The 72089-nt window shown below is 41.1% G+C and overlaps 1 protein-coding gene across 2 annotated transcripts; it reads right to left on the bottom strand.

The window, feature by feature from the left end:
- Positions 1-20254: 20254 nt before the first annotated feature.
- ASPG (asparaginase) lies at positions 20255-68670 on the bottom strand. Of its 2 annotated transcripts, none has more exons than XM_027674084.1 (16): positions 68467-68670; positions 62982-63111; positions 58838-58949; positions 55963-56088; positions 54413-54496; positions 53229-53355; positions 46451-46563; positions 44817-45002; positions 40509-40622; positions 37377-37496; positions 36242-36337; positions 35256-35419; positions 28828-28914; positions 22464-22563; positions 22086-22144; positions 20255-20683 (listed from the first exon to the last, which is right to left on the bottom strand). In XM_027674084.1, exons 1-15 carry the CDS (start codon positions 68627-68629, stop codon positions 22091-22093), a joined length of 1776 nt encoding a protein of 591 aa, XP_027529885.1. In that variant the 5' UTR covers positions 68630-68670; the 3' UTR covers positions 20255-20683; positions 22086-22090. The 2 variants fall into 2 exon arrangements, with proteins under 2 accessions (XP_027529885.1, XP_027529886.1); XM_027674085.1 differs by having other exon boundaries at positions 68483-68599.
- Between the last annotated feature and the right edge of the window lie 3419 nt (positions 68671-72089).

Genomic DNA, 72089 nt, shown 5'->3' with positions numbered 1-72089 from the left:
TGAAGGAGGGGCACAGGAGTGGATGGTTTGCTGTTACAATTAGGTCAGCTCATAGTCTATTTTTTTTCCTTAACTTCCTCAGTTATATGAATGCTGGTATAGCTAAATGTGACAAAACTGCTGCAGGCACACAGGTCCCAGAGGTGTCTCCTCTTGTGTCTGAATGAACTTCTGTTCCAGGAGAGAGCAGCTGCTACCAGCAGTAAAGAATATCTCTTACAGAAGGCTTAGCCTTAATGGAAGATTAAGAGCTTAAGTCAGCTCTTAATGGAAGATGGACAGCAACTTATTATTATTACCATTATATTCCAAAAATTTTTCAAGAGACATTGTATAATAAGCTGATTATAATCTTCATGCTCTTTCTGGAACTTGTGGTACATGGAAGACTATAAATACTTGCTCTTGGTAGGAAGCCACCTGAAGCCAGGTTAGTTCTCTCTCTATCAAAAAAATTACAGGTTTATGCAAACACATTCTGTATTTGTTTTTATTGATCAGTAAATAACAAGTAATGGTAATTCACAGTTTCATGGAGCCATTTCCACAGGCTGAACCACCTGCCATAGAAACACTGTTCGCTCATCACTAAGTAGCATCTGAAGTCACAGCTGTATGGGTTCCGACTGACACCAGCCCAGATGTGATGAGTATTGGACAGTCCATGAATACTGGCAATGCCCATGATCCTGGATGCTGACAGGCTAAAAGATGCAGTATTTTACATGTTGACTTTCTAGACCACTTAAAATTAAGTCTAAGTATGGATTTTGGAGCTAAATTTAGGCTTTGGGTCTGGAAAGGCATGGCTTTTCCAGGAGGCTGGCCTCTTCTGGAATATTAGATGCTTAACACCCTGTCTGCACAAATATAAAAATCCAGTGCTTGTTTTTAAAGTAGTGTGGTCACTCTGTTTTTTTCTTTAAACCCTCATTACCAAATGGAATGCATAAGAAGAGCCAGGAAAAATATGTTTGTATTTACTAAGGAAAGAAAAATAGAGAGGGAAGACATGAACAACATTATTATATGTGCTGAATCTCCTGTTTATTTTAGAAAGTCTGGAAATTGCCTTATTTTTTCAATTGGACCACATGTCCTTGTTAAAGATGTGTTCTATTCCAAACCATAAATATTCCAGGGACATTCTATTAGCAGTGTTATGCAAGATGGGGAACTAGATTATCCCAATGGAAGGTATCCACACTGCTTCCTAACACACATTTGATGTAAGCGAGTCTTCCATACTCCCTCTCCAGCAAAGGGGATTCTGTCCAGGAGCCTTGCTACAGTCCTCTGTCCTTCCTTTGGAGAAGTCTGGGAAGATAAGCCTCTTGCACATGCCATCTAAAATTAGTGTCATGTGAATATCCTCTTCTAGCCTTATAAACTTTGAGTCTGTGAAAACAATAAAACACTATTCTTTAATTTGACATGAGCACAAAATTGCCTTTTACAATTCTACATCTGAATCTGGTTAGAGTGAGCCTGGGATGCCACTACTTTGACCTTTAGTACTTGGCAATGTGCTGCTGAGGTAGGAAGCCAACAGTGGTCCCCAGAGAAACCTGCACAACTCTGCTGAGTCCACATCAAGCTGTGGGAATATGACTGGGAAGAGCATGGTGTGAAGAGGCAAGTTTACATCCAGGCTGCAGTGAGAGCAGAAGAATCAAATTGGAAAAAAACTCTGTCAGACCTCCTCCTAATTCCAAGTCACTTCTTAGATCTCATCCATCTATCAGGGAGATTAAGGTGCCCAGGAACACGATCCACAGAAGTCATCATACTCCTCAGGAAGCTGATCTTGTGAGAAGAAAAATTCAGAAGGGAAGCTCAAGACACTGGAGAGAGAAAGGCTACAGTGCACAGAGCCACTTCTTCCTACTACAGATCCTCCCTTGCCTGAAGACAAGCAGTTATGAATTCTGTCCCTGAGCAATAGAGTCACCAAGGGAACCTCTTTCCATATCTCTTGCTGCCAGAATTTAAACTGCCCTTCTCCATAGCCCACCAAAAGTAAGTCTTCCATGAGTCAATCAAGCCTCACAAGGCTTGTGACCTAGTAATAGATCAGCAAAACACAGATTGGGCCAGACATAATTTGGGATTAGGAGTCACTGGTTTTACCTGAAATGACAAATGCACAGGTCATTGTAGCAGTTTTAGCATCTTCTGTTTTTTTATTCTATTCCATCACTGTACACAAATAACTGGTGTTTTCCTGGGTTTAAGCCCATGTGAAAGAGAAAAGATTTGGCTTTCTGTTTAGATGTCATAATATTAATAGAGAACATCTTTAGAGGCTTATTACAATGCAATATTGCCAATTCGAACTATTAGGAAAATGAAGGGAAAGAAAGAGGACATAATGAATCATTCATCCCCACCCTTCAACAGAAATCACGAGAGTAAAAATGGCTTTGATTCCATTTGTTTACCAGTTTCTGAGCATTTCTGTGTCGTCAGATTACTATTTCAAACCCTTCTGCCACAATGGGAGCTAGGACCTGTCTTAAATAAAGATACTCAGTTATCTTTAAATCACACAAATCCTGAAGGTGCAGCATTTGGGGGAAAACAGATCTAACAACATAAGCTAAAAAGGTACTTGGAATGAAAACACCAGAGCAATTAATGAACTATCAACACTGAACAGGTTCATAAGGTTGACTGTGCCACAAGACCCAGAAAAGACGACATTTGTTAGAACAGATCTAAAATGCCTGAAATGAAAATATGGCCAATTTGGTTATTAACCCAGGTCAGCTATGCAAAATGTTCCTGGGAAAAAAAATTATTCAAAAAAAACCCACCCCCAAAAAGCAGCCAGGGCTTTGAGACCAGTTCCCCTAGTCCTGATTTCTAATGGAGTCAGCAAAAAAGCTACTGGCAAAAATAGCTCTGTGTAGGACTCACAAAATGTGATAACTAAATATTACTATAAATTTATTTCACCTTAACACCAAAACCAGCTCTACAGCTGTTTTATGATACTGTGAAGGTTAAACTACTACAGAACAAGTACTCCTGCACGCGGCTACTATAAAAGTGTCACTGAATTATTTCTAATTTTAGTGCCCGTTGTTCTAAAAATTGCTTCTCGCTGCACTCCAGGAAGCAAGAAAAAAGGTGATTCACATAAACCTAGCAGCTGAGGAACTACATGGACATAACTGATGGAGCAGAGCAGCTACAAGGTTTGTATTGGACTAAGACTGAGAAGGGACTCACAAGAGGATTCAAGTCACCATGGTCCACAATGTGTAAGTCTCATGGCTGATGCTGCCCTATTTTCTAGCAAACTAAGAGAAACAGGTACTTTTAAGGTAGAATGAGATTCATTTCAGCCATGCAGTTTAAGATGATGTGTTGAATCACACCTGAGAATGGCCATTTGTCTGCACTAACCATAAAGTTAGTTCAGGCAACTAGAAATTTTATTTATCTTTTTTTTCAAGTGAATATTATCCAAGTGTCCAATAAAAGGTAAATTGGCACAACACTACTCCAGCTACAAATACTGCTACACCTACACCCTGTGGGACTCAAATACGAGACCAAAAAAAAGGAGGGAAAGAAACAAGAATAGTAGATATTACACCTTGACAATAGGCTTGTAGAAATTAGTGTTTTCAAAAGCCATTTCCTTTACTGGTATTCTCAAACACCATTTAAAAAAAAACATATCTGTGCGCTGGATCTGTCTAAGAACATAAAAAAGATGACATGAAGCCATGTAAGCTAAAGGGAGATCTTCAGTTTGGAAAAGACTTTAGGGTCATCGAGTCCAACCATTAACCCAGCACCACCTCTCTCACCCTGGACTCCCACAAACACTGTAGCAACTGAGTAATTTTATTCTCAGAAATTGCTGGATACCATGAACACCTTTAAAATGAGCATCATGCAAATTCTAAATCACAGGTTGTCAGATAGGGGTTTTTTTTGTCAAAGAAGGGAACCGAAACTAAACTAGTTAGCAAAGAAATCACGCCTTCATTGTTACCAAGCACAGACTTTGTCACCCCATTCATCTTATGGGGATGCTGTTACTGCTGATATGGGCAATTAACTGTATTTGGAAAATGCATTTTTCAAAAATTATCTGCATTCTCCATCATCAACTTTGAGCAGAAAATCACTTGCAGGGAGAAATAATTTCAAGACCTGCACCTGAGTTGGGGTAAGCTGGTGCAGCTACATAGAAATGGAAGACCAAACGCCAATTTACATGGGCTGAAAGAATGGCCCTTAATTCATGTCTGTAGGATTGGAAACTTCCACTAGTGTGTGAACCTTCTGTGTCCCCCAGGTCAACAAATCAAATGGTTGATCAGGTCCCAAAATTTCTGATACTCAAAGTGGTGGATGTGTGGTCTCTCAGCATGGAAATTATTGTGTGAAGAACATTTCAAGTACAATCCCAGAAGCCAAGCATAAACCCCCTGTGAATGTTGGCTACTGGTGTCTATACTTTTTATTTTGCATTAGTTTTTCATAAAACAACTTCTACTGTTATTTTTAAGGACTTATAGAGATGCAACTGTCTTGTTCAGAGATGCAGCTATTCTTGTTCAAGAATCTAAGTATGATGCTTAAGTATGGGGCCTAGTATGCCCTGATTACAGCATTACTCAAGAGCTTTGAAGCAATAGTATCTAGATTGCTCCTATGCAGAGGGCCTTATTCAGTAGATTAAACACACAGAGCAACCCAATACACCTTTCTTAATTCAAAGGTGGATTTGATTTGAATGCATACTGTACTCGGTGTTCCTACACAAATCTCTGACCAATCAGCATCCCACCCAACATATTCGTGTGTGTACTGAAACTCTGAGATGCTGCCAAAGCATTAAGCAGCCCACAGAAAAGGGTGGGGAGGGAGGAATGTGCTTCTACTTCCTGTTCTTGGGCAGAGCAGACAATGAGACTAACCTCCTTAGTCCAGGGGTTAGTCCAGAACCAGAGGGTTTAATCCACCCATCCTTTCAGTCTGGTCATAACACCTTTTTGCTATTCATTTCAAAAGGGAGTAAAAAAAATTAAGCGTTATTATCCAAAGGTCAAGATTCCAGTGATAAGCAACTGAAATATTGTCTGGGATGTTAATAGTAAGAGCTAAAGACATGCTCTGCAACAGCGGGGCAACATTTTACTAAGTTTGGCAGACGAGTCTCCCCCTTCATCCCCTCAGGCTTTTGCTTAGCTTAGACAATATCACAAGGAAGGGCTGTTTGCCCAGAGGTTTTCATTGCGTATTTGTTGGGGCTTTTTGTTTGTTTGTTTGTTCATCCACATGGCTTATTGCCAGCTTATGAAAACTACAAGCCTGTCACCAGGAGTTCACCCAGTCTGAGAGAGGAAAAGCAATGGTTAGAAGTCAACCTGATTCCATACCTTTAAAATGTCACAGAATAAAACACATGAAAAAAGACATTTTGGTAACATTGTGACACTCGCCAGTTTCAGCCATGGACTACAGTGAAACATCAGCTTTTGTAAATAATCAGCAGAGGTCTGTCTTGACATGGACAATCCAGTACAAAAACATCAAGGTCTTGTCTTTGTGTAAGCAGAACCTCCCCCAGAGGTTTGCTCTTCCAGAACGATTAACACTATCCTTAAAAAAAACAAAACTCTTCTCTTACCCCTATCAAACAGGTTTTTTTCAAACTTTTTCAGGGCACATTGCACTCAAACACAGGAAAAAAAAACTTAAATCATCTTGAGCTGTACTAAGAAGTGCAAAGAAGATTCCCTCAAAACAGGAAATCCTACTTTGTACAGTTAGGATTCCTGCTGAAGCCAGCGGACAGCTTGGATACAGTCATCTGAGAGGATCAGGTTTATCAACTGGAGATAGGGCAGGAGAGGAAAAAATACTGGGTCAAATCCCAGCTAGTGTAAATCAGTGTAACACCACTGAAGTTAACAGGGCTGTGCCGATTCAAGCCAGCTGTAGATCTAACTCTTAGTGTGTTTTGCAAGTCTATTTTCAACTCTTCAGGGCTCTGCTCTGTTTAAACATCCACAACACCCACTGAAATTAATGAGAACTGTGTGTGAAAAATGCTAGTGTTACTTCTTTTTAAATATCTGGGAGGTGCTCAGAGACTGTGATAATGAGCGCCATATATTAGAACCCAGACAGAATGGTATTGAATCATCAGACCCTTAAGTGGGACAGGTCGTTAATCTTTTCCTTGGGAGAGTATTTCAATTTTTGCCTTGGCAAATGAGGAATCATCATTAATAGATGTGGGGGTTCTACCTTTGCCAAGTCCCAGACAAAGTGTGTTTTTCCATTTGCCTTGGGCTTGTGTAAGCTTGCCTAAGGAGGCCAGCCTTGCAGTTTGAGAAACACTAAGCAGCCACCATACCCTCATTCCCAGCTAAATTAAACCCTATTATGCTGTAATTAACCTTGCCCAACTTGTTCTGAGTTACAGCAGTAGGTAAAAATCACGCTTTTCCTAGGCTGTCCCCAAGAAGAATTTTTACGTATCAGGCTTGTCTACTCTTCAGATATTTCCAGCTTCTCCGGGAAGCTCTTCTGAAGATCACAGCTCGACTGCAGACAACATCAGAACTCTTCTCAACTTCAGTGAGGGCAGAATCCCCTGCAAATATACTTGTGCACCTCATATTCATACCAGATGGCATGTTTTTGGAGCAGACAGAATGCCACAGAGTGATGGTGAGAATACATATATACAACTTGTTGATTTTAAAGGTTTAAAATAAACACATAGGCAGGCTCACTAAGTTTTCTTGGTCAAATTTAAAACAGTGAAATTTGATTTTATGAATTAGCCTGCTGCCTGTTTTATTTAGATGCAATTTAAAAAGGAAGGAAGAAACCTATTACATTTCTAGTTCAATTTGATAACTTGGGATAAGGGTGAAAAGAATGAGCACAAGGTAGGAGGAACTTCTCATTTACAAAGCTATACTTTTAAAAGAAAAATTAATTGTTGGCATGATTGCAGTTTCCAGGCTTTTTTTCCCCCTCCTTTTTTTAAACACTCAAAATTCTTCAGCTGTGTTTTGAAAGATACAGCATTTTAGCTAATGTCCATCCGAATAAGTCCATGGACCTTCAAGCCAAGCCATCAATGCAACAGTCCTAAAATCAGACATCCTCAGAAGTAATTCAATGAAGGTAGGACAGAAAGTATATACAATCCTTTAGCTGCCTGCAATAAGTGTATACATGGAAAATACAGTATAAACCGGCAAAACAAAAAGGCTACAGTGCCCTAAGTAAAAGGGCACTCACATTAAAACAAAAGTGCTATCGCTGGATACATCTTGCACATTATCACTAGTGAAAAGGTGAGAAGCCTCTGAAGAATGAAGCCTGGAGAGTCAATCTGATTTTTTTTTTCATCTGTGCATCTCAGTGTATGGTGGAGATAAAAGAGAGAACAGATGGTTATGTATGCACTAAGTGTATCAGCCTGCTTCTAGCACAGCCAGCTGACAGCAGCTGCAGCAGCAGCAGGATTTATCCTACCTGTTCCTTTTGAGTTATTAAACTCCTCCGTTCCCACAGGACATGCAATAACTTTTTTTTTTCTTTGTTTTTAAGCACTTGCACTAACTTTCCTCGTCCCGCTATCCCCGGAGCGGGAACCGCGGCCAGCGTCCCTCCGCCTCTCCCGCCTCGCCGCCCGGTCCAGGTGCTGCGGGGCCCGGCCGGGCAGCTCCCCGAGCCTCTGCCTTTGCCTATGCCTTTGCCTCTGGCTCTGGCTCCGGCTCCTCCTCCCCGGGGCCGGCCCGGCGCTGCCCCGCTCCGGGTCTCTCCGCCGCCGGCGCTGCAGGTTCTCCGGCGGCGCCCGGGGCGCGCTGGTCCGGCGCTGCCGGCCCGATGCCCGGGCCTCGCTGGTCAAGTGGTCCTAAACATTTCACAATTATGATAGAGAACTGTTGAACTGTTAAGAACCACTGCACCAAGGAGGCTGAGGGTCCGCGGGGAGCGGAGTGGAGCGGGGCGGGGGCGCCTTTCCCGCCCGCTCCTGCCCCGTGCTTGGCTCTTCATTTCGCCACGGCGGACCTGGGGATGAGACAGAACACGCGGGGCTGGCGGGCGGGCGGCCCCAGAGCCGCGGGGACAGCGCCCTGCCCGGCCTGGCCCCGCACGCCCGCCCCGCACCTCCTCGCTCAGCGCCGCCACTTACTGATGGCCACCGTCCTGCGAGCATCCCCCCGGCCTGGCGCTGGGAGAGCCTGACGGCAACAAGCTTTCTTTAAAAAAGTGGAAAGGAGAAAAAAACCCCAAACAAACAACCCAACAAAAAAAGTTTTAAAAAGAACGAAACGAAAGAGAACAAAACAAAACAAAAAATAAAGCCATTCTCCTGAAGGGCCCCAGCTCGGCGGCAGCCCGGGCCGGGCGCCCGCGGCCGGTCCCCGCCGCCCCTTGTGCCGCGGCCGCCCCTCTGCCGCGCCTGGCCGTGCGGGGCCCTTTTATACCCGCGCGGTACCTCGCGGTGATGAGCCGTCCCCTGCGCGGCAGCCAGGAATGCTGCCCTCGCCCCTCACACGACCAGTTTTTCCAGGCTGCCTTCGCACTGACGGGGCGGTTTTGTTTCCAGCCATCATCTGGGGCGGCCGAACGTCAGCAGGTAGAGAAGGACAAACCTGTTCCGAGGCGGCGCATTTCCTCCCTCTCCCTCCCTCCGCCCGCCGCCCTCCTGCCCTCCGCCCTGCCACGGGGGGAAACTGCTCGACAGGTTTCGCCGAAGCTGGAAGTGGCTCCGGGAGGTGTGTGAGAGACTCCACCCTGCACCCTCCCGACAGGAGCTGCCGCTGACGGGCTGCCTGCCCTCGCACCCTCCCGGCCCCCCTCGCCTGGCTGGCAGCCCTGGAAAACAAAACAACAAAACAAAACAAAACAAAAAAAAAAAAAAACAAAAAAAAAAGCCCTAAACCGGCACGTCACGTTCTCCGGGGGATTTCATCGCCGCGGCGTGAACGCCCGCCCTGGCCCGGGCTCTGTGCGTGTCGTGGCGTCGCGCCTGGCGAGGACAGCGCTTCCCAGCCAGCCCCCGGGCAGACCTGAGGGGGAGAGGTCTGGTGTCCTGCGTGCCATCTCCGGGGTCCGGAGACAGGTTTCCCCTCCTTCCCCACTGGCCGATTTTCTCTTGAGAAGGCAATCTACCAAAGCCCCCCGACATCACCATTTGGGCTGGCAGTGTTGCCGTGTGCTGCCCAGCCCTGCAGCACAGGTGCCCTTCACCAGCCTGGAAGTGTTCACTGCTGGATTTACTCTCTTGAGTGTAGTTTTGTGTTTTCTCAGAAATGTCACAAGAAACAACCTGTTGTGTGCAAGAGGCTGGGTTTCCCCATCTTCCCCCATTCTCCCCACAGCCCTGCTGCTGTTTCTTCAGGTGAGGCACCTGAGGAATCACCTTTGGGGAGAGCCATGCCTTTTCAGAGATTGCTTTCTGCTGCTGGATGTTCCCAACCTTGGTTTCAGAAAGGCAGGACTAAGAAGCCAGGACTGAAAAATGTGAAGAAGGGCCTGATGTTCAGAGATGTTGGGCAACCAACAGGCAGGAAAGACACCTTGAACTTTGACTAGCAGTGAAACCTAATTTATGGAGGTTTCTGAGCTGTGTTGTTGGGGTGAGCTGAAGGGCCCTCACACCCTGCAGCCTCAGGATGGGGATTATGGTAACCTCACAGCAGGTTTCCCCGTGGTGGCAGTGGGGGTGTTGGGCGTTGTTGGTGCCAGGCTGCCTGCGTTGCCTGACCACACACTGCACTTGCCAGCCAGGCCAGGAGACACCATTTCAAAAAGATGTGGATGGTAAACCCTGCTCTGCCAGTGACTCAACCTATGGCCTTAGCCAAGTCACTTCACCACACCTTGAAAGGGGAGAGATAATGCTTACCTACTTCATCTTATGAGGCTTCACTAATGTTTATATAGTGCTTTGAATGTTTAAAGAACTAAGTGCTGTGTATGAATTTTGGTGTTCCAGATCCTATGATCTTTGACCCTTTAAAAATATATAGGAGGCTCAAGCGGTCCCAGAGGAAATACCCACACAGGCGTCACGGAGCAGCAGCAGGGGAGGGAGAAGCCCTTGTGGCTGTGCACGGCTCGTGTGAACGTGGCACTCTCATCAGAAGCAGGAGCACTGGAACCAGAACAGGTTGCTCTAGGAGCCTATGCAAACCTCATGCTGAGGAAGCTCCCTGGATCTAGGCTGGAGGCGTTTCAGTCCATTTTGGTAAAACCAGCTCCTGCTCTTCTGCTCTGCCCTCTCACACTCCAAACCAGAAGTTAAAGTTTGTGCCTTCTTCCAGACAGCCCAAGCCATAGAGGGTTTCTGGACCTTCACATTCTCCCAGAAGGATGTTCACTTGCCTTGGAGAGAGGAGGGTGCACTGTTTGTGAGTTCACTCAAAGGGGACCTCTGTTCTTTGGCATCCATGGAAATCTGTGGAAGCAAGGCTGCTCTTCACGCCCTGTAAGAAGAGGCGTTTGTGCTATGACACATTGTGCTATGTGTTCTAGGTTGTCCACTCCTGCCAGTGATGTGTACAGCATGATTGCATGATTGCATGAGCTGTATTTTATATATAATCCCTCACTCACTACACTGGCAACTCTTGCTTGCCTCTGACAAACACAAACCCACACCCACACCCACGGCTCCACAATACCACCCAGCCAAATAATAACCTGACTGTCCATACCAACTGGGTGCAAAAGTCCAGCCAAACCAGTCAGAACCCATTTCTGCACTGGTGAGATGTATAAAATCCCCAGAGATCCCATCGCTGTTCTGGTCCAGGGTCGGACACACATGGTGGGTGGCCCCTAAAGAACTCTGAGCACTAAGTGGGGAAATGCCTAAGGCAGCCAGGGTACTCCGAGGTACCAGAACCTGTATGGGGTTTAGGTAGAATGAATCATCTTCTGCTTTGGACTTCTTTTTTAATAAGTGTTGGTGGTTTTACTGATTGAACAGGCAAACGTACCTTTAATTTATTTATATAATTATTTAATAAGTTCTGTTTCTCACCTATACACCCTCAATTATAAAAGTGAGAAACCTAACATCCTGCTACCTTCCTTTGCTAGGTAGAGTCTCAGAGAACAGGCTGAAGGCTCTGAAAGGTAGAAGAGTAAAGGTGCCCAGCGGTAAAATGGACAGATAGCACTACACAAGGGATAAGCTATGTATTCTTACTCTGTGAAGGTATGGAAGATGATTGAAGCAGTAAAATAATAGAATTGGTTGTGAAATTATATAAGGGGAAGATTTAGGTGTATTAGAAGGATTAGTAATTAGTCCTTTGTTTCTATTGGTGGTCAAACTAAGTATTGTTTATATCGTACTCTTTTGAGCTGCATGTATGTGACTACAGTAGTCCTGTGTTTGGATTTTAAGGGATCACAGTCCAATAAATGGCAAGGAGCAGGTAGGTCTCCCAGTTGTTTGCAGTCAGCACAAACCTAATGAAAAGGATGGTGGCACCCACCAACGTGGCCTCACTGGACTAGATGCCGTGACTGCACTGACACTCCTGAAACCTGGAGGAGCAGCACACCATAACATGGAACTTGATGGCTTGAGCACCTGGTATAGCAGGCAGAGTTTTCTTGGAAGAGGAAAGTAAATACTAGTCACTTGATAGTGTCAAACAAAGAGAGCAGCACGAAAGGAGACATAATGCCAGAGGTGACTGTAAGAGACAAAGAGCTGGTCTGGGAGGAAGTGAAGATGAAGGGTAAGCTTGTGGGAGGACATAAAAGGGTGTGCTGTTTGCATGGCAGAATATGGAAGATCATGAATGCTCTGGTAATGAGAGGAAGATTATATTTCAGGCAGGTTCTACTTTGAAAAAATTAAGTTATGAAAAATGCCTGGGAGATGCTATCATTATTATCGATCAATATCCCCATGCTTCTTTGGCAAAAGGTCCCAATACTTTCCTGCCAGTACCTTATTCCACAGGTAATGTGGAAGTGCATGGGACAACCCAAAGTACTATTCCTCGAACAACAACATGTTTTATCTGACAGTTCTAGATTTAAATTCAGCACACAAATTAAGCTTGGACATGGAACTTACTATTTCTCTGCTTATCGTTTTTACCTTCATCACTATTTCCCTACTGATTGACTATTCTTGCTCATTGATGCTCACCTAAAATTAGATTGGCAGTCTCTTCAACACAGACCTGGAGTCTGACATGTCCTGTAAAGTACCTTTCATATTCTTGCGCCTGGTAAACAGAACAAAAAAAAGAAAAAAAATCTCTGCAAGTGGATTTTCTCCCACCCTGGGAAATCAGCATTCCATATGTTCATAGCAAACACTGATGGGGCAACTTCATGTTTACTTTAGTTGGTTCAAACTCATTTGTCAATATAGCAGCCCACTGCATGTCACATGTGAACATAATAATAGCTTGATACTAACTTGCTTTGCAGTAATAAACACCCTAAGAGATGGCCTAATGCTTCCTTGTAAATAGGAAGCCTTTTGAGCTTATTGCCTAAATAACATCAAGTGATTGGTAGAGAAATGTACGGGGTGGGATGTTTTCCCAACCAAGAACTTCCAGAAAGATCATTGTGGATTTACTATTCAGTAGATAAATTAATAAAGACATGATAGAAATTAAAATAGGGATAAGAGCTTCCTATGAAGCCAAGAATTCACATTTTATTGGAAAATGCCACCACTGTATGCATAAGATTTAGATTAAATCCAAAACTATCAATTTAGCTGGAGAGGGGTTTGTATCTCATGTACTTTACCTAAACAGAGAGTTCAATGTCCCTGAGCACTACAGAGGTTACATACCAATTTACTGTGTTAATACCACTCTTCACCATTTTCCTTGCTCTGACTTAACATCTTGTTCATTCCGGAAGTTAACTGTGTAAATTACATTATACAAATTGGGTTTTTTTCCTTTTTGGCAGAAGTTTTCAAGTAAAACTCTGTCTGTATTCAGTAGCACAGCAGTGAACAGTGGCATATAAATAACAATACAGATTTTCTGGTTTCTCCTTCAAATTTTCAATTTAATTGTTAAACACGTCAGTTCTTTTAATAACAGGTCTAGAATAAGGAGACCTCAAGGCTTTGCACACTTGTAGGCTCGTTCAGTGGGTACTATTTCCTGTGCATCAGCAGTTGCAAAAAGAAAAAAAAAAGGGTGAGTGCAGAGATGGTGTGTGAGCTGTCACACAGATACGTCCTGGGAGATCTGTCCACCTCTGCATCGAGCTCAATATTAGGGAGAAGCTTCAACTCTGGCCATAAAAAACATTAGGAAAAGCACATTGAAAGCAATGAGGAGGTACTTCTGCAGCCACGATGTAGATTATACTTTGTCATGAGTTTCCGCTGGAAGCTTAGGAGCCCCAGCATTGAGATGGCAGTTGGAAATTTGTGCATGAGAAATGGAATCCACCAAGTCCTGTTTTGCAATCAACTCTGGATAAACAGTCTCTGTAGTATTTTTACCAAATTTTGGGAAAGTTTGGTCTCATGGTTACATTTTTATCTCCTCACAACCAAGTCTTCTCTTTTTGTGTGTTGCTTTGTTTTTAATTTGAAATAAAAATACAAATTAAATAGCCAGTGAACACAATTGTGACATGACCAATTTTTAATGCTTCACTTCCCAGGTGTCTGACTCTATAAGGGCTGACTTCCATAAAATATCAGCCATGTTTTGTTCTACCATGAAATTTCAGGCTAGACCCTGGAAGCTGACACTTGAAATCACTCACTTTTTTTTTTAATATTTCATCCAAGCGATTCATGTTTAAGATTAGCTGCTGTGCACTAAGTCTGCTTTAAAAACTTGGTAATTGATTGCAATGCCTAATTGTGTGATAGCCATCAAAAACCTTGAACCAACTTGATTTTTCACGTTCACCCACCAGCACTTTTTTCAGAGTTCGCCGAATTACGTGTCCTGTCCCATAAACCCACGAGAAAGGAAGTAATTACTAATTATTTGACCATCTATTGAGATTTCCCAAGTATTTGCTGGTTCAAGCTATTGAAGATGCAGAGTCAGACTGAGACTTTGCACTGACGTCGCACGGTAGTTTTTAGCAGCATGTCACATTTCTGGTTTTACGTCCTTCAATGTAGAACTTTCCAAACAGGGGTGAACGGTGACACAGTTGTGGGCAGAGAGCTTGGTCAAAGTAGTCCAAGTAAATAAAGTGACCTATTTCACATCACACTCTTGTCAGATAGTAGAGATAACAGGCCCGTCGTCTTTGCCCTGAAGCCCTGGAGTTCTACAGGATTCAACAGAGATCTTTGCTGGATGCCTCAAGGGTGCTGGAATCATGTCATCCCAAACTGACTCTTAAGGGGAATTAGAAATTCATATGCACCACAGAAAGGATTTGATGCATTGAAATCCCAGTTTTATTGAAATCCCAGTTTTACTGAAATCCCAATTTGGGCCCTGGTCACAAAATCCACAGCAAAACATATCCAGGAAGGAAGCCACACACCCTGGAAGATGCAAGTGTACTCATTCATGCACAGACATCAGCATCAGAGAATCTTCCCAGCACAGCAGCTTCTTGCATATGACAGGATTAATTTACAACTGTCTGTTCTAATTGTGATAACTCCTTATCTCTCAGCAAAAGATTACCATTAAGATTCCTTTTTCTTCACCCTGAAATTCTTTTCTTTGCTATATGTGACCATTGCTACTGAATTGCCATGATTGTCATTCCCCTTCTATGCTATCATTTCATGCTAAGTAATTGGAAATCAAGGTGTAGAAATAACCAGCGGATGTAAACAAACACTACTGTCATTCTCTTGCCCCTTTCTTAGCACCTTTCACTGTGTGGAGTCTCATGTAATTTCACTTGTAAGCTTTTAAAACCAGGATCTGTGACTGGTGAACACCAAGCATGAGAGGCTAATGGGATCTACAACAGTGGCACTAGAGAAGAAACACAGTAATTGTGCACATAAACATGTAATAATGAGGCTTATCTGTACTCAGAAGTGCTGCGTGGGATACTTAGCAGGCAGTTTTGGCCACGTAATATCTCCCCTGGCCACCATTCTTCTGGTCCCATGTTGAAGCTGAGAAGATGTGAAGGAATACCATGGCTTGAGAGAGGGGTTATTTATTGCTATGATATTTACTGCTGCTGCAAGGCAGAGAATGATCTCTCAGCCTCTTCCTGTCCCGTTGTGCAACGTGCCACGCATCAGGTCGTGCGATGCTGAAGCCTGGCAGTGCCTGTGCGCAGAGGAGGCTGCAGAGCGAAGCTGCAGGATATTGTTGGTTGGCGCCTTCCCATGGATTTGGCTGACGTCTCCCTCTGATGTGCAGCATCCTGGAGTGGGAGGGAGGTGCCGGTGTGAAGCTCAAAACGCCAGTGGGAGTGCAGAAGATATGCACTGGCTGAGCGTGTCCCAACAGGAGAGCCTTGGCAGGGATGGGTGAGGGGGAGAGGGGCACTGTCCCTGCCCTGCCTGCAGAGCCTGCAAGGAGCATGGGCCCCATTTGTTATATCCTCCCGGTACACCAGCAGCAGTTGTGGTCAGACAACACCACAGATTTGAACATCAACGACCAAATCCGTTGACAGTGAGATTTGTATCAACTCTTCCAAACAGAGGCACGTTAAGTAGTGCTGTTTTGTGTGCTCCACACCAGACGTTTTGTTGCCATGATTCGGGATACTTGCCTCAGCTACACTTTTGAGACATAGGCTTCTGCCTCTTCCCATTCAGCTGATCACAGGTAAACAAATGTATGTATAATGAAGTTTCTAAAGTAATTTTCAGGTAGACACTTTGCAAAATAATAAATCTGGTAGTACCAGATTTTATTCTGACTCATAGACTATCTAAGATGGCAACATTCGAGTCCCACAGATTCATTTGTATGGCTCAGTAGAGTACTTTACATACCTTATAAGCCTTCTACATTAGTAGCTTTTCTAAAAGAGTCACTAAAATTAAAGTGTTGGTACAACCATGCAATCAAACACCACTGTGTCATAAAACATTGTTAAAGAATCATGGGAAGACTAGTCTTACAAGTCTAGAAGATTATTATACTGCTGATAGAGTCCACTTGGAAGAGACACAAACATATCAGCAATGCTTGTGATAACATATGCTGTGCACATTTGATCAGTTCTTTATAAATTTCTTGTTTTCACCCATCATACAATTACCTCACGTTTATCTCAGTGAATAACAAATTGTATTGCTGGAAACTAAAAGCATTTTGTTTCTTAATTGCTGTAATAGGTCCTATGCAGGGATCAGCATAGGTGCCTGGAGAAGGGGATTACACCTGTGGCTGCATTTGCTCATGCTCTGGGTCATTTATGCTTTGTGTGTAAGTGGAATTAGGCACACTTGGTTGTCTATGACCAAGGGATACATTTCCCTCCTTGATTCATCTCACTACTTGAACAAGCCTTAAAAATGGAGGAATCTTCCAACTAGATCATAATCTTTTTGGAAGCATACCAGTAGATCACACCATTCAGAAGACTGCAAATAAACTGATTCAAGAAGGGGTTTAGTTCCAGATAAGAGATTTCATTATCACTCACTGCTGAACAGCAAAATCCTTGTATGAGACAACTGAGACATGCTACAGTATAGTAATTCTAAGTTAAGATGTGCAGAACTGGAGTTATTTAGCAATTTAAGAAGAAGGAGCAGATACTGAAGCTTTGCTGAACAGCTGATTTAATTCAGCAAGTACTGATCAGACACAATCAATCTGTCAGGGTGTTAGCTAGCCTTGTCAGATGTTAACAGTTTACCATGAGGACATGGAATAAGAGAGTGAGCACATGCCGAATTTTTAAATAATTAAGAATGCCCTTCCATGACAAAAGCTTTATAAGAGATCTCCAAACAGAAACTTAATATTTTCAGCCATCAGTAAAAAAGAAAGTGGTTGCATTCAGGAAAGGAAAGCTGTAGCTCAAATCAGACAGGAACTTGGACATGTTAGTTGTGCAAATCTCTGCCTTCTGCAGTGTTAGAGAAGTGCTGACATAGGCCAAGTAGTCCTTATCCCTTGGCAGTATTAGCTGGATCATTAGGAAAAAGAAACAAAGTGGAAGCTGGGTGTTGTCTTTCAAGTGAAGAAAGCTGTAGAATTGATGTAATGTTTGACTTTTAGAGGAGGCATTCATAGTGTCTCCTCCGTGGAGAGGCAGCAGATGTTTCAGCACCAGCATTCACTCCCAGAACATCACTGCAACTTAAAAGATTCAACACTGGAAATAAATCCAACATTTGTGTAGCAGTTACGAGTCCCACATTATTGATTACGCCTTTATGATGTTCTATAGTCACTGTTGAAATTGCAGGCAACAGGATGGTCCCAGACCCGCTGGAGTCTCTCTGAGGCTCACACAGGTGCAGGCTGTCTCTGGAGCTTGTGCACTTCCCTGGCACGGCATTTCACCTGGTGGTGATTCTGCAGTGCAAGGAAAACTACAGCCCGATCACTTGCATTATTAGACCGAAGCTGGAAGAGAATGGGAGCCACTGCCGTGTCCTAGCAGAAATTAAAATGCCATCTTTATGTTCCAATTAAGTACTGAGACTAAAAAATATCACAAGCCTTCCTGCACCAAAAAAAAAAAAGCAAAAGTAACTTTATCCAGCTTCCACTGTGCCATTCCAATGGGTACTGTGTCTGAAATACCACACACAGATCTGCAGATGATCCTCACAGTATGTGCTGGATCTCCAAACTGTACTACTTGATGTAGATATGGAAGGGTGCATGGACCTCATGGGTGACTGGAGTTAAAGCTGTTCGAGAAGTTATGAAACGGACCTGCAGCTACTGCTGGCAATGAAATGAGGGTGTATTCATTAGTATTCTCCCTGTACAGATCCTTAATCTGCAACCCTTTACTGAGCAGAAGATTGCTGGATAAAAAGAGGTGTATTAGATCTTTTTAAGAATGATCTGAAGGAGAAAAATTAGGATGTTTAAAAAAATTAAGCTGCCTCTGGAATGTCTAGCATACTTTAACTAATGAAAGACACTCTGCTGCTTGCAGCAACTGAAACAAATACATAGAAACAAATAGGAACAATTTTCATCCCTTACTAATATTAAGATTTTACTTTTGAGCAATAACTATGCAAAGCTTACGGGTTACTACACACAAATAGATTCATCATAAGACTGGGAGTTATCACAGGAAGTATAATTATGATTATTAAATCCACTGCATGAAGGAAAGGGTGTTGTAGATGAACAAGACAAAAACAGGATCTCCAAAGTGTTACTGAAGTTCGTCCCCAACACCGAATCAAGAGCTGAAGTTTCTGGTCTTGGGTGGGTGATTCTTGCCACTTTTTAAATCACAGCACTCTATACATAGTTTCTCTTAACACTTGCAGACTGTTCACAGTTCTTGAATGAAATTTTGACATATATAAAAGAGATCCAGTTCTCCCTCAGATAAACATTAAATTTACCTTCATATGTCTGCCATTAAAACGTATTGGTCTACTTATAAGGCAAATCACAAATTTTCCAGAAGATTGCAGGAACGTCATCTTAGGCAAGATGACATATTAATAGGATATATGTTTCTGTAAAGCTGTGTCAGAAAGAAGCTAATACTGCTTTATCCTTACAGTAAACATGACCCAAACAATTTCCTTTTAGCTTTATGAGCTTTTAAATAAAAGTCTTCTTACTGGATCACATCTGGAAATGTCTTTTGTGTCTTTATCTGGCTTATACGCAGGACTAAAATGATTGGCCATTTTCTTACCTCTCCTGCAGTTTTACTGTTGAGACCTGTTGTTTCAGTAATTCGCACCAGAATATCATTTTTTGTTCAAAAGAAAAAGTATGTTTTGTACTTTAGATGGATATTGTATTTTAGAACTATAAGAAGTTATTGTTTAGAAAGTTTTCTATAGTTCAGATGACCTTTTATTGAAAAGTATGAGGAAAATATTGACACCGGTATATGTTGCAGTCAGTCATTTTGGTACAGAAATAAAGAATGGATGCTGTTATGGACAAATGATTGCATCTGAGAATCTTAAAAAAATAGAAAATATTCCAATGCCAAGAAAGTCACTTGCAGAGAAGTCTACCAAGGGATTGACTTGATAGTTCAGTGCATCAACATTTAGACTGCTGACAAGGCAAGAGCTAAGATAATAGGTCTGAATACCATAGGAACAAGAGTGTGTGCATGATTTTACTCCAGATGGTAAAAATTTTCACACACATTACTTTGCTACATACATCACCTTTATGTCCTTACAGATAAGACACCAGAAAGATAATAAATTTGATGCCTGATTTTGGATGTTAGATCTCATTTACTTTATTCCGTATTCATTTTATTCAATCTAAAGCATGTTTATTGCAATGTAATATCAACTATTTAATAATGAGACAGCATAGTTGTAATTTTTGTGACTGTAGTGAAGAGGTGCACTACTCTTCATATTAATCAAGCATTTTTATGGTTTGGTTTTGTTTTTAACTGGAGTGTACACAGCATTTTCTTAGACTACACGCACAGTTACCTTGTTTTAGTGGGATCTAACATGCAACATACCTTGGGAATCTTTTAATACTAACAGGCTGAGCCAGTAGTCCATGCAGCTTTTCTCTATGATAAGAATATCTGTGGGAAGATTGAATAGTATAAAGAGGAAAAAGAAAAAACTATCTGCACTTCAAAGATTCCCTTCAGATGAAGCAGATAGAAAATCCCCATAGATTACTGCAGAAGCTGTAGGTGAAATTAAAAGTTGCCATCTCCAATATATGCATTTGCCTGAAGTATTCTCTATGTTTACATATTCTACGGCAGACACAGCTGTAAAGATATGTATTGCCTTCTTTCTTTATTCTGAAAGTGTTCGGACTTTAAACTTGGGGTCTGTTAATACTGAGATCCCATTTCCAGTCCAAAGAATTTTGTGTCCAGCATGTAGCAATCTTGATTATATTCCGGTCAGGATGTGGGAAAGATGCTATTAGAAATAAAACAATCAATTCACTTAGGCAGTCCCACAAACATGCTTTATGGCATCTGCCTCCTACTCATTTCCAGTGAGGTTTTATAGTGACACATTGGTGCAGATTAGTACACAACTGCAGGCAGATGCCCATGACTGATTCAATTGTTTGCACTGACACTCACAATTGCTGTAATTGCAACTGAAGTGATACAAGTCATTGCAAAAAAACAGACCAAGTGAAATCAACATTGTTCCTCAGAGATTTTATTAGTTGTAACCCAGAAATGCACAATCCACTGTTTTTTCTTGGTATGAATTCACCACAGCATTTCCATTTGCTATGCCTGCAATACTGTTAGTGAGCTAACATAATAATATTCAAAAGGCCTCTTTAAAAACAGAACTTGTACAGGAATGACAATATATTCCAGCATCACTTCTTTAAAAGAATTTCTTTTCAAAAAAAGTGATTAAAAGATAAAGCAGCAAATAATTTTTAGCAAAACAATGTGATTCTAAATAAAGAACCATTCTAAGCTCTAGCCTGCCTGTATGCCCCAAGCACAGCTACCATTGTTCCTTTCCTCTTTTTCTCCCATTAGGACTTAACACCGTGAATGGTTCAAGTTGGTATTTCTGATGATGACTGAACATCTTCTGCAGCCTCTGGAGAAAGAGAAAATGGATGTTTAGAATTAGGCAGTATCCAGAACCTTCCTGAGAACAGATTACCTTGTAGCCTGCCAAGCCAGTTCTCATGCGGTACTGAAGACTTCCTTCAGTCCACCTACACTATTAGTGGCTCAGTCCAAAGGAATTATGAGGTGATCCATGAAAGAGTTGAGGATTTAACACATTTAACTCCCTACTTACAAAAGAAAAGTAATTTTTGCAGACCTATTCCACTGAAAATGGAAGTCCCTTTGCAATATAACTCATATTCTGAAGGTATTTTTGGCATCGTCATCCTGAACACTGGAAAACTCGAGACTGTGATTATATCTAATTCCTCTATATCAGCTGAAACCAAAGAAAACACCAGAACTTCAAAGGAAGGCAAAAAAACTGTGTCCCATGTTCATGTAGCCCAGCACACAGTTAATCAAAAATGCTGTTGTTCCAATTGCAGTCCCCACTAACATCTCTCAAGGGGGACACAAGATTGGCCAGATAGCTACTGACGCAGCAAAACCTTTAACTACATTTTGTGTTAACTTTAATAAATAAAGGATATCATCTCATCCCAATATTTAAAGTTGGACTAGACTTGCCAATATATTGGAGAAGAGATATCTAAATCAAAAACGTATTGCATCAGAAAGGAGCTCTGAGAAATGGAAGGCGAGTGTTTTAAATGCTTCCAGTTATGGCACAGCACTGGAGAAGGTCAAATACCCAGACAAGGTCCCTTAGAGATATTTGTCAGATCTGATGCTCTGAACACAAGGCACACACCTGCCTCACATGGACACATCCAGGGAAACACACCTTGGATGAGAGCAGCACAAAAGAGATTCCATGCAGTGAGTGCATGTCAGGGACAACCAGGCAGCTGCATCCAAGGTCTGAGCAAGAGGGAAACCATGGCACTGCCCTATCCTGCACCCAGAGCTGTGCTCTTCTTGCAGCTGTTCTGGGGAAGGGAACGCTCCTGCACTGGGGGCACAGCAGAGATCCAAGCATGGCATTGTGTCTGGTAAAAGGCATTTCCTCTCTAGGGCAAGCAAGACAGAGGGGCAATTTATTGCAACAGGCCAAAGGGACAACACATTGTTGCCCTCAGTGGTTTTATTTTGGTAGTTTTTACATTCCCAACCAAGTTCAGAACCACACTGTGGAATGCACAAAAACACTGTTCCAGGTTCAGGCAGGAAGAGGAATAAACATTAGCCCCACTCTACAAGGAAGGATTAAAGTACTCAGAGTCCTATCAGAAACCAAGACAGGGACTGCAGCTGAACCAAGATGTCCCAGGGTGAACTAGAGCTTAAATACAAAATCCCTCTTCATATGTGTGTATGTTGATGTGTACATTTCAGAACTCCAGTACTTGAGAACTAGATCTTACCTTCTTCAGTGCTTTTGTCTAAGGAAGTCAAGAACCTCCTTCTGTCCTGTAGCCTCTGCCTGTAAGTAGAGACGTGAATTAAGTCTTGCCATCCTGTGCACCAGGACATGCAAACACTTACTTGTGGGAAGTAAGAATATGTTACCACAAAATAATTAAAATCCAATTTAAATTTTAATTCCTCTGACATTGATGAGAAAAATTCTGGCTCCAACTATTTATTGCTTCACAAGAGCACCAGATTTGAGTTTGTTAACAAATTCTAATCCAGTTTATAGTCCACAAAGCAACATTTACTTTTTCTAAATGAATATTATCCGACAGTGCACGTTATTACTCACTCAGCTAGCACGCCATACGGAGTACAGCACAACTTACTACTTGTAGGGGATTCCTGCCATCATAACCAGTTTGCTCCAGGTCTGCACCAGCTAGGTACCAGGCATACAACCCATCCACATCGCCTGTAGCTGCAAGGCTGGAAAAAGAATAATTAATATTGGTTCTAAATCTTTCCATTTCAGTGAGCTCCTGGGTCCTGTCAATTAGCTCAGCAGGCAAATGCTGAACCAGAACAGGCTCAACATGGCTGCCAGGGTAGAGAGGTAAGGAACACTATTACAACAGCTTTGAATAGCTGAGCAAGCAACACAGCTTGATGAATCAGTTCCTTAAATTAATAGGGCTGTGCTATAAGTACTTACAACAGGCTAGTTTCACATAGTGGGTGTGACTATGACCAAAGGGGAAAAAAAAGTCATGCAGTTTCATATTTCACAACACAATATTTATCTCATGAAATGAGTTGGGGGGAGGGCAACAACTAAATCAAGATGCAGCTGAGTGAGAGCACAAGCAGATGGGCCAGCAATCCACAGGACCTAAAACCACTAAAAAACCCCCTTCATAAGTTTGCACAACTACGTTTGCTATCAGAAGTTATGACAGCACATTTATGTGATATCATCTGGACACTAACACAGCTATATGTTTTGAGTTTTACAAGATAATTTGTAAGGTTTAAATGGGCAGGAAGCAAAAAAAAAAACATTTTAAGGATGACCTCTATCTGCCACATGTAACAAGCAATAGAAAGGATCAAAATGAATCACATAAAATAAGCGAGTTAAAGTTTTCAGAGGAATGTACACCAGGTTATTTCTTCGCACATCTCCTGGTAGACTAATCCATAATACTTAAGGTTCATTTTTAACTTTTATTTTGGTAAAAGGCTTGTACATATGCAAAAGCATGACAGTCTGTACCAAGCCTGCAGACAGCCTAAATTGATGGGAAGGCTGGGAGGGCAACCTTCAGTCTCCTCAGGATACCAGCATCTGTGAGGCTTCAGACCTCACCTCTGCTGTGAGCTTGCAGATTGTTTCAGCAGAGCCATGCTGATAATCATCAAGTGAGGTTGAATCTCATTAAGAGAGGGGGAGCCCTCCCTACCCTTATTAAGTTCAGAGTTTGCTGCCTTAAACAGTGCTCGCTGGGGCTGAAAGGCATTGTGCTGGCATCCTGGATGGAGGTGGTGATGGGCTCTTGAGTATAATAACCAAGCCAGGCAGAGCTGGTGAAGAGTGGAGATGGCTCAAAGATGCAAGGGGCAGACAGTCAAGTAAACTCATGGAAGAAACCATGAAAGCAGGGCTGCAACATTCGCTTCTCTGCTAGGTTAAATCACTTCTGTTGTTGATTAAATCTCTTAAGTACCTGGAAATATGTTTTCAGGGGAGTGGAAGCCTCTAATTGCAGCAGTCTGAGGAGAAAGTCACAGAGAGGCTTTTGCTTGCAGCAGTCCCAGAGGCTGGGCACGAAAAGAGAAAGCAAATAGTCTCTACGTTCCTCTATGCAACCCCCCAGATGACCTACAGCTGGGGCCTTTGGGGGACAGGGAAGTGGTAGTGGGGTATTAAGAGGTTTAACAGTGCTTCAGTCTGCCATCATGAAGGAAAGGATCATTAAATAATTAATGAAAACTGCCATCACAAAAAAAAGGCACCTCAGAAGCAATAAGGAAACAGAGGAAGGCAAAGGAGGTCCAACAGGAAGCTCAGTGGGAGGTCAGTAAGGAAACTGCAGTAAGGAAATGATTATTAATAAAGAAAGAGTGTAAGCATTAGTAAAGCAAAGAAATTGCTTAGCAGCCACTTCTGGAGCACATGAATTATCTTTATTTCCAAAAACTAGTCTCTTGCTGTTAACACTGTAAGGTCACAGATTAAGGAACTAACAAAAAACAAAAAAAAAGCCTACCTAGAGAGTTACAAGCATCACCAACACTGGACAGAAAAGCCCTGTATTTGCCAAACAGAATCTCATCATTCAGTCACATGCAAAGTGGAAACCACTTTGGGCAAAGACCAGCACTTTCAGAAATATTACCAACCTACATACCGAGGGCAATTCAGCTAGCACCAGTGTAAGCAACAAACAAGGACTGCTGTGCTTACTTGAAAATTAACTGCCTAATAGCACCTGTTCAGAAAGAGCAATTTAACCCCCACTGCCACAGGTCAAACCTGTGAAGTGGTCTCCTCTTTAATGACATTAGAGCACTCCAAATACACAGAAGTATCTTCAATTTTGTAGCAGCCATTCACTGATCAAGTGAGAACTGTATTCTATGTGACCCAGAGAACATAAGGTGATATAGCTTGTGAGAAAATTTAGATACCACTTTAAATAGAAGATACCTACTATTTACCAAATTGATAATCACCACAAAACATTTTCTCCAGTTCCAGATTTCCATAGTCGAGGCATACACATCTGTACTTCCTTTACACACTGTAAATGTACTTCATATACTCAAATATATACAGAGGACTTCTCAATTTACACTATAGGCACCATTCCAACTACAAATGCAACCTCTAAGCAGCAAGTCCATCACTTTTATATCATGAAATGGACTAAAGATAGCTTCAATATACACTTATCAGGATGTTTAAAACCTGCTTTGTGACAAAGAACTACCTAACACATTTTACTAAACTCTGACTGATACTTTTTACACCAGATAATCATAGGCATGCTGCCTTATCAATACTCCTGCACTCAGAAAAGAAATTATTATGTATCCATTTCACAATTTCAGTCGGGCTAATGTAGCCATGATGATGACAGAGCTAAGATATCAAGAACAGTGACAGTGCAATTACGCTCTCTGATTCTGTGTCTCGCACCCCACCAGCATCAAGCTGCAGTTTAACGTGTGCTCTGTTACTGCCAAGGTACCAGGAGTGAAGCTGGTCAGGTCTCAGAGGGTTTATAAGGACAAGGGCCAATGGAGTTCTAGATTTGGTAAGTAATAAATACTGTGAAATGACACCTTGGGGTTCCCTCCTGCCTCCTCTAGGATTTCATCTTTCCCAGGGACACAAAGCTGTGCTTTTTCAGCAATGCTAGCAATTCTCCTTTTTCAGTGTCTATATAAAGTGATCAGGAAAGACTTCCTTTTTTTCAGGTGTATCATCACCCTGGCAGAAGAGAGAATCTTTTATCTACTTCTTTTTTTTTTTAAGACAAAAATCCTCAAAAAAGAATTTAAAAGTCCAGCGCAAAGAGTGTCTTGTATCCTGAACTAACTTGTGAGTGCTGCTCTTAGCTAGTGTCTCCACATCTATCTCAGCTGAGACAGACAGACTTCTTTGAAAGACAGCAGGCACGAAGCTTGGTCCTAATTCCTGCTGAGACATATTTATCCTTCCTTCTCCAGCCTTACCCCTCAAGTCTATGTCAAATTGAAGAAGCATCTTATTCTGAAAGGTGCTGATTTTGAAAGGCTGCATCCTTGTATATAATATCATATAATTTTATGAAATCTAAGAATATGAAAGAAAAAGCTAGTTTGGCTTTATGCCCCTGTTTAATTTTGTAAACTACAGACTTAAACAGAGTATCTCAATTCTATACAAATTTTTTTCCTTTAAAAACCCAAACACAACTGTTTACCAACTCCAGAACTCCACAAGCTTTCAGAATAAGCCTGAGTGTTCCAATTTATGTCATCATGGTTTGGGTTTGCAGACAGATGACAATACTACTGCAATATGAGAAGATATTCTGACATTTTTAACAGATTACTAACACTGAGATCTCATTTCAAAACAAAGCCATGAACCAGATACCAAACATCAACAAAGTGATTCTAAAGCCAGACTACCACCTCTCACTTAAAAAAAAACACCAGCAAATGAAACCATGGAAGATTTAATAACTAGATCATGTTGGCTGCACCTATGTACATCTCCACTTCCTACACAAGAGTTCCCACTGATACTGTCCAACTCTCAGTTCTGGCTGGTACTCCTTTCCCTCTCAAACATTACCAATGCCAAAGGAACACATTTATTTTTATCTCCATAATCTTCCAACTGAACTATTCTATTCTATTATAAAATCATGAGTCTAAACAGAAGAGAGCTGAAGAGACAGTATTAGAACACAAAAATCACTGTTCATGGTCTTTCGTGAAAGTCAGTTTGAGGATTGCTAAGTAGCAAAGGGGAAAAACATATTTATAGTTTCTGCTTCAGACAAAACTGTAAGGAGAAGAAGTTAACTTAGCTAAGTGCAGGAACCAAGAGCTTATAAGAGAGCAAGCAGCTTTTTCCTCCTAAACCCCAAGAAGTTGAAATCCTGCCTTGGTGACAAATTCAGATTGGTAAAAATTGCAGCTTAAGGCACGTTACAAGATAGATGAGATGTAGAAAAATAGTTCAAATCAAACAAAGAGAAGATGTTATAAATAGCTTGTTCTTTAACTAGCTTGACCAGGTGAACATGTTGACTGCCATGAAGGTGCCAGTGCCTGCAAAGAAAGGGGGTAAAAGGAGAAGGTAAGAAGTAGGAGAGAGAAGTGAGCCCAAGCATGCTGGAGAAATGAGTGTATCAGTGAGGTCATTTGAGGATACTGTAGAAGTATCAGAGACATTTCATCAAGAGGACAAACATCAGTACCTCAGATTTAATAACTTTCAGGCATCTAAATAACGCTCTGTGGAAAAAGTCCACTTTGGTGGAAGTGACTGTGCCAGGCCCTCTAAAACAGCAAGAGCAAAGGAAGCATTTAAGCTCTGCAGAAGCACTGTAGGGAAGAGACACTGTTCACAGACCGTCTCTAAGCCTGACCACTGCCTGGCTGTGCTCCTGGTACAGGCCACGTGGTGATGCCTGTCCATGGACACACCTCTGGCCATGGCCACCAGTCCAGCTGCCAACCGGGAGAGAGCCACAGCCCTGGTTCCTGACCCACACCGACGTGCGAGAGCTTCTTCCCCTCTCATCCCGAGTACAGCACTCTGTGCTAAGTCCTCAGTCAGCCTCTGCACATGTGCACTCCCACCCCCTGTTTGGAAGATTTACATTGTTTTATACTAAAATTACTACCACCAATGCAAGTTCAAAATATCTGAACTGTTGTTATCAAAATGTCAGCTTTGAACATCAGGAGATTGTGCAATACAGATGCAGGTGTACAATGTTCCCTAAAAAGCTGTAACAAACTGCATCAAAACCCCATTTTGTTTAAAACATCCTCCTTCTCTTTCCTTTTTTTTTTTTTTTGTATATATTACTGACAGGTCAGCTAGCAAAACTGGTTCTGCATGTGGCACCAGGGCTAAGTAAGGGGCCAATTTATTTGCAGAGGAATGTCATTCCCTTAACCACTCCTCTCGCCTTTTGGCAGATGATGGAAACTACACAAACCAAGGGTTTAGTTCTGTCCTATCACTTGCAGTGCTCTGGGAAGTGCATATTTTAACTTCCTGGTAAAAGCCCTATTATCCAGTCTCCTCTGAGCATGTTATGACAATGGAAACACTCCAGCTAGTGTTTCTTAATTCCAGAATTACTCAAAGGATAGAGTCCAGTCTCTACACAGAATATACATAAGCTTCACTTTGACCTTGTTTTGTAGACATTATACAGCACTGGCTGGTCCCTGCAAATTTCATGGTTTCCTGCCAAGTCCTGATTCAAAGGCCAGTACTTAGGTGGTTTTTTGTTTGTTTTTCAAAAATAGAAAGAAGAAATGAAGTAAAAACTGTATTTTAGGAAATACATGAAAGTTTCTCATGATTTTCAGAGTAATTTGTAATTCAGGACAAGTACTGGAGAAAATTAAATCTAATATCTATTTGGTTTCATAATACATATCCACATTGTTATATATTAAAAGCAACTTTAACAGAGAATTATATCCTCCTAAAATTAAATATATTGACACTGAGCAGTTGTTCACAAGTTTTGGGATTAAATCTATCTGTCCATTTGATTTAGTTATTTTTAAGAACATTATTATATATTAGTTAGAATAGAAGCCACTTCCATATAACTGAAAAGTGGATTTTAAGACAATAAAAATGACACACAATGTGCAGCTTTATTTCTAAATAGAAATGTTATTAAGTCACATCTTGAACAGCTTCTTTCTCACCCTTCCTCAGTAAAACACCTTGGAAAAAAATAGGGTGTATGTGCTTCCAGGTCACTGATCTCCACAATACTGTCTACTTTGGAGGTCTCTTGAGTTACTGGTGCTTTGACATAGAGTTGATTCTTAATTTCATCACTTCACTTGTTTCCTTATTATTTGTCTAGCACCAAAATAGCCACCTCATGTGCCAGGGACCCAAGTGCTTTTTCAAAGTTCTTCATTTTGGAGTCTTTTCTGAAAAAGCATCCCCCTCCATCCCAATTTTAGGGCCACCTCACCTTGTATCACATTTACCTGCAGAGTATTGTTCCAGTATTCTCCAAGTCCTGGCTGGAAAGGTGCGCTCCCGTTTCCCGTAACAAATTAATCACTTGTATGTGCCTTTATGAGAGGAATAGAAAAACCAGAGAGAGTGTCTTGACCAGTAGGTTTTTTTCCCCTAAATCCAGCATTGACATATACACAAAGAGTCAGTGAAAGTTCTTATATCAGATTTCCCACAATCACAGAATCAATGAATCTTCTCCAAGGTGACAGATGTAGTAAACAGAGCTGCCCTCTCTTTTAAAATTTCATTCATATACTAAGCTCAAGGAAGTGTTAAGTTCAGCTCTAAAAAGGAAATGGATGCATACTCTCCTCTTCCAAGAATTCTTAGTATCTTCACCTTAGTGCTAGCTTTATTTAACAGCAGAAATATTAGTGATTGAAATACATGCAAACAGTGAGATTACTTATTACATAGCATTGTTCCTGTATTTTAAAGAATGCAATGGCCATATATATCAGTCTTAAATAAAAGGTGTTTCTTGCAGATAAGCAGTGAATCTTTAGGTTAATGGGGAAGCTAATCAGGTTTTTAGGGCTTCAAAATGATGGTAAGTATTCTTATGAACTCCCATCAAAAGCACGCCTGTTCCTAACCCCCTCTTCCCAATGCCTTTATTATTTATTTATACCTGGAGATTTTAGGAGGTCTTCATTGTCCTTTCCTTTGAAATAAAGGGACAAATAGCACTACCAGCCAACACCTATACCTTAGTAAGATGCTTGAGAAACTCTCTGGGAAAGGCTGCTCTCCAAAAGTACTGTTGTGGGTATAAAATAACATAACAGATGCAAAAATGTAAAAATATGTTTTTCATAAGTAACCTAGTGAAAGGTTTAGAGCTAGGTTTGAAAAGGAGGTGACAAAGTGCTCCTCTGCTAAACAACTGATCTAGTTTATAAATCAAAGCACAGGGTTTTTTTCTCCAGAAAGAGCATGATGACCCAGTAAATCAGGAATAGTTTCACAGTTCCTATTTTAAGTAAGTTGCTATACTATAATACTTCAAAACAAAGAGGTAGGCTTATCATTTAATAGGAAATATATGAGCTTTTCCAACCCATTAGCTAAAAGCTCATCTGTAGTAATTAAAAATAAAAAATAAGCTCACATACACTTTCTGCTTAATTACTTGCATTTTCTTGGTGATAGCCATGGGCCTTTTTATTCCATTAATTTCAACTGGATTAAACTGCTTATCTAATCCCTTTGCCTCCTTTTAGGAAACTCCATCTTCAGTCGAAGCTACATTACTGTTATCCATATAAACCCTATGTAAGCTTGTATGTTTTACATAAAATCTTTAATTTATAAAGTAACCAAAGAACTGTACAAATGCTCTAAGAATCATTTGGGTGTTCCAAACATAGGTTATTGAACCTAGCAGACCGATTTTTTAAAAATTTCGTTTTGTTTCAATTGACAGTCAAAAAAAAATAATCTTCCTTTGTCTCATAGCAAAGCGTTGCTGGAACAGCACATGCTTCAAGTTTGTACAGTTATCTAAAATATTTTCTCAGGTGGGTCCCTTACGACGTGGCTAGTCATCCACAAGCATCTCCTTGAGCCAGCAAATAATGGCATGGTTTCCTATTTTTCAACCTGTGGTGTAGAACGAATTCTACGTGTATGAGTTTTTTAATTCTTAGTCTTAAGCAAAACAGTAATTAGCTGAAATGAAATTTGACCTAAAATAGATTAGAAGTAGAACAGTTCCCTCAAGCTCTCATTGGGTCCTGAACTGAACATGGGGAGTGTCTGTTTACTCTCCAACAACTGCCCTGAAGTATTCCTCATTTCCCACCTTATACGAGAAATTGAAGCATGAAACAAGCACTTTTTAAAATCAAAGCTGTGCTATGGGACAGCACTAAAAGATAAAAGGCAGCAAAGCATGTAATGTTGTGTGGTATCCTCCCCCAGTGTGCTTCCCCTGTGAGGTTCTGTATCTCTGGATTCCAGCAAAAAGCCAGGTTTTCTCTTCCTGTTGTAACTATTTACTCCTCATTGGTAGCAAAATTCCCTCCAGAAAGCACTTCAAGTCCCACTTACGCCACACAGCCATTACTACTCTGAGGGGGACTCTATAAATCTTTGGTACCGGCAGATTTGGGAGCATTTATCCTGCTTATTTAATTCAGCAAACTTAAATGAGGAAAAAAAAAAAAGTGGCTTGAAATAAAATAAATCTTTAAGCATTGAAACTAACAGTGTTAACTAACAATAAATGCTTACAATAAAGCATTTCTAAACAGAAATACAATGTCCCAATGACTGGGAGTCATTCAAAATCATGTTTCTTGGTACAGCGGGAAGAAGAGGAAGTGTTGTGCGCTACTGCTTGTTAGAGAAAGGGTAAGGGAGAGGAAGAATAGGAACAAATAGTAAAGCACAACTTAAAAGTGTTAAATTTAGTACTGTGACTATGAAGTGCAGATCTGTCCAAGAAAGCAAACAGACCACCTCTCACATTCCCATCACTCAACATGAAAACTATGCAGGAGGTGAGCTGCACTACAGCTTGTTCCTACTTGCACCCAAACGCTATCTACATTCTGAAGGAACTTAAGCCCTAACCAGAGCACCACTTCTGCTGTCTTGTACCTACCACAAGGGCATTATTCATATTTCAAGAGGCTGGCTGTGAATTTTCTGATACTGTTATGTCTTGGGCACATGAGCGGTATTTGTCTTTAGAAATTGTTTCTTTAAGTGCGGCTCTCCTGCGGCATTACAAAAGCCTCACAAGGGTCACAGTTTAGCTGATCTGAAGTTCAGGTCATGTCATGAGCCATGAACTTCTTGGGAACGGTTCAAATGCAATTCCTGTTCTAAGGTGACAGCACAAAACCAAGAGCAGAGGAACTGCTGGACAATGAAAGGTCAAGGTGTAGAGAGAAGGCCAACATCACGACCTGGTACATGGCTACATGTCCCACTCTAGCCCCAGCTGATAAGCATTGTCATCTGTGAGCTGTCCCTGACTCTCCCTTTTCTTAGACTGCCCTGTTACCAAAGCATGGTCACACACAGGCTGTAGAAACAATGCTATTCTGCATATGTTACTTAAGTTAGCCTTTTCATAGTACTATCACTGTTATTCATCCCTCTCTGAAGGAAAAAAATGAACAGAGAAAAGGCGTTTCTAGTGTCTCCTCTCTGCTAGGTTCCATTATTGATAACACCAGGTATAAAAACTCCAATGGATACTAATATCTTAATGTATTAATAGCAAAACATATGATTTGGTGCAGTCTTCAACACTCAACGCTATGAGCAAAGTCTGAGTTCCAGATAAAGACATCTGAACTCTTCCCAGTTCATGAGGGCTCTGGATTCACAGCAATCAAGGTTCTGCACCGTACGTATCATCTCAGGCCTTCACTTGGCAGGCACGAACTGAAGTGAATCAACTTCAAAAGGGATGAATCATCCATGTGAAATTAACACACATGTAAGAGTTTGTAGGATTGGGGCCTTAGGGTGCACACCTTCCACCAACTCTCTTTAAAGAAATGCAGGTGTAATGTGTATCCAAACTTGACTGGCTTCATTCTTTTTCATGCTTGCTCCCCTAGCAAGCGGAATGGTTATGGCAGGATCAGCTTAGTTTCACTTGTTCGGTTTTCTACGTGGTATCAGTGGGAATTTTATGCTCAAACACTGTAAGGACAGGCTTCAGTGTACTTCTGGAGTCAGCGGTGGTTAGATTTTCACTCTTCACTTAGATTTCCTGAAGTAATGTAAATGTAACCTTGCAAAATATCAAGTATTTAAATTCATATTTACGTGGGAGGTAATTTTACTGCCTCTAATCTGATGTTCTCACAGCACTATATGAGCAACTCCCCATTTTCAACCTTTTACCACTGCTCTACAAGTAAATGGAAGTGCTTTTACTACTCAAAATATACACAATTTTTATTCAAGACATTTTCCTGCTTAGAGAGTTTCTGTTATTAAAAAAATATTATTCTATTGTTTTGAAAATGAATTATCCCTTGAGGGTGCTGTAAGAAATTAAAGGAATGCCACTTATTTTGATATGTCAAGCAACTGGCCTAAATTAACAGTGGTCTGTTTAGCTTCATGCCTAAAGTGAATAAGACTACAAGCAAATTGCAGAGTTACAAATGAAAAAGCGGAAATGCAGTAGTTCATTTCTTATTTAGAAAGAAACAAAAAGAGTCACTTAAAGTCAAAAAATTTAAGAGACTGTCATAGACATAGATCAAGTTGCTGGTCTATCAGCTGACAGTGCTATGTTAAGAAGCTTTTAAGAAGACACATAACTCCTGATCATTACAAATCATTAAGTGGAAAAGAGAAATCAGTCATCTTTATATAGGTTTGCATGCTGGTTAAAAGGCAAGCCACTGACAAATGTAACATAAAAGACTCAATGAAAGCTATTTTTAAGATGAGTGGATACTGTATTGCAGTTAAATGCCAATTAAACAAATATTAATTCTCAGAAAATGGGATTAAACTGATGCAATATTCAGTAAAATTGAGAAAGTTACAATATTAAACAGTTTAAAGCATTGACTACTCATTAACATCAGTTTTCCCCCTTCCCTCCCTGCCACTTTGTATGCTGCATCAGGATAATCTCTTCACTTTCAACTTACAACTGTTTAATAAATGGAATTTAAATATTTCTGTAGGAGAAATCTTTTTAGTGGGTATCTAATTACACACATATACAGCTGTCTGCTTTTTAGCATGCTCCTTTATATGCTTACCAGTGTGAAATGCAGTGTGAGTACACAGCAGATCATAAATACACATTTATGAGATTAGTTCTAAGTCAACTCTTCCTCTCATTCCAACAGTAGAAACAAAAAGAGAAACTGAAAATGGTTATGGTGCAGTTTCCTTTTACAATTCCCTATATCAAAACGGGTGTGCAGTTTTAAAGAGCTTAAGAGTCCTAGTAGGAGTCTAATATAGGAGTGGCAATGCTAAGGAATCCAAACAACAAGCTCATGTGAAATTCCTCAGGCGGTAGATGGGTGCGGTAAAAAAAGTAGGTGCCTGATTTGCAGGAACATCTAATAGTATCTAATGCTTTAGCATTTTCTCACATTGGACCAGAGCCACCTCTATTCAACTGCGAGGTTATTTGTTTGATTTGCTGTTGGGCTTGTTTTTGCTTTAAGACTTTAAGGGTTTTCCAATGAAGGGCTTATATATTCATGAGGTAAAGCAACAGCTACAAAGCCATAAGGGACCATGCAGTAGGTATGGCAATAGCACAGTGTGGCCATGCAGGACTTCAACTCCCACATTAATAGAATCTGTTGAGTTTTCTACATCTGGTCCTCGAAACAGAAGAAGCCTTCAAGTTATTCCTGCAGCCAATGGTAATCCCAGACTGTCAGACCTCCCAGGGAGTTAACTCAAGCTTGACAAACCAGGTGAACCTGTCAAAATTAGAAAGCTGTAGAAATATTTGGGGACAGTCATCCACAAAGACCACGAAAATTCAACCATTTCAAGCTCCTGTACAGAAAAAAATGGCTTCTCATCTGCTACAATACAAACTGAATATGAGATAAGGAGCTGAAAGTGGATCAAAGAAACAAGGAGAGATTATTTTATGCAGCTTCTAACACGTTAGAAGACCAATGGCTCCATGAATCCCCAGGCTATACAAACTGTTTTAAAATTAAATTTTGATTACTGATAACTATTATACTCTGTGCTATGGCCATTCCTTAGGACTATACAACGTGGAACAGGCCAGTAAATTGCAAATCCATGGCTACCATTCCAGAACTGCTGACATTCATAACAGCAGGAAGAGGAAATCCACAAAGCAGGCAGGGCCATGCAGCCATCCCATATAATTATGAGTGGGTGGAAGGGAAAAATCAGAAAACCAGTCATCCAGCAGGAGAGTCAGGAAAGCACTGGTGGAAGGGAAAGATTAAAACATGTCAACCTACCGGTATACTTTGTGCCAATTGAAACAGTCTGGTCTTGATGAGAAAGGGAAGGGCAGAAAGAAAACAGACAGCCCATGGTCCTGCACTCTCACTTCTGACAGTCAAAAGGAGTGATCAGTTTGGCTCTGTTTTATAAGGAAGCCTCAGAATAAAGAGTGGAGCCCTGAAATTATGGACAAAGTCTTGGCGGGAGGACAGCAATAGGTTACCTTATGCTAAAATTCTGCATGCATACCAAGTTGTTTGCTTTCATTTCATATTATTTTTTAAATTCTTTTCATTCAGGCTAGTCACATCCTTTGAAATAAAGCTGGTATGTGTTAACTGCTGTAATTTACACCTGACTGCTGAGACAAAACAAGACCAAATCGCAGGGATGGACTTGAAATCTAAAATTATAGAAGGTCTATAAACTTTACATAGAGTAGTATATAAATTGTTACCTGAACTTGATCGCATTCATCAGTGGGGTAGATCCATATCTGTCTCTAGCATAAACAGTCGCGCCAGACGTCAACAAATACTCAACTAGTGGTAAATGCCCTTCAGAGGCTGCAATATGAAGTGGAGTTCGGCCATCATAGTCTCCACAGCTCAAGTTTCCACCCTACAAAAGGACATATCCTTCACATGCTAAAAAAGATAATGGCTGCACATTAAGCTGTTGCATACGTCACACAGTAGGTGCATACTTCACATTTTAATTCCGCCACCAAATTGGTAAACTTGTCAATCTTGTAGGATTGTTTCAGTGCCAATAAGGATATTTATTTCACCTTCTGCATGTTTTCCCCCTCAGATATGCTCTTTATTTCAGCATGCCATACAGCAGCTTTGTGCTTATAGACTGCTAATTTTACTTGTCTTCGTTTATTCTTAATTTCAAGATATATTTATCCTTTCTTGAGGCTCATTACCAAAGTCTCAAGAGTAGGGTAAACCAAGGCAAAGAGGGGAAAAAAAATGAGAAGACAGGGAAATGCCTATTTCTTTTTTCAGGTATAACTGAAGTTAGAGTTATGGGGAGAGCCAGAAATCCTGAATTAGCACTGCACTGTGTTTTGCTTAAATATAATTTTCAAGTTCTTTTTTTTAATCATGACAGATTTACATCCAGAAGCTGGATACTATGAATATGCATAAAGAAAGTTAAGCAAAAAGAAAGCAGCACAAACCATTTTAAAATGTTCCAAAGTTAGCAGATAAGAACTTGCATTTTAATCTACCTGTATTTTCACAGTTCAAAAGAAAATATAAACAGCTGAAAACCAGAGAGGGGAAAGAACATACCAGTCTTGAAAGGCAAAGACCTTGTAATAGTCAAAGCACCTTGATTCTAAGACCAATTCCAGTGAGCATAGCTTCCTCCCATCAGTTACAGCTCCATTTAAAAATTAATGTTTTGTGCAAACTGGTTATTTTACATTACCATTTCTGCTATGGCTCTTAGTGCATCTATGTCACCCAGTTTAGCTGCAGCACAAGCCAAAGGTGGAATTAATGCATCTCTTACAGCTTCTAACTCCTGAGAAACAAATAAAATTAAACATTTACTATCAGCTTTGCCTCTAATGGGATTGATATCCAAGTCATAAAAACACCACCCTTGCTTTCATGTAAAGTTTCCAAATTAGTCATTTGGATATTTAAAAATGGTAGCATTTAGTTCTTGGAAGGAAAGAGGTCTCATGTTTATTTTACATTTTGTCAGTCTCACATCCATAAGATTTATATTCCTCCCTGGCAACGCTACAAGTACCTGATATCCATATATACCATTTAAGGTGCACACACTATTACCATCTCTCTAATGCCATAGCTACTCATCAATACAGTAAGAGAAACAGTGCTGGTGGGATTTGGAAAAGACCATATAGTGCAGCCTCCTCAAGACTGATCAGCTTTATTCATGTGATTCCTCAGACACTTGTGTACCTTGATAAGCCCCCCTGAATATTCTCCCATTTCTCATGCTCACTAAAGAAGAACCATACATTAGGTAATAAATCCCATCTTCTTGAAATCAAGTCAAGAGAAAATCGAGCATCTGAACAACCAATACTATCTTTTCTAATTTTCCAGTTGAGAAGGACTAATATTAAACATCACAAGCATCTCTACACTTTTGTAATGCTTCCTTAACCTTCTATGATTGCATGTACAATAAAGCTGTTTTACCCATTATTATTTGGATTGCTCCAAACTGTCAATACATTTGACCACAAAAATACAAAGCACTTCTTCATATCATTGATACCCTGAATTACAGCATCTGTCTGAGGCTTGTTAGTGCAACCAGCCAGCCAAGAAAATAAACCCAAGATGGGGCTACAAAGGGGGGGGGGGGAAGTTAATATGTTTTTAATTAAAAACATTTTGGTGTCATTGTGTCCTTTCTCTCTAGCCCGACTGGTTATCTGGGACACTCAGAAATAAAAAAAATAATATAAAACCTACGGTATTCCATTTTTCTTTCAGCTTTGCTGTTCATCTTTAATCTAGGTTCATTTAACTGAGTTTGCAGCTTTACATGATATTAATTCTAAATATTTAAGTGTATATACCTCCTTGCTGCTGATACTTAGAGATTTGGCAATCACTTGTATAAACTTGCTATCTCTCAGAGAGATCTTGGCTCCTGTGGGTACAACAGTCATTTCTCCTCTTAGATTCTCACTCAGCATCTGAAAAGCAAGCAATCAAACCCTTTGTTAGCAGAGGAAAAATATGGTGGTAGTCTAATAAAAAACTTTACTATCAAGTTAGAAAATTGTTTGGAGGAATTATGGAAGCTAATTAAATGCAGACAAAAGATTAAAGAAATAGTTACTGTCCCATGAAGATTGCACGTTTAAAAAGACAAAGGAGGGCAAGAGACAGGGAAATAAAGCTTTTTTCCAAAGCAAAGAAACCAAAATAAGCACATAACAAAACACCCCCATTTTCAGAGTAAGCAGACAAAAGTTCCCTAGTGGGGTAAAATGCAGCCTACTTAAAAACACAAAGATAGTGAGTAATGAGCAGAGTGAGGCTTAAGACCAGAATATTCTGAAATGCTGCCGTTTGCCAGCATTCACAAACCTCAGGACTCCTACACAGACTGTCTACACAGGCCTCAAAACAAAGCCCAGTGCTGCCTGTAGACAGTCGTGTATTTCCACGGGTTTTCAAACAGCTCCATTAGCCCTGATTTTGTTAAAATCTGGCCATAGACCCAGCTTTGAAGGCAGAGGGTCTACAGTAGTACTAGTCATTCAGTATGCAAACAGGTATGTAACAGTTTGCAGGATGGGTGCATCCAACATAACTTGGAAAAAAACTCCAAATCAAAATATAAAAAGGTCAGCCAATTCATGTGTAGAAAGTACTTGAATGGGGCAATAAAGAAATGAAAATACTCCAAAAGACAGATTCTGGGAAATCTGGAGAACACAGATAGAAGTCAGTTATTAAGAAAAAGCAACTGGTTTCTTCAATTTTGACAATTTTACATACTGGCACTCTTTCACAAAAGGTTGCTGATGCAGCTATAAAGCCCATAGTTATTTCAATTAGAATTTTAAAAAGCAGGATTGTGAAAGTTTGAAAGAAACAGATGGGATGTTGGAAGGAGGAATGCCCCAGGTTTACTTATGTCTAGGCATGCCCTTTATTAAAAAAAAAACCTCCAAGAGCTGACAACACCATAGCTGTCTGCTGGAAGAGTCCCATATACATGTAACTCAGAGGATACCAACAGCTTTGGCACACTTTTAGAATCTGACAGGTTGAGAGGTTGAGATCATTACTTTACACAGGTAACCTTAGCAATTGGCACCTGTGCTAAATGCACCCAGTGCAAAGCCCTACGTGCCTTACTCAGTCCTCCCAGCTCTTCACACATTTGTATGTGTCTGGGGGCACATTCCTTGCTTCTTCATGTTGAAAGAGAATCCTAAAATAACCAGGCCAGCTTCAGGAGAGCTTCCGTCTCTTGGGAGACTATTGTTTGGTGATATGTTTAGCTGAAGATATTGCCACAGACAACATGTTTTCAGGCTTTCTTCTCCTGGTCTTTACCACTCATTCCTGCCCAGGCAATGCAGCATGCTGCTCCCCCAGTTGTGCCAACACAATTGTTTGTGGGTCTGTACAATGGGTGAAATGAGGAAACCGATCCTGCATAACTCAAAGGAATTACAAAAGTAATTTTGTTTTTCAAACCATATAAAGGAGGTCCAGCACATCATCACACAAAAACTGTGTATTACATTCCAAAGGGCAGCACATGAAGATGTAGAAGTACCTTGTGCCAGTGGTACCTAAAACATCATCAAATCCTCACCTGAGTAATTCAGCTGTCTCACCTTGGCAAACTGGATCTCAAATGAAGTTTTAACTCACACACCTAGGCAGGAAGCCAGCTGGGAAGGTTTCTCCTGTCCCAGGTCAAATAATCCTCTGTGCAAGAAGATTAAAGTTTGCATTTAAAAAAACCCCCAAGCTGGTGCACGTATGTTCCAGGGTCAGTGAGTGTGCCAAAGGGGCACCAGTGAAGAGCTGGGGTTTCTAAAGGGTGTATGCACAAACACATGCAAGAACACTGCTCTTCACACAGCACTGTCTCACCTGCCAAGCATGTTCTTGCACAGGGTATGTTCCTGACATACTGAAGACACACATAACTCCTCCCATTTTTCAGAGCCAGGGCTTTAGCAAACAGTTGAAAGCTCCGGGCTGAAACTGTTTCTAAGCACGGTAGGTGGTACTTCCAGCCACCACACTTATGATCACAGGTATACAAATATGTTTGTCTAAACAGCTGCTACTGGCTGGAAGATATGGAGCATGAAATAATGATCAAATTTGTTTCAGTTTTAATAAAAACAAAGCACCATGGGGAGATACACATGTCCATGCAGTGTTAAGTCCGGAGAGTGACTCATCATTATGTCAGCTCCCAAAGTGTCAGGATTATGATTTCACTGCATACAAGCATAGAAACTCAGGCATTTCTGCAGGCTGCTGCTTCCTTATCTAATTCATAGCTGCATGTTCTTTGTATAAAAGGAACATGATAAATAGTTATATAATTGCAGAAAAAAGCCTGGATTAAGCAAACAATGAACAGAAAGAACATTGTTAAAGGGGTTCTGATTTTAAAAGCAGCTAGTCCTTATAATAATCCTCTACTTTTTATGTATTATAAAGCATATCTCCTCTTAGAGAAATAAAATCTAATACTCTTATGAGTAATGCTGTAAAGGAAGAGGCTGTAGGCAATATTTATTTTCAGAATTAGCTGTGTGTGAATGAGTCTGGGATGAAATCTTTACCACACTAAGATCAGTGACGAGATCTTTGCTGACTTCAGAAGGGATGAGATTCTGTCTCCCATATGAATTTCCACATAGAGTTTTCAGTACAGAAAATATCTAAGCTAGACTACTACCACTTAATGGCATTTTTATGGCTCAGTCATGGTCTTCACCTGACTTATGCAGAGAATTTTTTTCTCTCCAAATCTCTCAAAATCTACAAATCTTTATTTGTCTAATAGTATTTTCTGTAAGAAAAAAAAACACAGGGTGTTCCAATTATGGCTCTGGAAACAATTGCTTTTAAATGCAAGAGAGAAGCTCAAGGCATGAAGCTAAGCAGAAGTTAGCACAGTACATGAGAAACCTAAAGTCTTTCAAGGTCACACAAATATTTACCTGCCTCTTCTCCTCCCAGCTAAGGTTTCTCTTGCTGAGCGTGTATGACAGTTTAGTTAGGGCTGCCTCTGGTGTCATATCACCTCCAGGAATTACTCCAACATCAGCGAGAGTCTGAATAAAAAGGAATAATGATTCCAATTAGCATAGCACTCAGAAATACCTGTGTGTACAGAAAAGGCATATAAATGATGAGCAGCTACACAGAATACAGTATGCAACCGAGCCTCCACTCTCTTGCTCCTCCTACTGCCACTGTAATTTTTGTAATTTTAGTTATCAAATACCAAGCAAATACTAGAGCAAGCTGAATAAAGATGACTTTTACTTTAAATTCCTTTTCATGCAGTAACACTGAAGAATTCCACCAAATGCTTGCCACGGTCGCTTGCTATGCTAAAAGGGAAAGGTTACAGGTCCGTATCAGCTATCTGCAGAGTTGTCAGATTCCCTTTATTGAAAAGCTGCAGTTACTCTGTTTTAACCCAGTGGCATTTTGAACACTGCCAAGTAGGCTGTTCTCACACAGACATATTTACCATTCTTTAATGGGGCATTGCTTTGGATGAATTCCAGCACTACTGTGTGCTCACAGCAGGAGTGCTTTCAGATCCTTTCAGGCTGCGTGAGCAGTGTATGATTTAGAAGATGCAACTAAAATACGTAATTTACACAGTTCTGACAAGAACAACTGAAAAAGATGACCTTTATAACTTATCTTTCTGGTAGTTAAAAAAACCCAATCTGAACAAAAGCAGAAAGAAGGATCTTTGCTATGATCAGCAAGCCTCATAAGTGTACAAAACAGCAAAGACAAAAGAGATTTCAGATCTCTTGTCACTGAACTGTACCTGGGCAAATCAGAGATCGTTCTCTTTGCCAAAATGCGATGCCTCACAGTTAAGCATCTTGAACTAGGTTCTTGCACTGCATTTTACTGTTAAGTCACTTGTATATAAACTTAAGTTTCAAAATTTGTTGTGGTTTAACTAATATTTTAAGCAAGATACAGAGCCTTAATTAGCTCATTAACCACCTCCAAGAGACCCAGACTAATATATTTTAAGTCCCATGGGAAAACATATAGAGAAGGTGAGAAATACTTTCTGTACTGCAGAACTAACCAAAGAACAGTTAGGGCTTTTTCAGCAGGTCTGAGAAAGAGGAGGAGGAAGGGATTTCCCAGCTTCCTTCCTATACCTAAAGTCCCCTCAGTTATAAGTTTGTACTGTGTAGATGGATCAGAGGCCAGACATTGAGTTAATTAAAACAAACACTTCAAGGGAAAACAGGGATTCATTCAGCTGACCTACCTGGCTGGCTTGTATGAGTGAAAACTGGCCCAGCCATGTGCAGACCTTTGAAATACTTAATTTAAAAAAAAATCAAAGTAAAGTTAACACTAGAGCAACTTTACAGCATTCACCCACGATAGTTTCTCCATTGAGCGGTTCCTCATTGTAGTGGTTTGAGCCAGGTTTTCCCCCTGAAGCTGAAAGTGGTAACCCCCAGGGGGTGGTGACCCTTGGGGCTTGACCAATCAGTGCTCCTGCAAAATATAAACATATCTCTGGAGACCGAAAAGGAAGCAGTGGTTCTTGTGGTGGGAGAAGAAGAGGTGGCCATGTTGTAGAGGCCACGAGGAGAAGGGGCTCCGGCCCCTTGGGGGCCTCTGCCCCCCCCAGCCCCCGGTTGGGGGGCTGCAGGGACTCAGAACTGGGCTGAGTGCCTGTGGCTAAGAGCTGGGAGAATTTCTCCCGGTAGGCAGCCTTGGGAGACGCTGGGAGCAGACGGAGCAGCAGTAGACACAGCAGCGTCCGAAGAGCAGTGGCAAAGAGCCAACTGATAAGGACCAAAAGGAGCAGCAGAAGCCGATATGCTGCATGGAAGACACAGAGATGTCTGAAGAGAAGGAAGAAGCAGCAGCAGGAGTAGAACCGAGCCAGCAGCAGGAACAGAGTTTTGGAGGGTAAGAACTGGACAAACCAAAACCCCCAAACTCACTAGAGACCCCTCCGAGAAAGAGGAGGGGGTGGTGGACTGAGAGGAGTCCTAAAGTGCAATATGCACTGCTGAGAGGAGCTAGGAAGCTCATGGCCTCCTGAGAGATAAGCCAGGACGGCCGAAGGAATGTGTGTGTGTGGGGGGTGACCTTGGCCCCCCCTGCTCCAGCTTCAGAGAAGCTGGCAGCCATCTTTGAGGCAGAGCATGGGAGCTCTGCACAGGGGCTTGATTTCCCCTGAGGATACCAGACCGTCACGGAGACCCCGGTGCTTCGTGATATGACCATGGTGTAGCGGCCGTGTCTGGGGTTACGCAGCCCATGGAAAGACCCCCTGTTTGAAGACGGGGGCCGAGAGAGGCTTGGAAGACCTCCCTCGTGTGTGCTGGCAGAGAGCCAGCAACTGCTTCTGCTGCCTGAAAGAGAAGAAGAAAGCCTGCTGCCTAGAGAGAGGCCTGCTGCTGACAGACTGGAAGGGGTCTTTTCTTCTTCTTCTCTCCTGGACTTTTATTTCGAGAGAGAAGAGATTTGACCCATTGTAAATACTACTGTCATGGTAGAGATAGATATAAAGTTAAGATTATATGCAATGTATTATAATATAAGTATTTATTTGTATAGTCTTTGTAATATATTCCTTCCCCCATATTGAGTCTCGTGTTTTTTTGTCTGGAAAACCCATCTCACATGGGGTTGAGATGTGGGTGGGGGGCTAGGAATCGGAATTGGATTTTGGGCCTTGTTAAAACCATGACACTCATGAAATGGAGCAGGCAATGAAAGAACAAGCATGCAGTAATTTTGTAGGACTCAGTCAGTTTTCTCCTCAAAAGATGCCAAAAAAACAGGGTAGCCTCCATCAACTGATGCTGAAGCAATATAGAACATACTTCATATAAAAAGTGGAATCCAGAAGGGAACACATTTCCACACAGCCCTACAGTGGTTCAGTAAGACCCGAGCAGAATCTTTCAATTCAGCATATCAACAGTCTGGATCAGAGTGCACAAAGCCATTTTAGAGGTGTCTATTTGGAGAATCTTTTAACCAGAGCATAGAAAAGGTTTTTTTCTTCCTTCTATATATTTTAGCAGCTTATTTCAAGCAGAAGATAGCATAAAAGCTAGGCCTCATTTTCATGTTGTTTTTCAAATATAAATTTTGTCTTTTATTGACTTAACTTCCATGTGAATTTTTCCATCTAATCCACATATTCCTATAGCATTTGCTACAGACCAAAAGTCAATGATTTCAAAACATCTCCATTAAGTTACACAAAAGTTTTACAAACACCCAAATAACTGCCTATATGAGAAAATACCAAATTTGGATACCAAGGAGGAGAAAAAAATCTCTTGCAATCTCCTTTTCTTTCTCCTCAAAACAGGCTATGTGCAAATATAATCTAAAGCTGTGTCAAAAGCAAAGTTAAAAGAGACAGGTTTCAGCACCAGACTAGGGTATTTAGGTTTGCCATGCAGTCAATGAAGAGGCTGGCTCTGCCAGACAGGTGGTTGCTCCCAACAAAGCCAGGTGTCTAAAGCAGCAGGATGAGTCACCCTTTGGTAGAGCTTCTTGGCTATTTAATGGCTGGTCTTTTTCTAAAGGCCAGTTGAACCAGCTTCCTTCACACTACCACATGCAACGCATATTCTTATATGGCTTTGAGCTCTTAATAGCCACAGTGATGTCGTGTTTTAATACACAATTGAGAAACTCACTATAAAATGCCCTGAACAATATGTACACAAAGCCTGCTTTAAACTAGCCCTCATAGGTTAAACTAAACTGATTTCCATTCTTCAAGACAGACACTTCCTTACATACTTTTCTCCAATCTTGCACTGAATTCAATTGTACTTCCACTCAAATAAAGAACTGGGTTTTGGAATACTGCTTGCATCTGCAGGCTTTCTTGATGCTCCCACATCGTACCTAAGGAACTGTTATCCTATCAAGAGCTACTTTATTTGAACATCTGACTCCTAAACCAGCTTTTAGCTCAGTGGAATCCCTCTGAGATACTACCAATCTAATGCAAAGTATTCTGGAGTGCTGTACATGACAGGAGTGAGCAATCATTCATTTGAGAACTGAGCTGACTATTTCCACCATTAAGACCAGGAGTAACAGGATCTTGTTTGTAGATACACATTTAAATGCCTCTGGATTAAGATTTTTCAGATGTAGTTATTTTATGAGCAGTAACTTTACAGTCAATAAACCTGGTTTTATACACTGGGACTACTAGCAGTTTGCAATCAAGTTGTATCAGTGGGATGTTTCTTTCATTGCACAACCCTCACCTGCCCTGTTGCATAGACGGTTTTTACAGACCCTCGTAAGCACTGGGTACAGTTCAGAATCACTACTTTTCGTTCAGCTGCTTTCTTCAGTTCTTCCAGTACATCCTCTCTGTTGTTTGGGGCATTGCCACTTCCATAAGTTTCAATTACAATGCCTTCAATTGGAGGTTGAAGAAATGCTTTTACCTGTTTAAAAACAAGACAGAGGAAAGAGACAAAAGGTATGTTTAAGTCACCTTAAAATTTTCATGCATGGCACTGCATTTTTAAAAATGGTTTATTCCTCCTACAGTTTTAAAGGCTTTCATGCCTTATAGTCTTCTTATGCCCTTCTGTGCTCCCCATTTGCAATAACTGAGACTGTAGAATAAGTTTTAAAAAATGAGAACTTCCCTCTCTAGCTTCCTTTAAAATTTCTAGAGTCATTACCTGAGTGTGAAAAAGGATGCTATTGTACAAGGGCCATTAACAGGCTATACTGTTGCACCGTTTGGTAGAACAAAAATGTGGATTTACACTCATGAAATAAATGTAGAATGATTAATTGAGATTACAACTCCCCACCCCTGCCCGGATTTTTTTGCTTTAGCAAAGAGTTTTGTTAACCAATGTCTGCCTAAGAGAGACAGTATTTCACCTTTCAGGAAACAACATTCTAATGAAGCCTGGAGTTTTTTAACCCAAAACTCAATTGATTTAAAGAAGAAAAAAAAAAAAGATGCATTAATATATATTCTGGGCCAGTTGGTACTGAGTTTGTTTGCCTCACTGTAAGAGAATGCCTACCAAAGTCCTCTTCCTAGAAAGATGTATTTTAAACAACCTAGATGTTTCCTTGCTGATCACATATGCTAAATGCAATACACTGTAAACCCCCATGAGGCTAACTATGCAGTTGGAGTTTTATTGCAAATATACCACCCCTCTGTCTTTCCATCTGTTCATATTCACCTAAAAAGAATGGTGATATAATTGAGGAGTGCTGCTTAAACTACTGAATTCAATTTAAGATGGCAAGAGCCACAAAAGACCTGTCAATTTAATGGAACTAATATTAGACAAAAATTTAAAGACTAATCTACCTAAAATCACAGACTGCAAAGAGTTTCTAAAGGCAAAAAAAAATCCCACTTCTCATTTTCAGCTCTCTGTGAATGCTGAGGGTCTTGGTAACCACCAGTGTGAGACAAAATGAACCCTAAAAAAGAAGCAGGAGTTGTAGAAATAATCACACTCCACCCACCATATATTGTATTCTTTGACAAGATATCTGTTAATATGCCTCAATATGCAGCAAGAGAGCATTTTCCTGGTCATTGTAGCCTACACCTGTCTACAAAACCACACCTGACCTATTTATGAGCCCTGATAAGAAATTAATTTTAAGTTTCAAAGCCCAGGTAGCTATACAAAAGATATTTGAAAAGCTTTTATCAATAGTTTATGGCATATAAAAATAGTCTTTTAATGACCTGATATTTCAAAATAGCATTTATCAGAAGAAGACAGATCCTTTCCTTTCCCTCCAAAATCCCAATCACTGCTACAAACAATGCAGCTTTCCTACTTCAGATAACTAATCAAGTATTGGAGCATCACTTCATCCACTTTCAAAATGCAGTGGTGACACTTACAGCAGCAGCTGTGATTCCTGGGAAGATTCTCAGAAGTCCAACATTCCTGTTCATATTGGTGTGAACTCGAAATTTCTTTTTGGTATTGGCTCTCCACACCGTTTCCCAGTTTACTATGAAGAGAAATGGCCTTTTTAATTTAATAATAACACGTACTATCAAGTACATTTGCAGTACTTCATGATTGCAACTTTGTTTTTAAAACCGTTCTTATGTAGGGGATTCATGAAAGACAATGTATTTTTTAAAGAGGAAATGAAGGCCCATTTAAGACAGCAGAAATAGCAGCTGATCTGACACGCCTTATTTATTAGGTGCCACAAAATATATCTTTAAGACCACATTCAAGTCAGGCTCAACTGTTTTATATTTTAACTTTAATTCCAAAATAGTCTGGATTCCAAGATATATCAGTATTAGTAGTCAATATTCACAAGCTAGTGCCCTTCAAGGAGATATATAAGATGTATGCTTGCTTCAATTCATAGCATTTCATAGCAAAGACTTCTAAAATTGATATTTTAGTCAATGACCATTAGTGAACAGGATGGTCTATCAGACACAAAGCTGTATACCTCTACTACAATCTCTTCAAAAGAGAAGTTTGCTTGCTGTGAAAAGCATATGAGCGCTAAACCTGATGGCTTCTTGATGCTGAACATGCCCTGTTAGTGCCACCTCTCCCAGTTCAGAGTGCTCAGAAAGCCTCAACCAACAGAACATCATGCCAGTCTAGCACAGGTGAGACATTTACTTGCCATACACTGACCTGAACTCCATTGTTATGTAGTTGGCCTGATATCAGCCTGGATTCATGTTCAGAAAACAGAGCTTCATCTTCTCAGACATGAGAGATGACAAATGCAGTTACTGTTGCTCCTAATCACCTCCAGAGTTTATTAGGTAGTTACTAACGATTAAATAAAATAGCAAGGATTCAATTAACTCCGATTATACATTTAGAGCCAGAAGCCAGCTGTTTAACTAATAGTTTGTTTGTGTTGCATTATTAGAAGCCAAGTCATGCATTATTGATTTCAAAATTTTACTACTTCAGTGTAGGAGCACAGCACTGGTAGCGCTGACGGCTCCTACCAGGCAGTGGAAGAGGTTTAACAAACAGCAGCCAACAGCTCAGAGCATTGTACTTCAAAGCAAATAGACTGTGCTGTAAAGCTGCTGTTTCCCCATCGTGAGTTAAGCTTTTTAGATTTTGGAGAAACTCCCAAGCAGCAAGACAGATAAAAGATCTGCGTGCATAATACTGACTTGCTCTCAGCCATGCAGAGTTACTCACACCAATTACTTGCAATCAGCAGACAGTCACTTGCAAAAAAAAATTCAGAGTACATTTAAAAGCCTCCATTGAAGCCTACCCTATTGCCCTCTTACCAGAGATACTAAAAACTACACAATCCATTAAGTCAGGACAGAAAATAGCAGTCTCCTATAAGATTTTATGAACTTCCCTTTCCTGTTGTGGTGCCCTGTCAGCAACTAAAGCCTCTGTTTGTTCTTTCTAAAAACTGCCATACGTCGTTAAACAGGTCACAAGCAGTTGGCTTGGCATCATGTTTGTCCAACCAGTCACACTGCAGCACATGGATTCCTAATGCCCTGAGACTGGGAGAAGAGAAATATAGACCATTTCTACAGTGTCTTTCTTTGTGCTAAGCTGTCCAGCACAATTCTGAAACTACCTGGTTGGACTTAGTATTTAGCCAAGTAGCTCTTAAAGGCCTCCATGAGCTTTCCAGAGCGAGTTAGAGACCTGAAGGAGGTCCACGGGTAAGTGCAGAAGCCATGCATTTGTGCTGCATGAGCTTCATAGGCCTGGTTAATCATGTTAAGAGGCAGTAGCATCATGCAATAAATCCATTCCTCTCAACTTTTTAACACAAAAGTTAATTCTTTAAAAGCAGTCTCCTCTACAAGAAGGGATGGCAATAAAATTGTATCACAGCTTGCTTTCTTTTATCCTCCATAAGGTAGGAGTCCCTGCCAAAACTTCACAAATGCATACTACTACGTTTGGCAACTGTCAGCATCCCTAATGCCTGTAATGAACTTGAAGAATGAACTGAGTAAACCTGCCTTGGCATGGATCACTAAGATACTGCCAAAAGCAGAAGACCAAGGAAAGAGATCAGAGGATAGGTTCAGAAGTCAGACCTATACCAGGCCTATACCTGTACTCTTGGAGTACACTCTACCAAATAATATATCATCTCCAAGATAAATTTAATGCATGCAGACATAGTATAGTGATGTAATTCCAAACTGTATTTAAAAAAAAAAATTAAAGATTGCCTCTGAGTTAACATTTGCTTGGTCATGAACCTCGTCAGCCTACATAACGTGTTTGGTGCTGCAGACTCCACAGATGTCAGTTTTCCATTAGCCAAACAAGTCTAAAAGGCAGAACAAAAGGCAAATGTGATGCAAGAGCCAAAGACAAACAAATATACATAAAAGCCTGACTTCACCTCAGATTTATTCAACTCTGTTGAATACAGTGAGGCAGAGCACCATGCAGGGGAAAAAAAAATTTAGAACACACCCTTTGCATCCTGAATCTCAAAAATTACATCCCCTAAAAGGAACACTATTTATGTCACACAGTTAAGTTCAAGCATCTCCACTGTATTGAAGAAACCAGCTGTCTCGCAGCCTATAGTCATACGACACAGCAATCTCCTTTTTTTGGTTAAATTAAAAATAAAAAAAAGTAAGAATCCTTAACAATTCTTAAGTAAGAAACTCATATACAAGCAAGTGAAGCACAAAAAGCTGTCTCTATTGGTGTTCATAACAGTTTTTTTTTCCTATGGACGAGTGACTAATTAGGGATACTCAGTTTTAGCATAGCACAGAAAACAGTAACCTGTTCTGACTTGGATGGCCTGTGCTTGTAAAGAGTTTAAGTGATACAGTGTACTGCATTATGCAAATATGGATGCAAAGTTGAGGAACAAAGGTAAGCTAGCTACTGGTGTGGCAAAGCAGAAAGTAAGTTTTTTAAAGCAATGTACATAAAATAAAGATGTAATGGCTATTTATATACTGTATCCAAAATGGCTTGGGATTGACTGCATTATTCAAGGAGACTGCGTTCAAGATGTTAAGGCCTTTTGTTTACTCTTCCAAACCATCACATAAAAACAGATTTTCCAGTCTCTCTCTACCTACCAAACACTATAGCCTTTAAAATTAGAGTCAAAAAACCACATCCTTATCTTATGCAGCTTTATTATCATACACACGCACAGAGAAATATGGTGAGAGGATTAGTGCAGAAAAAACATCAACCTGACTTAAAATAAAAAAGAGAAGCAGCTCTACACGGATCAGAAAGCAGCAAACCCCCCCAGTTGTTAAAGGATGCCTATGCCACAATGCAGGTTTCAACTTTTATAATGGGAGAGCAGCAACTCAGAGTGACACCTCCCTTAGGAGTGGTGACTGAATTCCGAGTTATGAAATCAAACAAGAAATACAGCTTTTCTCGATTGCAGAGCTCCAGACAAACAGCAGCACTTTCTTCTCATCCTTCTCTGCAGGGCTACAGGTGAGCCCTACCATTATATAAGCTGCCCCAGCACTCATTGTGATTCATGGTGCAGCCAAGGGGTGGGGAGCACAGGCCAACCTATGGCTGCAAATTCCTGAAGGAGGCAAACAAGCATAGACCCCCTTTTTTGGCAGTTTGTTAAAAAAATAAAAAAAATCGACATACATCTATGAACTGGTGCCGTTGCAACCATCAATATACCCACTTAGAACAGAGGAGACAGGGACTGAAAGCACTCCAGTGAAGAGAGGTGGCATTTGCCTTAATACATAAATGACCTGGGCTTTTTATATAAATAACCAGAACTGTCAACCAAGATGCAGACTTGGCCAGTCACTAATAGCTTTTCTCTAATGAGACTGGTGGGTAGATGAGCCCAAAAGGGCCTTCTAACCTTCTGCTGCTGTACCACATCTGCACACACAGTCACACGGGCTGCTTGTCCCCTGCACAAGTTGTTTCTCATCATATTGTCCTGTACATGTGCACCACTCCCAGAAGTTACATGCACCTGTGATGAAGAAAGTCCAGCCACAGTAACAAAGCAAGTTTCATGTGTGCTTCATTAGGACAGTCAAGAATAGAGGAGAGTAATCAGTTACGAAATATACTGAGAATCTTTACATATATCAAGTGGAAGAGTCCTCCTTGTCTCTCCTGTTTTCAAAGTATAGGAATAGTCCTCCTTGTCTCCCCTGTTTTCAAAATACGGGAGAAATAAGGGAAGGTCTTTTATTTGATAGGCTTTGAGATTTTAGAAATATTTTTGGTTATTTCTATATGTACCACACTTGAAATGTTTCTGTGATTCTGTGATTTCTGATTCTGCTGCAAAAGTGTCTCCCATCAGTACTGGGTTTCTTACTAAGCTCAGGAGTGGGCTAGCATTTTTCACTTCTTACAGGAGTTTCTTGTGCTAAGTTGAAAGCCTTGAGGAAGCTGACACACTTGCTCGTCTAAAGCTGGGTGATGGGACTCTTAGGTGTTGGTAACATAGCTAAGGATATGGCCAAGATCACAGCCAGTTATGGGATTAGAAATCCACTAAGAGCCTCACCTAGAGAGGGAACAGTGTGAAAAATGGATATCAAAAATAAAGAAGAGAGCTGCAAGGATAAGGGAGGGAAGAGGACTAAGCTTCTCCCTCTCATCTCTACCTCTGAAGCAGATTGTTGCTTTTATATGCAATACCTAGCCATGAACAGCATTTCTCCTCATTCCTGTGTACCAACCCATGATCCCATTACGGTTCCCACTTCCTCAATCCTGCCACTTCTCCCCTTCTGCTTCTCTGGAATTTTCATTCCCAGCTTTGTTAGAACTGGGAAGCCTGAGGAAGAGTTTCTGCACGTGGCCTACTCTTCCTGACATCCTCAGGCTGCTCTCCATAACGCTGAATCAGCAAGAGTCAGCCCTGTCTACAGGAGGATTAAGACATATTATATAAAGTCATTTGGGAAAAAAAAAAGTAGAAAGATGCTAGATTTGTTTGGTTTGTTTTTAAAAGCCCAAGTGGTTCCTTGTCTCCATGAAAGCTTCATACGAGGACTGTACAAGCAAACTCAAGGGAGACAGCGATGTTTCAAACAATTACTTTGGACAAAATAAAGCAGCACTAGTAGACTGCCCCTACTATAAACTATGTTCTTTCAAAATGAAACAATCCTTCAATAGTGACACCGTCATCTTGGATAAATGATGCTACTCTAACTGGGTAATCAACTGAAGCAAATAAAAATAGAGCCTATCACACCATCAGTTTTTAAATCAGAAATCCCCATTGATACAAATGAGGCATTTACTGAAGACATAATGGGACCCAATATGGGCCAAGGGAAGTGCTTAATAACTTTCTCATTTTTCTACCCTGGACAAGGAATCACAAAACACTTCGTTCAAATCCAAGGGAGAAACAGCACACAATTTGCAGCTTGATTTCATTATTGATCAGTCAGTAAAAAGAATTTATTTATACCTTATTTGATGCAGTTAATACAAACCCAAGAAATAAGATTCCCCCAATTTACTGCAGCAGTCAACTGGCAGCATTTCTGTTGATTTCAGATACATCCTGTTTGACACAACACAGTAACACAACAGTGGCAGACTCTCTACCTGAGAGATGTCTTACAGGCAACTACAGTATTACACAGGCTTCCTCAGTTTGTATCATCTCACTGCTACAATCACAGCACTCTGATCCTGGCACTTTGTTAAGTAACTCCCACTCATTAAGTGGAAGGGATAAGTTTATATTCCAAATTGCAGAATGCCTTTTTCTAGTAGTAGAAACCATCATAAAGGCACATTGCATGGCACAGGGCTAGAACTCCTACTGCCACTAACGGCACCTTGCAAAAGAATCGAGGAACACCCTCCTGTTCCCATTTTTTTGTAATAATGGAGATTTTGATCAAGTCCTGCTCCTATTTAATACACAGTCTACCCAATAACACGTTATATTTTTCAAAACTGTCCTTTAGCATATTTTTTGGCAGCTCCTCATTTGGCTAGATTCCAAATGTGTCTCTCTTCTCCCCTCTCCAAAGAAAAGGTGCCATTTATCCAAGAGCAGACATCAATGTGTTAACGACTTTGCAAATGGGTACTGAAACCTTCAGATAGTTTTTCCCCTCCTTAAGAGACTGACACACAGAAATTACAGGGAGCCTGAGAAAGTTTGGGGGAAAAAAACTTGATACAATGCATATTTTAGGTCTGCTATTTTCAGTGTGCTTGCAGTTCAGACAGGTCCCAAATATCCAGTAAAACGTCTTACACATTGACATGCATCAAACAGAGAATCTGTTGAAGCTGCAAGTACTCTGCAATGACTTCTTTGCTTGATTTCAGAGCCCAGCATGGTCATTAATGAGATTAAACACTTTGTTCTTTCAGTCCTCACTCCCTCATTTTTATCTTTAGACCAAGCATTTTCATGACACAGGGGCAACATTCCCTCTGGTTAGTCTGGATCTTCAGTCAAAGTCAGTCTAGCTCACATCTATACTCAATAGATAAATGCAGTTGAGTCACAAAATCTCAGTCGTATAATATTTAAACAGGTTCAGAGCAGATGTAGTCAAGCTACAGAGCTTTCAAAGATATTTTTGAGATTAAAAACATTTCAACTACATAGGCACAGATTCTTTTCAGTTCTATTGCATGTGGCATAAATTACACGGCTTAAGAGATGATGTTGCTTACTTGTAATATCAACCTCAGCATTTGCAAGTGGAGGCAGGTTAGGTGAGGAAAAGGCATTGAAACTCCCAGCATCCACCTTAGTCACCCTATTTCCCCTGTACAGTTTATTATAAAAATACAGGCACACCTGCAAGACAAGTAAAGAAACAGGTCTATGAATAAGCCAGTAATTAAAGATGCTGTAGATAAATACTGTAGTCCGTCCTTTATAAAGTGTTTTCTAAATGTTTAAAGCAACTCAGAGGCTAGTAGATGTTTACAAGTCTAACTCTTTCAAAAAGAGTTGGCACATCTGTCACACATTGGTTTAAGAATTTAAGAACAAAACAAGTTAAGAGCTAATAATCCTCTCATGAGACATAGTCTAGGAGACGGAAAATTTCCCTGAGTCCACTTCAGAGATAGAGGAGAGAAACAGTGGACTTTTTAATACATTCATGAGTTATATATAAATTCAGAGTCCAAAACATAACAAAAGGCCTAGTGAAAATGAGGATAATTTTCAAAAGAGTTACCACACATAAATAATTACGTTCGTTCTCAAACCTCCTAAAGTTCGTCAATTGGAACTTGAAGGAAAAGAGATACCTCAAAGCTGTTATCAGTTCTTAAGATCTGGGCCAGTCAGCTATTGTTGTTGTCTTACAAGAACTGGCTTTGGGAGCATGGCAGACGTGAAATGAGGTGAAACCTGACCCTTTTTCTCTCTGATTTTTGGGCTGCACAGCACAAACATCTTTAAAGGCAGGGTACTGAGACTATGGAAGTATTTCCATGTCCACTAGAAGTATTGCTCTTGACACTTCAGTCTTCAGGAACTAGAGCTAAAAGACACTCATACCAGTACTAGAGCAACTACAGAATTTCAAAGTAACATTCAGTTAAAAAACTGACTTAGAAGTGTTTCAGACCCCACATATGTGCAAGAGAACTTCTGAATTCAAGTCTCTTGCAATATATAATTTCAGACTTGATAGTCTTTATAGATTGTATATGAGCAAATGGGATATGACCAGTGCAAAAACAGCACCTGCTTTGCCATGCAAGGACTGTTACCTCAGTGAAATCCATTCATCTTCCTGTTTAAGTGCAATTCCTTACTGCCTACCGAATATTTTGGGAATATGTGTCCTGGCTAAAGGGAGAAATTAAGCTGCTGAGATGGTCTTCATAGGCAAACAGACCTCAGGAATCACGAATTGCCCAGCCATCAGCAATGCCCCCAGAAGGTTGTCTCGGCCGTCATTCTGCAACTCGTATATGGGCACCTGAAGAGCAGAGACTGAAATTACACCCTGGCCCTTATGTAAAGCCTACACAGCAGAAAAAATCAGTCCAACTTATGCAATACAAATACATGAATAATTTATGTAACAATGATTTATTACAAAAAAAGTTTCCTTCGTCCAAACTATTTTAGACTGCAACAGATGGCAAGATTTCTCCCTGTGCTTAACAGACTTTTATAATTTAAGTGCCTAAAAACTGATATAGAGATGATTCTGGTGTGAATAAGCATATTAAGACTGGTTCAGGAAAAATATAAAAACTAGAAAGAAGTCATAGTTAAAGTGACTGAGCATGGGAGAAGTGATGATACAGAGAAAAAGCAACAGCCCCAGATCATGCAGATCTGTCACTGTGGTCTTCACAACAGCTCTCTTGCACCATCTTTCCTCACAGTATAGAAAAACTGAGCCAGTACGTTATTACTGACAGAAAAGGGCAAGATTAAAAACAGAAATTTGGTCTGCTGAGTGATGACTTCCATGCCTTTTCAGACTGCCTCTTTATTAAGAGACAGTCAGAGCTCCTTTCAGCAATAAAAAAAAGAAATCACATGCTCCCTTGCTAGATCATAGGTCAGGCAGATCTCCAAGAAATACAGCCAAAAAGAAAGCAAAACCTTGACTGTGATGTATCATGACCAGACTGCCCCACGTCAAGAAAGTAAGTGGGAGCCTACTCCTTCCTAGACTTTTGTATTTTGACTTCAAATAGACCACATGTGAAAGGGAAGTTATGAGACCGGGGAGGGGAATTTTACAGTGCGATGTTTCATCTCTCCTTTGTGATTAGAGCTGTATTTTACACTCAAGCAAGCTATTCTAGTAAGACAACCCCTCCCCCTCAGACAATATGCAAAGGGCTGATCTCCAGCTAAGAGAATGAAAATTAATAAATGTAGTCTTCAGAGGAAAGGAAACAGACCATATTAGATGCTTTTGGAATAGAAATGATCAAAAATGCATCTAATGCATAGAGTTTATTTAAAAAAAATTATAAAAATGCAACAATGAGCAACATAAGTCAGGATAACAACTGATGAAGTAAAAGCAATAAGCTTCAGGGCTTTAAAAGGAAAAAAAAACAGCTAACAACCAGCGGCCACCTGAGGCTGGAGAGATGCTTCTCATATAAACCGATTAATACACAATGGCCAATGACAGGCTCTTATATCTTTCTCTGAAGCATCTGGCCCCAGACATAATGAACTACTGGTCCGACTTGGTACAGAGTTGTAAAGTCATTAATGATAAAATTATGGGGCAGATCCTCAGCTGGTGAGCCCGCCAGTTCTCACTGATCTCTATCAGCACCGTGACCATTCACCCTGGCCAGGGGCCTGCCCTGCACTACTAAGCTATACAGTGATAATCAGGATACAACCAAGTTTTGCATATAAAAACCAAAAATGAGGCTTCCTGCTTCAACTACAAATTAATTCCATTACCTGAGATCCTGTCAGAACAACAGTTTTACCCAGGTTCTCACACATGAAGGATAAGGCTGAAGCTGTATATGCCATAGTATCAGTACCATGAAGGATCACAAAACCATCGTACTTTTCATAGTGCTCCTGGAGATGGAGAGACAGTTTTCACATTGTTAGAGCAATGCCCTGGCACCAGAAAGTGAGCTACATAGTACATTAATTTCACTGATGCAGGCAACAGTATAATACTTGGAAGGGTCCTGCACACATAATTCCTCCTAAAGTTATCCTGTTTCCAGTTTAAATAAAATTAAGGGTTAATAGGTCACTGAGCACTAGAGCTAGTAATTCTAATTATGGAACAGTCAAAGAGATTCTTCCATGTATACATATTAATGCAGCATTTTTAAACCAGAAGACTGCTAATTAGGAAAAGCTTAGCAATGGCTTTAAACAGGAATGTTAACATATGCAAATTAGTCGTATAGTCTGATTTCTTGTTGCCGCTTTTACTTTAGGGATTACACCACTTACAGGAACAGATTAGGCAAACCAAGGCTATCACAACATACAGAAAAAACAGTCCATTTAATCTGAGGGGCAGACAGGCAAACTGCCAGTGTCAGAGTGCCCTCTTCTGACGGAAAGTCATCCTTTCCGTAGCAGAAAGCAGTGAAGAGGCTTCTTGTTCATTAATGTGCGTTCACTTGCTGGTTTTTGAGAAGTCCCTTTAGACTATAAAGCACACGCAGATGTAAAAACAACTTTTACAATAATTTTAATCTACATACAATTCCACACAGGAGTTTTTTTAATGCAAATCCATGAATCACACAGCTCATCCTATTAAAATAAAGTCATCTGCTGGCTTTTGGAGGAAAAAGGAATTTGTTCCTCTAATTTAAGAGTGATGGACATAATAAATGCTGTAGTGAGAGACTCTGATGTAATTTGGTAACATGGAAAGGACTACATAGCACTCTTAAGCAGATATATGCAGGGCCAGTGTGGAGGGAAAAAAGGAGGTTTGCCATAGAATTAAACAAGTTTTTCTTTTATTTACACTTCTTATGTCTCAGCAGGCACACACCCTTGGCATGTCCTGATAATAAGGTCACCTCCACACTCCCCTGTAGGTTTCTACTTGTCCTTTTGCTATTCCTTCACTGATACTCAAGTCTACCTGTTGCTACCTGCTGGAAATTTCAGGGGATTTCTGCTTATCTCTAACAACTGAGCCAACAGAACAACCGCCAGTGTTGCAAGATCTTTCAGTAGACCAAATTATAGCCTGATGCAAAAAGCATGGTGCAGCTATTCACCAACACAGTAACAAGGTTAGTAGGTTTCAAGAAGGGCCAAGATCACAGCAATAGCCACTTGTCCTCTCTAAATCAGTATGCTCACCAATGTTTTCAGCCTTATGAACCTTATTAGATGCAAAATAACACAGTTTGGTTTAAGCTTCGTAATGTAAAAGATCAGACTGGCAATTAAGGAGACACCCGCAGAAACCTCTTGGAATATTTCAGTGTGGAAAGTCCTCAGCACGTTACAATTGTGCCAAGCACATGTCCAAGATGAACACAAAGTGGCAGTGTCTATGCACAAGCTGGAGAATTGAAGTTTCTTTTTTTTTTTTTGCCTCTGAGCACTTTTAACGTGGACTACATGAACTGGACATTTCTACATAAAAGAGAAGCTGCGATCTGTGTACAAGAAATAAACAGGTTTTTTAATTTTTTTTAATAAAAACTAATATGCCAGTAAGAAAGAAAGGCAAATTCTCCCCTGTTCAGCATGGGATTGTCTTCTTCTCTTGGCCCTGGGCTTTTCCCAGCTGCACCCCTGCTCCATCCTAGAGGCTTTCCACTTACACACCAGCTCCACCTCTTCTTTGCCCTGGCAAGATGCATTTGATAGGAGAAGCAACATCCCTAGTTTGGTGGTTTCAGGATTAGAGAGCCTAAAGGTGAAAGACTGTTACCTGGACCTTCAGCATCATTCCCTGCATTATTAAACTGTTCACGTTCATTGCTACTGTGTGGTCAAAGAAGGGAATTTACACTATAAAGCCCCACTATCGCAGAGAGAGCAGGAGGGGAAGAGCAGTATCTTCCTAGTCCCATAGTTATTTATTTCTAACAGCTATTTATGAATTCCTGGTGTGAAGCATTTGAAGTGTTTTGCATTTCTGCTTTCTTAAAAGCACACAGCTAAGTTCAGACACGGGGACAGGAGCAGAGAAATGCTGATTTTTTTTAATCCAGAGAAGGCTGTCATGAATTTAATCATATATGCAGAAATATATAGGGCTTTAAACATGTCTCACTTTGGAAAAATCTAACATTTTTTCTACTGGTTACAAAGTCAAAACTACTCAAGTCCATATGTATCCAGTGTAAGAAAGGCATGAAGATATGAATTTATTTTCTATGTCAATAGCCAACTATTAAGCTATTTGAACATTCAAATGATGTGTAACTAAGAAATCCTCAATTAAGTTACCTACACTTAAGGATTTTATTCAACATTTTTGGACAGTGAATTTGAGTCAACATTTTAAAACACATTGACCTACATATTACGTACCTTATTCAATTATAGCTGCAATTTTTCTCTTATTTTATTGTGTGGAATTATGGCATGGCTTATCATTGGAAGAACTATATAACTTTAAGGAATTTGCAACATTTTTAAAAGAAAAAAAAATTCAGCAAACCTTGCAAGCACAGTACTTGTTACTTTGCAAGTAACTAAGTAAGGTACTTAACATTTACATTTAAAGAAACATATATACATATCACACTACTGAATTATCTTGCTCAGCATACTCAATATACTGCTGGCTTTGTTTAAGTGACAAATGAATTATTAACCCACACCATAGTACCTCAAGTTTCTTTGCAATTTTGGCCCAGTCTTCTGGTGTCATGTTGGAAGAATCAAGTAGTGGTGAGAGCTCAAGGATTGTGTAAAAGATTCTTTTGTTTTGCTTAGAGACACTGTGAAGAAAGAGAATTGGAAAAAAAAATTCTTAGAATTAATATCATCTCATCACTTCTGATTTTTTCTTTGAATCATCAGATTTTACCCTCTTCCTCCCCATCTTCCAAATCTAGGTGAAAAAAAGGTCTTAAATTTGGAAATTAAATTCCAAGTTTAGAAGTTCATGGCTTGATGTGATTTAAAGCACAAACACTTAAATTTAATTTAATAATAAATACAATTTAGAAGGCAGAGAGGAGTTGTCAAAACTAAAGTCAGAAAAGAAGAATCCAGACTTACACTGTTTAAGTTTGTTACTGACTTGTAACAGAAGGTAATACGAAGCCTTAAGGTTTAAAAACGCTTCATAAGCTATTGAGAGGAATCTATAAAGCTCCCGATGTTTATAGAGGGGATGCAAAAGAAGAGTTGCAACAATTTTCTCATCCTTTGATAAATATAAATAGATACTCTATAAACAGATCCTCTTTCCTGACACAAAGGGTATCTTAAGTGCCTAATGACTAAGATTCATTTTTGTGGCCTTTAGAAGATCCATTAATTTTTTCTGACCTCAGATTTCAGAATAAAACTCTCTTGGTTCTTCAGATGACCTGTTGCCTTTGCTAGCAATAGGCTAACTTTGTAAAAGCCCAGTCCCAGACTATTAGACCTGTTGTCACCTTGCTAAGGAACTCTGCTCTACCGTGCCAGCTATGCCTTGTTATGTGGAGTTTAAGGATGTGATAATATCAAAGATCTTAAAATACTGGCATAGGCTGAAAACAGAGACCTCAGGACCATAAACAACTCACTGGCAATCAATTACTGGCCACTGAACAAGTGCAACCTTGACAGCCGGGAAATGACTGCTCCAAGTATAATAAAAACAAGCCTCAGCAACTACACAAGGGAAAAAAATTCCAAACCAAACCAAAACCAGTCACGCAACGGGATAAAGTACCTGTGGGGCTGAGGAATGTGACAATTTCAAACATAATGCAGTGTGTAGCCCAGCAGACAGAGACCAAGGATTAAAAAGTGTTTAGATACTCAAATATCTTACAAAAGTATGCAATCCCAAATTTGGAGGTGACTTATCAAAGGCAATGGTGGCTATGGAATCACAGTGGATTGTCTTAGCTCTAAGCATGCTGTCTGCTCTCCTGCCTCCAAGGACCACAGCTCTCCCTTCCTCCACCTGCCTGTATCAAGAAATCTGACTCTTCAAAGACCTTTGATTTGGCATCCAAATGGACTGCACACAGAGCATGTGTTATACCCCACAAAAAATGCTGATTTCTACACATTTACTTTCTAACCTCTCAGAATAAAGTCAACTACGTATAATTCAATTTGGCAGTTTAGATTTGGGGTAATAAAAGAACTCTAGTACTAATATTTTCTGCTACCTTTCTGAAGCTTAGAAGATGAAAGAATATCCACCATTTTCACCCATTCTTAGATGAGCTGGAATATGTTTCTATTTCCAGATGTTGCAGCCAACATGCTGCATGTTCTTGTAAAAAGTCCCTCTCCATCTTTCTTGCAAGCTCCCTTCAGGTACTAGAAGGCCGGAATTACATCACCCAAAGCATTCTCTTCTCCAAGCTGAACAAACCCAATTCTCTCATCCTTTCCTCATAGCAGAGCTGCTCCATCCCTCTCATCATCTTAGTGTCCCTCCTCTGGGCTTGCTCCAACAGCTCAATGTCCTTCCTGTGCTGGGAACCCCAGAGCTGGATGCAGGGCTCCCGGTGGGGCCAGAGTAGAGTAGGGCAGCAGAATCCCCTCCCTGGCCCTGCTGCCCACACTGCTTTTGATTCAGCCAAGGATACAATTGGTTTCCTGGGCTGTGAGCACACATGGCTGGCTCATGTCCAGCCTCTCACCCACCAGCACCCACAAGTCCTTCTCAGCAGGGCTGCTCTCAATCTGTTCATCCCCCAGCCTGTGTTGATACTGGGGCCTGCCCTGACCCAGGTGCACCACCTTGCACTTGGTTTGTTAAACCTCGTGAGCTTCCCACGGGCCCCGTTCTCAAGCCTGTCCAGGTCCCTCTGGATGACATCCCATCCTTCAGGTGTGCCAACAGCACCACCCAGCTTGGTGTCACCTGCAAATTTGTGGAGGGTGCACTCAATTGCTTCATCTGTGACATTAAAGAAGATATTAATAACACCGATTTCAATATGGACCCCTGAGGGACACCACTTGTCACTGATGTCCATCAGGACTCTGAACCATGACCACTACCTCTGGATGTAACCATCCAATCAATTCCTCATCCACTGAATAGTCCACCTATCGAATCCATCCCTCTCCACCAGGCACAGAGGTGGTGCTGACAAGTCAGTAGTTCCCAGGGTCCTCCTTTCTACCCTTTTTAAAGATGGGTACAATATTTCCCTTTTTCCAGTCATCTGAGGCTTCTAATAAATTCTGCAGACCCACTCCCCTTATGAAGCCTGTAAGACTGTTACAGAGAGCAGAGAGAGCATTTAAACAATGTGTTTAAACTGACATGCTGTACCTAAGAAGTTAGACTTCACATGAAAAATTGGCTTGCTGGATATTACATTTACACATGCTAAGAGTAAAACTGGAAGTCAGATTGTAAAGAAAGCTCCCCTGAGAATGCAGTCTAAATAAAACACAACATACCAACAGACTTGCCTACAACTTTTGATGCTTCTCTCTAAAAAGAGAACACATAATTTCTCTTACATCGACTTTACACACAGATATACAAAGTTCACAAAATACTCCTATTTTCTCCCCTCAGGAGCTCACAATATTTCTCAACCGTCTAGTTAAAATATCACTCGGCTAACACAAAAGACAAAATGGCAAATTGCCATGACTAACCTCCAGAAACAGCACTCAGCAGTGCCAGAAAAACAAGACAAGATTGGTTTTTAAACCTCAGGTTTTTGATGTGAATGATTGTTTAAGTTCTTCTGTTCTTCATGGAAAAGATGTGCCAAGAGAAGTATATTTAGGACTCAAATGGGTATATTAGTGCAGTTTTGTTTTGTTTATAATCCCTTAAAGGATTTAAAAGTTATTCAAGCACAAAATCATCACAGAGCCCCATTTTTCTTAGTGTAAGCATCGTATTTAACACAAACTATATGTTCCTATTAATACTACTGCACCAGGAGTCCATTAGTTTTCCTTTTACTACTTTTCCTGCTATCTGCCTTTTAAATGGTTACTTTTAAAAGCTTTACATAGAGACCTCAATACAAAGTAGAAAGAAATTAATAAAGCTTACATTTTCTTTGAATATCCTGGTTTTCTCTTTAAAGATTAATGAATATCCATTTTTACTCTTATAGTAAACCAGCTCTAGTCCCACTTAGTTTTAAATGACTGTGTAAAATCATCCTTTGTGCAAAGCTAACATGTTTACAGGGGTACAGTCATTCATCACAGCTGGGGAATATTTCAAATTAGCATACTGCCCTCTAAATAAAACCTATAAGCTTATTAATCATTGTCCAACAGTTAAGAAGAAATGCAGATTAATTATAAGCCTATCGTTTATTATCATAACGTTGCACAAATTTGGGAAAAACAATCACCTTTTAGGGCTTTTGAAAACAGAAGGCCTGCAGAATTAAAGCATGAGGCCTATTCACAGATGCATTAACTACATGCTACTTTTTCAGACATATGCTGAAGATAATTCACATGGAGCTATATGTAGTTTTCTTAGCATCTGTAGAATATTCGTATGTTTGCACAGCAGCAAATTAATACGAAAAACAAGGAAAAAAATGCAGAACGAAGCTGCCCAGAATGGTTAATTGTTGCCTAACTCAAAAGTTACTTCTCAGGCAGTTCTAAGGCACTTCATTGCAAATATACCAAAACACATATTTTCTATCATGTCAGACATGGTAGACTTTTTCCTTTTAAGCCAATATAAGCATTTTTGCTAATCTCATCCTGGATTCTTCATGTTAAATGTCTGGACCTGTAATTATCTGAAAATTAACACAATACTTCCTAACCCTCCCTCTCCCCAAGGAAATTATACTTACGGGAGCACCAGTGTGTTCTCTGGAAATTCATAGGAGTTGTTCAGTTTTGTTTCCTGGGCATATGTCTTATCATGCAGCATCGGCATTTTTTCCAAGCTGTTTACTAATTTATTGGCCTCAGGAGCAAGTCCTTAAAAATAAAGAATAAAGGAAGTAAATAAAGGAGCAGGGATGGAAGGAAGCAAATGGCACAGTAAGGGGGGAAGAAGTTACACAGCAGTTTGCCCATCCTTCCAAATTAAATTTAAATAGTCTACTGCCAGTTTAAAAACATGAAAATTGGACATAACTAATAAATATCCATGCAGTTATCCTTCTCTTGACTTGAAGTAAATCCTTTATTTAAGAAAAATAATGTTTCAGATCTCCTCCATATCAAATATTTATGCTTTCCCTATTTTTAATTGCTGCTTGTCTTCAAATACTGATCAGCAACAGGGACAGGAAGCCAATTTTTGCAACTGTAGCAGAAAACTACTATTCTCTTTTACATATGCCATAGCTATTATTGCTATTACTATTACTTCTTAGTGGCAAAAGACTTACAAAGCACTGAGCATTGTTTTGTACTATCAAGTTGTGATACATACTAGACACTTTCCACTAGCAGGTTTAGGACTGAACATCTGAACTGACAAGATGCTGAGAAGGTGCATAAACTGCTGAATAGAAAAAGTTGAAAGCGTGGATGCATCTCAAGCTCTGCTCACCCTCTCCCCTCCCGTGATTGGGGTCTGCCCCTCTGTGGCAGGGGCCCTAAAACAGCTCCTACTTAAACTAGCCTAAGAATACAGTTAGTGCTTGGTGGACTCTGCAGGTGTCCTGGCTGCAAACAGGTATTTCAAAGGGTGCCTGTATGCCATTCTATATTAGCCAGAAAGGCACCTGATTTTTTGACGTTACAATCCTCAGCATCACAGAATTGAGTTCACTTGTGAATCTAACCTGCATCCCCCAATACCCTGTTTCAGGAATAACAGCGACAGTCCTGGCATCCAGAATCAGAAGACACCCTGTTTTTCTGCAGTGTGACTTTCTGGGATGTTTTTCGTTCAAGGAACTTTTATCAGAGATACTTCTCTCTGGACTTCAAGATTCTACTGGTGTTACTGTCAAGTTCAGTTTAATCTCAGTGAATGTGTTTCATACTACCTGTTCAGATGGGGAACAAACTATCAAACCTCATTATTCTACTTCTGGTAGTTCTAGTTATTTCTAATTTGAAGCCAGGCAATTCCCTTCTACTTTCTAGTTCCATTTCTTTAAACATAACTCTCCTCCAAGTTAGCATCTGGGTTTTTTTGCCTCACCTTCAAACAGCAAAGTTTATTTTAAGTACTCCAAAACACAGAGAGTATTTTCAATAGTATTTTTATCTTTTTCCATTACCTTCCAAGCTGATGGAAAAATCTTTAAGAACTCCCTAATCTCCCTCCTGGCTTGCCTTAAATGAAGTTGCAGGCCTCTTCATAGCCAACTTCCTCACAGGACAGCAACAGCATTTGAGTGGATTTGTTTGGATTCCTGCCAGAATTCTTTGTTTTACAAAATATACTTAACACACTTTCAAGCTTTGGGTGTTTCATTCATTCAGCTATAATCCCTGCTTTTCCTATTAAAGATGTTCCTAGCTTAGTCACAAATGGCCACTTCTGCTGCACTTGGGCATAGAGTCATTTTGGCTCGGAAATGCAGCCCAGTTTCAAGTGTTTCCTGGGTGTTTTCTGATTATTCTTCTGCTTGTCCGGTGTTATCTTGCTCCGAATGCTGACAATGGATTAGACTGTTTATTTTTTGCATATGCCACAGGAACTGGAGAGCTCACGCACATTAATTTTCTTTAATCCCTTCTCTATAAATGGCAGTTTCTCATCTCTTAATCACTAATCTGTCAGGATTTTTCTCTAATTGCTTGCACTGAACGTAGACTTTTTTTTAAGATGTTCTGCAGATGTATCCAAGATGACCCGCTTACAACCTCTGCATCCACATCTAGCAGTGCTCTCTGCTTTAGAGCAGAGAAGCAAACACAGGGGAACTCAAGTGCAACTGTTTTAAGAACACTTCTACTTTATTATGCATGGAAAACAACTTTTGTGAGCCAAGCTTGTTAACCAAGTATTTGAAGCAACTTCACCCCTGCAGAGAAGAGGCAGGCTGTGCAACTTGTCCAAAGAGCTCTCATCAGCTTCTGTCCTTTCCCTCTTTAGCTGGCCAGCCAGGGCATCACAAAGCAGGCAGACAAAGGCAGAACAGCAAACAAGCACCTGTGGCCAAGGAGAACAATCATGGTTCTGTCCCACTGACAGTTGAGGCCTCTGCTTTTCACCCTGGTGCTATAGATAACACAGTTATAGCTACCTGCCAAACGAGACATCCTACAACCTGTGCTGCTGCAGAGAACAGGCAGCTGAAAAACTCTAATGCAGTGGGGCTCTGCACCCAAGAAGCCACAGGTGCTTGGGGAGAAGGACCATCCTGTACATCAGCATGCTGAAGTTATCCCCCAATCCTAACAAACTCACCACACGGAGGAATGCAAAGTTTTGACCTATGTAATATCAATACAAATGGCACAGACATCTACGGTGCCACATCCCAAAATTAAAAACTACATCTTGCAAAGGCAGAGAAGCAGAAAGCATTGTCCAAAATATTGATTTCAGGAGGTGTAGTCCTTGGAGCTTTCAGAAATGAGGTACATAGATTTCTAACAGGAAAAGGTTTGGACTACAGCAGCCAGTCCTTTGGAAACCTAGTATGTCTAGAAGAGACAGATAAATAACTAAGTTACCTAGGCAGACTCTATTTCAAGATAATTTATCTTTCTAAGGGTATTTAGCTTAGTTCTACTTGGATTTGTTGGGTGCTTTTTTCCTTAGTATTTCAGGTAAAAGCCAGAAAAGAGATTCAATCCACACACCCAAGGAAAAGATCTTCCTGAAGGAGATCAGCCAGGAGGAGCATGAGCACAAACTTGATGGAAAGATCAGTATCACAATAACCTCACTATGGAGTGCAGGAAGATTGTCTTTTTGAAATGCACTCCTGATAAGCCAAAAGAAACTGCTGTAGGAGGAAATAAGTAGGAGGAAGACATTTTAAAAATGCACTGAAGTCACTTGACAGCAAAATCATGAATGCTGAAACTGTCTGCACCTAAGTCTGGTTGTCATCCAACTCAAACTAACTATTCATCCTCTGAAAATTACTCCTGAGCAGGTAACCTGTAGGTGTGCAGAAAGTCCAACTGGTTCAAGACATGCTGGAGTTGCCAGATGTGTACAGGTCAACTGCAGAAACTCTGCAGGAGGTTTACAATCAGATATCATGTTGATAAATGACTGCTCCACACATGTACAATGAGCCCAAGGAATGTGATTCTATCGGTCTTGTATATGGGGGCAGTTCTGTACAGAAATATATTCCTTACAAAACACATTAGGTCTATCAAACCTGTCTGATTTTAAAGAGGAATCCATCTTCTCTCAGCAATTGGAAAGGCCACAGAAAACCTGGTAAGCCTAGGCAAAAATTAGTTAGGTAGAAACCTAGCTGGATCCCTTGACTCGTAGCAGTTGCTGCTATGAAAGGCTTCGTGCAGCTCGAGGAAGCTAATTCTGTTCACACTGCTTGCAATAAAACACTTGTAGCTCTAGGTAGGATTGTAAACAGGCACTTTCCATCCACAGGTTAATAAGAGAAATGAGCATCTATCGTTTGTTTTTTTTTTTCCCTTAAAGCATGTTGCCTTTCCCATGCCCTTTCACCAGCCTCTGAACACTGAAGACTGCCAAATATTCTGAAAGAGGTACTCTGGCTGCTCTGCAGCTAGATCTGTGTATGAAAAGCAGGTCGAAACCCTCACCAGGATACAGCAAGTCAGCATCACTGGATCATAACTGTTAGATTGTTTGCACATGCTTTAATGATTGACACTTTTTAAGCAAAAGTAAAAAAAAAGGCATACAAGATGAGAGGAAGTTACAGAGTTCATTTATAAAAGAATGAGACACGTGATTATAATTTATTTGCTTAAAGAGTCATTTGGGAAGCTGAGGCAATAAAAGTAGGAAATTATTTTAGTATAAACAATGCAAACTGAAAAAGGAAAGTCATCACGTTATTTGAAAAATGGACTTTTTTTTACCACTTTGATAGATTAAACACAAAGATGACAGCCATAAAAGAAAAAAAAAAGTAGAACAACACCTTAAAGGATCTTTCCTACAATAATAAGGAGCAGCCAATCACCATCTTCTGAGAAGAAAGGACAAGTGTTAGAAAAAAAAACAAGTCTAGGAAGCTCCAAGATGAAGCGCCAAGTGTACTCATTCTACAGATGAACAGCAGAGACCGTATTTCAGGCAACTCTGTAGTAGGGATCACAAGTACCTACACTTCTGAATCCAGACAGACACAGGCTCTGCAAGGCCTGGGATGCTCCGCTGCTTTCCAAGTGAAGGAGGGAAGAAAATAAATAGATATTCAACAAAATTGGACTGATTCCCTCTCACTCCCACTCCTTACATTACACTGTTTTCCTTTAAAACAATGCTGGCAAATGCATCTGTCATCCCTTAGGATCTGTGCCTACTGAGTGAGGGTCTAGTGGTGCTCAGGTACCACTCCAACCAGCTTCTGAACTGGGGGCCTGGGCAGGTATCAGGTGAATTTTGGGCACCTATTTGCTGACATTTAGGGGCATCTGAAAACATGTAGCATATACATGTAGGTAACTAAGAAGCCTTCAGATAAACTGCAGTCAGTATACTGATATATTTCAGAGTTCAGTTTTGCATTTAAACGTGTTTCAGCTGGTGGGAGGGGGTTTGGCATATCTAGCCTTCTCATCAAGGTAAGTCTCCCCCTCCCTTGGTAAGGCAAGGCAAAACTCTTCAATGATTTCCTGAAAGAAGCCAACAGCTGGTGGGAGAGCAGCAGAAACCTGCCCCAAGGCAGGTGAACAATGACGCTGCATCTGATCCTGCTCATCCTGACACTTGGCAGCATTTTCGCTGCCACGCTCGTATCAGCTGCCAGGTCACCACCGGAAAATCCTCGTCACGGGCACCAGCTCCAGCGGCCCACGCTCTTCCCAGCAGGAATGCCAGGCACATGCTCTCTGGGTGGCCAGGGACAGTGGCTCATTTAAGCCCAAAAACAGACTGCATGACTAGTTCGATCAGGTTGGTTTCATTTTCAGTGCGCGAAGGAGGGCAGAAAAGGACTCACGCCGCAGGAAACGCGTTGTCCCCCGCCAAAACCTGCTCCAGCTTAGCTGTGAGGTTCACAAGGATGCCCATCAACTGAGCTGCGGAATTAACCAGCCGAGGGGAGCAGGGGATTAGAGGAAGGCTCGCACCCTTCTGGCACAGTGACAAGAACCCCGGGATGCTGCACCGCGCCGGGTGTCCCCACGGTCACAGCTCAGCTCAGCCCAGCCCCGCTCCCCCTACCCGCCCCCCGCCGCCCGGCCCCTCACCCTTGGCGTCCTGCACCATGCCGATGGTGCCGCCCGTGTTGATGACCAGCACCCGCGCCTCGGCCTTGGCGGAGGGGGCCGGGGGGCCGCCGCATCCCGCGGGGCGCTCCCCGGCCAGGGCTCTGCTGAGGGAGCGCGGCCGTCCCACCGGTGCCGCCTCCATCCCTCGCCGCAGGAACCGCTACCTCCCGCCCGCCCGGACAACGGGGAGTTATAGGGAGGGCGGGCGGCGGGGCCGCCCCTTCCCAGGGGCGGGGAGAGCGGTCGTGCCCGCCCGCCGGAGTTCCGAGGGCTCGGGGCGGCCGTGCGGTGCTGCCGGGGGAGAGGGGCCGGGCCGGGCCGGGCCGGGGCAGCCCCGGCACCACCCCCTGTACTTTGCGCCGCGGAGCAGCGCCAGCCCCGGGGGAACGTCAGAGCCCTTCATGCTTGAAGGAGAAGCGGAGAGAGGCGGCGCGCTGTGGGCTCGGGGAGGACAAGGGGGGGACGCACGGCTCGGGCTCAGCCCGGCGAGACCACCTGCGTCGTCCCCTTTTCTCCACCCTGGGGAGGAAGGTGGGAACTTCCCCTGTTTACCGGGCCTCAGAGGTGACTCGTGCCTGCCAGAGCAGACAGCGTGGCACGGACAGCACCGCTGCTCTCCGTTTCAAGCTTCCTGATCTGCTCCCTCGGCTTTCATCCTGATTTTCTCGCAAGAGAGACTGAGTTTCCACCTTGAGGCTGCGCATCCAGCCCTGGGCTAAAATGTGGACAGCCACGTACCATAGTGCCTGCTAACACCTGTAACACAAAACATAAGGGTTGTGCAGGAATGGTCTCAATGGGCAAAGACGAGAGATGGGGTTTTTTTGGGCCTGCGAAACCACAACCTATTCAGACTGATCTCTTAATCAAGCATCCATATGCAGTCCTCTCCTGTAGTCTGGCGATATTATCATAGGGTGATAGAATGGTTTGGGTTGGAAGGGACCTTAAAGATCATCTACTTCCAAACCCCCTGCCATGGGCAGAGATGACCACCAGATCAGGTTGCTCAGCCCACAAGCTCCTTTATTTGAGCTCTTCTGTGCCTTGGAGGACATTCACTCTCAAGGGCTTGTATTTTTTGGAAACCTGTGACCACACAATGGTTCTTGGTATAGCCAGATCCAATCTGCCATTGTGAAAGATAACTTCTGTCTCTCAACAGTCTTGCCAAAAGTGCTCGGGCTAAAACAAGCTAATGGTCAGCAGAGATGAGCAGTTGTGCATAGGACGATACCATCTCTACATAAGTAGCTGGGACCTCTGGAAAAAGAAGTAAAAGAGGAGGGGGAGGCTTACTACACCAACCTCAGAAGTTCTGAATATTTTTCTGTTTAATCCTGATGATCACCTCTGCTGTCATTTGCCTTATCTGCAAAAAGCTGTTTATCACCAGGAGCTGAATACCATGATCCTGAAATTGACTTTATCCACGCAGCAGGGTTACTTTAGAGTCTCTGCTGATGCAGAAGAGCATAAAGGGAATAAGTTTAGGAAACAGGGACAAATATACAATCTACTTCATTTTAGTGCTCCATAGCCCTGGTGATGGTAACATTGCAGTAGTGTCATCAAAATAGATGTAGTAATGCTGAAATTTATATGGCTGTAGGAAAAAGTGATATCTTCCAGTCTTATCATACCAGCAGTTCCTCCAATCCGTAGTATCTATGAAGCTGAACTGGTGAGAAAAGTGTTTATTTGCAATAAATATCACAACAGAGAGTGGTGAATCAACCAGGTTAGGGTGCAGAAGACTCATTGCAGCCAACAGCTCAGCATCAGACCCATGGTATCATATGCCCAATAAGGCTTGACTAATGTTTGATTAATGCTTAATTTTTAGTTAGTAACAGATGGATTACTTAGTAGCTGCAGTATAAATTAATGCTTGTTTATTTGAGAGTCACTCGCTGCATCAGAAAAATCCCCACCATGGCAGTCCCTGCTTCCCCAGTATTAAGAGCTGTATCTTTTCCTGGGGGATCCTAAGCGCTGCTATGTCAGCTGCTGCTGCCCTTGACTGTCATTCCCTGACCAACTCCCTCTTGTTTGTGAGTAGCAGATCCAGGAGAGCATCTCCTGTATTTAGCCTGTCCAGCACCTGTGTCAAAATAATTGTCCTCAATGTTCGTAAAAATCTCATGGATTGCTCATCCCTTCTCCACTTTGCCTCTCAGATGCTGGGGTTGTCGAGTTCTCCAGGAGAATCAGGACCTGCAATCAAGTGATGGCTTCTCCCTAGCTGACGGGGCTTTACCCACCTCCTGTCCTTGATGAGATGGCCTACAATAGGCACGGATCACGAGATTGGCTTTGCAGCCCTCACTGTGATCCTGATGAGAAAGCTCTCAAAAAGTCTGTAAACCTTAGTCCATAGCACTCAGTGCATTCCTTTATAGAGCACAAATCCAGCCCTCACCTTGCCATTTCTGTGAAGGAGAACTTGTATCCATGCATTGCAATAATTCCTTCACATGAACTCTCCCATCATGTCTCTGATTCCCACAGCATCCCAATTTTTCAGCTGCACACAGACATCTAGTTTCTCCTGTTGGTTTTCCAACCTGCGTCCATTAGAATACAGGCACTTGAGGCAGGTGCTTGGTTGTCCAACTTCCTTGGATGGGAGAGAACCCTGTTTCCCTCTCTAGTGTATGCTACCACTGATGGACCTGACTTAAAGGCTCCCTCAATAATTTTGCAAGCCCATTGACAGAGATGTTGCTGCCCGCCTGTCACACAGAACCCATCTCTGGTAGTCCTGTTTCCCCAGACTCAGCTTTCTGGCTGTAGAAATCCAAGTCCTGCCAGCAACACCTGCCACACAGGTGGGTGTTACAACCTGCAGAATGTTTGCCCTAGCCCAGGTCATTCTCCTTGCCCAGGAGGAACAAGAAAAATGTCACCCAGGCTCCCATCGCTGCTGCTGATTCTAAGAAAGCTGAAAACTAAAGGAATTTGGGGTGATTTTACTAAGACAAAGAAAAAAAAGGGTTTAATGCAATGCACAGGATAAAATATGTCTGTAAGTGTAAACTGAGGGCTCAGTTCCCCCTGAGTATCACTGCAATCATGCTGAAAGTGAATTTTGGAAGTGATAAATCAGTGAAGATTAACACAATTGCAAATAGATGGCTTTAGAACACTATATTTGCAATAAATTTCAGTATACAGAACTCTTTAGAAACCACTTCATGTGAAACAAGTGTTTTTCAGATGTTTTATATATTTAAGTTAGTACTTTCCAGCAATACATTCCAAGTCATGTCTCTCATAGAGCTCTCAATGGGCTTTAGCATGAAAAATTTACAAGACCATAATTAGGGCTATTATCAGGATATCTGAAATTTAGCTTGTGCTCAAGTGACAAGAAGCAAGAATAATTCTAGCATAAGATAATTTCCTTCTTCACTGGATAGTAATCCACAGAATTCCTCATAATTCAGAAAAAGGACATTAAAAAGGGGGTCAACGACACCTATCTCATGAAAAAGACCAGTCATTTATTTGGATTGGTTTAGGTGAAATAAGTACCTGGTAGTCTTAAGTCACTGCTGGTTCTCCCTATCCCCCTCTTTTTCTTCATTTGACAACTGAAC

Source organism: Neopelma chrysocephalum, unplaced genomic scaffold, assembly GCF_003984885.1.
Source record: "Neopelma chrysocephalum unplaced genomic scaffold, ASM398488v2 Primary Assembly neopelma1_24, whole genome shotgun sequence".
NCBI classification, from domain to species: Eukaryota; Metazoa; Chordata; class Aves; order Passeriformes; family Pipridae; genus Neopelma; species Neopelma chrysocephalum.
The sequence above is the reverse complement of the archived record's forward strand: the minus strand, read 5'-3'. Positions and strand labels throughout refer to the sequence as shown.

What these genes read in the sequence shown, in the direction of transcription:
- ASPG (XM_027674084.1), bottom strand. Translation starts at nt 68,629, where the DNA reads ATGGAGGCGGCACCGGTGGGACGGCCGCGCTCCCTCAGCAGAGCCCTG. An exon ending in TGCTGAGGTTGATATTACAA is followed by an intron (nt 46,564 to 53,228) that starts GTAAGCAACATC and finishes TTCTCTTCATAG; the next exon opens with TAAACTGGGAAACGGTGTGG. An exon ending in ACTGGAACAATACTCTGCAG is followed by an intron (nt 22,564 to 28,827) that starts GTAAATGTGATA and finishes TTCTTTTTCCAG; the next exon opens with CCTTGCAGCTACAGGCGATG.